Source organism: Eupeodes corollae, chromosome 1, assembly GCF_945859685.1.
Source record: "Eupeodes corollae chromosome 1, idEupCoro1.1, whole genome shotgun sequence".
Classification (NCBI taxonomy): Eukaryota; Metazoa; Arthropoda; class Insecta; order Diptera; family Syrphidae; genus Eupeodes; species Eupeodes corollae.
Genome location: NC_079147.1, coordinates 175,215,186 through 175,265,931, shown reverse-complemented (window position 1 = coordinate 175,265,931; position 50,746 = coordinate 175,215,186). Strand labels below are relative to the sequence as shown.

At 33.6% G+C, this 50,746-nt stretch overlaps 3 protein-coding genes across 4 annotated transcripts; 2 read left to right on the top strand and 1 right to left on the bottom strand.

Moving 5' to 3' along the window:
• The first annotated feature begins 12,635 nt into the window (after positions 1-12,635).
• On the top strand, positions 12,636-40,544 carry LOC129942584 (sodium-coupled monocarboxylate transporter 1-like). Its single transcript, XM_056051588.1, has 3 exons — positions 12,636-12,836; positions 16,136-16,295; positions 40,408-40,544. Exons 1-3 carry the CDS (start codon positions 12,652-12,654, stop codon positions 40,507-40,509), a joined length of 447 nt encoding a protein of 148 aa, XP_055907563.1. The 5' UTR covers positions 12,636-12,651; the 3' UTR covers positions 40,510-40,544.
• On the bottom strand, positions 26,685-29,041 carry LOC129942581 (pro-resilin-like). 2 transcript variants are annotated; one of them, XM_056051585.1, is made up of 4 exons: positions 28,921-29,041; positions 27,961-28,857; positions 27,573-27,707; positions 26,685-27,494 (listed from the first exon to the last, which is right to left on the bottom strand). In XM_056051585.1, the coding sequence occupies exons 1-4, from the start codon at positions 28,927-28,929 to the stop codon at positions 26,685-26,687; spliced, it is 1,851 nt and encodes a 616-aa protein (XP_055907560.1). In that variant the 5' UTR covers positions 28,930-29,041. The 2 variants fall into 2 exon arrangements, with proteins under 2 accessions (XP_055907560.1, XP_055907561.1); XM_056051586.1 differs by lacking the exon at positions 27,573-27,707.
• Positions 40,526-41,403, top strand: LOC129942583 (uncharacterized). Its single transcript, XM_056051587.1, has 3 exons — positions 40,526-40,787; positions 40,839-41,003; positions 41,072-41,403. The coding sequence occupies exons 1-3, from the start codon at positions 40,554-40,556 to the stop codon at positions 41,243-41,245; spliced, it is 573 nt and encodes a 190-aa protein (XP_055907562.1). The 5' UTR covers positions 40,526-40,553; the 3' UTR covers positions 41,246-41,403.
• The last annotated feature ends 9,343 nt before the right edge of the window (positions 41,404-50,746 follow it).

Below are 50,746 nucleotides of genomic sequence, written 5' to 3'. Positions count from 1 at the left end.
GTCCGTACGTTCGCGACGTTTTTTTCGTCCTCCATAGCTCAAGAACCAGAAGAGATATTAACTTCAAATAAATTTTGTTATACAGATAATAAGGCAGAAAGATGCAGAAAAATCAATATAACGGTTTTTTTTATAAATCAATAAAACTGAAAAAAAAAATTGTCATCTCCAAAATTTTACGACTGAAACATTATTTCATCTCTAAAACAACATTGTGCAACGAAGAATAATGTTTTTGACATGTGATAAAATTTTGAGAAAAATCTAATTGACAGTTTTTTTTATAAAAAAAAATCTAAAAAACACATTACTCAAAGTTCGTAAAAATTAAATATCGATTCAAATATCTTTTCAAAAGCTTGAAATTTAGGCTTCAAGCTTATTTTATCTTATAAGAAATATTGTTTTCAACATTTTTAAAAATGTTGAGAAAAATCGAATTGACAGTTTTTTTACAAAAAATAAAAACCGAACAAAAAATTTACCAAAGTTGGTAAAAAATGATTTTCGACTCAAATATCTTTTAAAAACTTTGAAATAATAGCTTCAAACTAATTTTATCTTATAAGAAATATTGTTTTCAACATTTGGTAAAATTTTTAAAAAATTCGAATTGAAAGTTTTTTTTTACAAAAATAAAACTCTAAAAAAAAAACAATACTAAAACTTGGTAAAAATTTACTTTCGGCTCAAATAGCTTTTTAAAAATTAATAATATTGGCTTCAAACTTATTTTATTTTACAGAAAATATTGTTTTCAATATTAAGTAATTTTTATTTAAAAATCTAACAGTCCGTTTTTTCATAAAAAATAAAATCTACAAAAGATAGTACGAAAATTTGGTAAAAATTGATGCGAGTAGATATAGGCAAACTTTTAAGCAAGACAAGTAGACAGAAGGGATGGGAAGTTATCAGTGTAGGTCGCATCCCAGCCTCAATGCTTGAAATGGAAGAACGTTCAGAAATTTAATTTCTCAAAAAAATAGGAATTGGAATTATAAATTTGTAATGTGGAAAAGAAATATAAATAAAAAGCGATTCATGGAACGGTTTTCCAAACTTGGATAGTTATTTTGCACGTCAAATTGTAGGATGACATTATTTTGACGGTCATAATGACCACATACGAAAAAAAGACCATTGAAAGTAACATCCAATTTAAAATACAGAATTTTTCAAAAACTAGTGACAAATAATTTACATTAAGTTTTGGATTATAGAACGGACTTTTGGTTCAAAATTTGTCTAGTACTTTATTTTAAGTGTTGCCGTTGCTTTTTAATTTAAGTATTTCTTCTATAAACGGAGTGAGATAGACCCTCCTATATGCATATACTATATCCTATCCAAAAATCCGTTATTAATTTCCGGCGCTCAAGTTATGGTATTCGTGCCGGACTTTTCTGTCCACAGAATTATTTCACACATTATTTGTGTGTTGTTGGTATATTCTCACAAGCATAAGTATTTATAAAAAAAAAACTATTTAAAAGTAGCTTTTTCGGAAATCAATAGATTATGGCATTATCATTCAAGTTGATTACTATTTTTGTATTTGAAGTTTAAAAAACCGTCCAAGCCAAGAAAGAATGTTGATGATATTGAGGTATAACGTATAACGTATAACGTATAACGTATAACGTATAACGTATAACGTATAACGTATAACGTATAACGTATAACGTATAACGTATAACGTATAACGTATTTTAAATACCCTTTCACTTGCTGTAAGTCAAAATGTACAAATTTAGTTCTTCAATGCTTAAACATATACAAAATTGACATGTAAAGTGAACAAAATTAAATTGCGTTAGCTGTAGAGTCTGACGACATATGCTTCTACAGAATACTCCTTATGGAAAGCAACTAAGCGCCTAAAAAGACCTCAGACACAAAACCCGCCGATAAAATCTCAAGATGGTAAATGGATCGGAAACCCGAAACAAAAGGCTGATCTCTTTGCTGAACATCTCGCGAATGTTTTCAAGCCATTCCCAGCAAGCACAGCTACAGATCCCTTACAGTTTGTTGACAGAAACGAAACCTTTTGTCACGCTCAAAGAAGTAAGAAGCATGTGTCAACATAAGTTGTCAAACAAAAAATTACCAGGGTACGATCTTATAACTCCTCAGGTTCTGAAAGAAATGCCTCTTATAGCCTTCAAGAAACTCCAATTTATAATAAACGCATGCCTTAAACTAAGATATGTGCCACATCATTGGAAAATTGCGGAAGTCATTGTTATACCTAAACAAGGTAAGCCACCAACAGAAGTTACATCTTACAGACCAATATCGCTTATACCAATCATGGCAAAAGTTTTTGAAAAACTGCTACTTAAAAGGCTTAACAAAATAATTGAAGAAAGAAGACTAATTCCGAGCCATCAGTTTGGATTTAGAAATAAACATTCCACGATAGACCAAGTGCATCGAATTACGGATGTTGTGGAAAAGGCACTTGAAGAAAAACAAGTATGCTCGTCTGTATTCTTAGATGTTGCTCAAGCTTTTGACAAGGTTTGGCACTTGGGACTTGAGTACAAACTGCATAGGGACTTCCCCAGGCAGTACTACGAAATACTGAAATCCTACGTTACGAACCGACTCTTTAGAGTACGGTACGACCAAAATTACTCGGAACTTAAGAAAATTGAAGCCGGTGTACCACAAGGAAGTGTCCTAGGACCAACCCTGTATCTGTTATATACAAGGGATATTCCAGTGGACATCACCGCTATCATGGCCACCTTTGCTGATGATACTGCAATATTGGTGCCAGATAAATCCGTTACGAAGGCTACACAAGAATTGCAAAATGCAGTCGATAAAGTTAGTGATTGGACGCACAAATGGCGTATCAAATTAAACGAAACAAAATCGACGCATATAAACTTTACAAACAAAAACATAAACAATGTTCCAATTTTTATAAACAGTACAGAAGTACCTTACTCCAATACTGCCAAATACCTTGGAATGAATTTGGATGCAAAGCTTAAATGGAAAGAACACATCAAAAAGAAAAGAGAAGAACTAAACTTGAAGTACAGAAAAATGTACTGGTTAATAGGAAAGAACTCTGACCTATCTATCCAGAACAAACTAATGTTATATAAGCAAGTATTGAAACCGGTTTGGACATATGGCATCCAACTATGGGGCTGTACAAAGAAAACAAATGCTGAACCCATCCAAAAATTCCAAAGCAAGGTCCTTCGTGGAATGACCCTTGGTATATAAGAAATAGCGATCTACATCGTGACCTTCAAATTGAAATGGTTACAGAAGTGGTTAAGAAACACGCTGTATCACACAATCAGCGACTGCAAAGTCATACTAACTCTGAAATGGAGACCGTATTAAATGTACGAGACAATGTTCGGAGATTAAGAAGAACCAAGCCTCATGAGCTGATGGGCTAAAAGCTACGGGAAAGTGTTATAACCTTAAACTTCCCCCAATGCGATTTTAAAAATTAAGAAATAAAAATCATCTGTCGATCTTTCATAGATTGGTCCTGATTCACCGGTGGTTTTAGTGCGGTAAGAGTCCCACACTACTCGGTACCGATTCTTACCGAGTGTCTTTTGAAGATTTCCATCGGATATAAAAAAAAAAAAAAAAAAAAAAACAGTAGAGTCAACATTTTTGAAATTCCTCAAATTACTCTTACTATTTGTTGACATATTACATGTGAGTCGCTTCTTGTAACAAAATATTTACTTATTGTGGTGAAGATGCAACCAGTATCAAACTTCACATTTCCTAGGTAACATTGGTGAATATACAACCTACCAAAAAATCGTTGCACTATGGCGGTGTTAAGACTAGGAAACACACAAATATTGGCAAACCTTTCATTGAATTTTGATCCTTAATATTTAGAAGGTTAAACACAAACTTGTCAGTTTTTAACTTCCCATAGGAAGTTATTGTAATGGGTCCGATTTGTCAAATTGAAAATTTGGCATTTCTCGACGTTTCAAGGTCAATAGAGCGAAATAAAGGATTTTTAGAAAGATGTCTGTGCGTGTGTACGTACGTTCGTACGTCCGTACGTCCGTACGTTCGCGACGTTTTTTTTGTTGTCCATAGCTCAAGAACCAGAAAAGATATCGACGCCAAATAAATTTTGTTATACAGATAATAAGGCAGAAAGATGCAGAAAGGGCTCTCAAGAAAATTGCGTGGGTGGTTTTTTTACCATAGCAGTTTAAAAAAAGGTGAAAATTTTGGTTAACCCTAAATATCTTACGAACCAAAAATGTTAGAGAATTGAATTTAATTTTATATAATAAACTGTAACGTGAACTCAAAGAAATATATTTTTTGAAAAAAATCTATCTAACGGTTTTTTTATAAATCAAAAAAACTGAAAAAAAAATTTGTCACCTTCAAAATTTAACGACTTAAATATAATTTCATCTCCAAAACAAATTTGAGCAACGGAGAACAATGTTTTTGAAATCTGATAAAATTTTGAGAAAAATCGAATTGACAGTTTTTTTTATAAAAAATAAAAATCTAAAAAAAACATTACTCAAAGTTGGTAAAAATTCAATATTGATTCAAATATCTTTTCAAAAACTTGAAATTTAGGCTTTAAACTTATTTTATCTTATAACAAATATTGTTTTCAACATTCGATAAAATTTTGAAAAAAATCGAATTGACGGTTTTTTCTACAAAAAATTAAAAACCGAAAAAAAATTAATAAAAGTTGGTAAAAATTGATTTTCGACTAAAATATCTTTTCAAAACTTTGAAATATTGGCTTCAAACTAATTTTATCTTATAAGAAATATTGTTTTCAACATTCGGTAAAATTTTGAGAAAAATCGAATGGACAGTTTTTTTACAAAAAATAAAAACTTAAAAAAATTTAACAAAAGTTGGTAAAAATTGATTTTCGACTCAAATATCTTTTCAAAAATTGTAGATATTGTCTTTTATCTACTTTTATCTTTCAAAAAATATTGTTGTTAACATTCAGTAAAATTTTGAAAAAAAATCGAATTAATAGTTTTTGTACAAAAAATTAAAAACCTAAAAAAATTAAAAAAAAAGTTGGTAAAAATTGATTTTCGACTCAAATGTCTTTTCAAAAATTTTAGATATTGGCTTCAAACTTATTTATTTTACAAAAAATATTGTTTTCAATATTCAATGATTTTTATATAAAAATCCAACAGTCCGTTTTTTCATAAAAAATAAAATCTACAAAAAATAGTACGCAAATTTGGTAAAATTGATACTAGTACATATAGACAAACTTTTAAGCAAGACAAATCGACAGACGGGATGGGAAGTTATCAGTGTGGGTCGCATCCCAGCCTCTTTTTTTTTAAATCCATTCCTTTTATACAAATTGTCGTAATCTATTTGAAAGTCGTCTATGGTTATTTTTGAAGTTTTATACAGTTAAAAACAGTTTAATTATAGGTTCCACGTTTTTATTTTTAGATTCTAGACTATCATTTTAAAATAGGGTTTAGTTTAGCAGAGACTTATCAAGGAACTATGAATATGGCCCATTATGTAAATGCAAGTAGTGTATTTTTGGTCTTAGAACATAAACTAACATTTACAAAGCTCAAACCCTCTATAGGACGATACCCCTTTGCGTATATTAAAACATATATGAGAGCAAACCAAAAAACCAAACTAAAATTTTTTCAATCAATTATTGTTGATACAACAAAGTGTCTCTTTATTTTAGTCTGTTTCAAATTCTCAGTATTCGTAAGTTTCAATACTGAATGTAATAATTTCTCCACAGGAAAAAATGTTAAGATGCCACCGAAATCATATTGAAGATTGTTTATGCAAAACCAGGTAGTTTTGTCTGATTAGTTGAAAGAACCTACTCTATGGTGCTTCCAGTCACCAAAACTACCAACATATCAGGTCCTTATTAATACCGAGCAATTAATGTGTTGTCAAAAAAAATTCTTCACGTTGTGATAAAAAACAATTTCAAAAATGTGTTTACGGAAGGAAGTCTTCTTTTCGTAGAAAGTAATTCTGAATCAAGGAAAAACTAAATTTGTGAATTTTTGCTAAACTTAATAATTGCTAACTGCAAGACAAAAATAAAACAAAAAAGAGGCTGGGATGCGACCCATACTTATGTACATAAACATAACTTCGCATTGGTGCCAGTGCAAATTGGTTTATATAAAAGCTAATTACAGAATCCGACGAATGAGTTGTGAATGGATTCGAAGTGAGTTTTTGACATTTTTTGTATGATAGAAATGTAAACATTGGTATTTGACGCCTTAACTTATTGGATTTTCTAATCGTTGTTGTTATATTTTTTAAAAAAGTCGAATTGTTATTTATATAATACAACTCCAAATATTGCTGTTAAGATATTTGATTCGGAAATCTATTTTTACTGTTGCTAATGCAAGACGCTGTGATGAAGGCAGGCACCAGGTGGAACAACATCACCACGTGTCAAGCCACAAAAAACATCTGGCCAACAATGGATTTAAAACGTGGTGCTTGCTCCCTCTAAGCAGATGGCAAATAAGCTCGATAATAGGTGTCATAACCGGACACTGTCTAATAGGAAAGCACGCCACGAGACTAGGCGCATTCTCAAATGACTTTTGCAAAAGCTGTATGGACGAGGAAGAGGAAGAAACGGTTCTTCATCTTCTCTGCACATGCCCTGCTCTAGCTCGAAAACTCAAGAATTACCTTCTTTAACGATCTAAGCAATCTAAATCATATCGGTATAACCAGCCTCTCACGTTTCGTAAGGGACTCAAGCTAGTTCCATTGAGCTTAAGAGGAACCCTTAAGATTCGTGTGGTATCACAATGGGCCATTAAAATGGCCTAAGTGTGTCCGTTTCCATCTTGGACAGCCACTTTAACCTAACCTAACCTTGGATCTGTATTTTTAGTAATTATCATGGGAACTCTCCACGCAGGTGGATTTGATGTTGTTTGGAAACGAAACATGGATAGTGGTCGAATTGAAATACCTGGGTAACTTAGACTTTTCTTAATGACATAAGTAAACATTTTCTAAATATATTTTCAGACTAACATTTGATCCAACACACCGGATTTCGATGATAGCTGTTTTAATTGGAGGAACTGTCAATACAATTCAGGGCACATCTTAAAGTCAACCAGCTGTTCAGAGATTTCTTTCTTTGCCTTCAGTTAGAGAAATCAAAAAATGTCTTATATTTTTTACCCTCGGTTTGACACTTTTGCTATTGTCATGTGTATATGTTGGATTAGTGACTGTTAATGGATTTCTTGAAAATCATTGATTGCATACTATAAGCATAGATATTGCAATGTTAGAAATGTATGCTTGATTGTATTTTGCTATATAAATTTAAAAATTAAATAGACCTGGTACGAACCGGTTTTGCAAAAGGAATGGGTACTTGTTGTATATGAACGATTTTGTTGTTGGGTATTCTCTACTCGGAGACACGTCTTCGACTTACTAAATGTTGGACGAATTACATGCGATTCCTTGTGTGGCATTTCCATAGTGAGAGCTAGATTACAGCACTTCTCGAAATCAAGGCTTGTATCGTTCACCAATGCTTCTGAATCTCCTCTGACCGAATACCAGCGATGAACCTATCTGTTAACGCATCATCTAGAGTTTGAGCCTTCCATTGAACTGGGGATAGCACTTCTGGTTCTTCGAACTTATCGCATCACTTGACGACCTGTGCTCTATTAGGCTTCAATGACAACAAGTAACCTCCAGAAAGCACATATTGTGCTCGCTGAAGCTTTGAGATGCATGATGAATTCGTTTATACTTTCGCCATCTTTTTGATAAGTTTTGTTTAATTTATAGCGCTCGGCACGAATATTAATTCTCGGTGTAAAATGTGATTTTTATGATAACAAAAGCTCTTCAAATTTCATATTTTAAGGCTCTTTAGGTTGCACTTAGTCGTTTAGAATTTTATAACAATTTTTTCCAATTAAAGTTAACAGAATAAAGTCTTCATTTTCTTCCTTCACTTCATTTATTTGAAAAAAAAAAAATGCACAATCTATCTTCGTAGGAATCGATAACCTCTCCTGGCTCGAATTCTTCCACTTTGCCAACGAAATGATTAGATGACATTTTAATGATGACATTTTTCGAATGATTGACTTTTTTAATGTAATTTTTTTGATTTTTAGTTTTATCCTCGTCGCCAATGTTTTATTTACTCGTTTAAATAAAAGACAATGAACTTTTTATTTAATTCACAAGTAAATAACTCTTACGTGGTAACCTTATGCTGGTTGGAATCAGAGAGTCCTGAAAAGCTTAGATCAACATAATTAGTTGGTAGCACAAAATTCAGTAGTTCGTGCACCTAACTTTGAAATTTAATAATAAGTCAGGAGTATAATGTTTTTGCCTACCTGCTGATTGCTTTGCCTTATACTTACAGAAACTAAAAAATATCTGATCACAAACAGTACACCATTAAGAATTGCCGCCTCAAGCCCTTTTCAAGTTGATCCCGTCACTGGTTTTGAGTAATAGTAAACGTTTATTTGAAGCACTTAATAAAACATTGAAAGATCACGCATTTAACTCTTTTGCGATTTCCGCCAAGCATTGCCAGTAAGATCAAGATCAACTTCAGCCTACAAAATAATTGCTTGCCTCAAATTATCGAATCCATAGCGCTATTTGAAAAAACTGCAGTTGACAACAAACATGAAAGATGCATTGCTTAACGATACGTCTGCTAAAGATTTCTCTGAGCAATTGCTAATTACCGGTAATTATGGAGTACCTGTCGACGAATCGAGCGGATTGGTTTTATTTAATCATAATTTCTGTAACTTCATCTCATCCACAGACAAACTTACCAAAATAGTATTTGCCAGAATTATAAGTATAAGAAAACTCAAGGTAATCGTTCTTTTGTCGACCGATGGTTTATTGCTTGATAATCAAATTGAATGTCTTACCGTTGCAATTACTTACCTTTTTAATAAACACGTTCAAATTAAAACTCGTCAAATTAGATCGCGTAGTTGTCCCTGGCTTTCTCTTGAGATCATTAATGCTATGAAAACAAGAGACGTTTCATACCGACGTTGGAAACGATTTGGTTGCGTAGAAATCCTTCGGCAATTCAAAACATCTCGGAACCTTGTTACTAAATTAATAAAATCCGCTAAATACAATTTTTATAACAACAGGTTCAACTTAAATCGTTCCTCCAAGTATTTTTGGAAAGAAGTCAAGAGCAATGGTTTAAGAGTAATTCTTCTATTTCCGATGATAATATTGATTTAGAGGAGTTGAATCGAAAGTTCTCTACCCCCCCCAACCCAATTCCCAACTGGGCAATCTAGTGTTTCGGAAAACGATAGAGTCGATGCTTTTTCTGTTTGTTCAGTAGATGAATATCAAGTAGGTTAAGCAATATTTTCTATTAAATCCAAATCAACTGGACTTGACAACATACACCCAGACTTTTTAAAAATCCTTCTTCCTTTCATACTTCCTTACATAACCCACATTGTCAACACCTTCATAATGACGGGATTTACATCTGGATTCAGCTGCATCTCAGCCCTTTTAAAAGTTTTTTAGACTCTAATTATACAACTGTGATAACCCTACTTGACTTTTCCAAAGCATTCGATTGCGTTAACTCTAGCCTTCTCTGTGATAAACTGACGACTTATTTCCATTTTTCTGACACAACTAAAAATCTTATTTATTCGTATTTGACTAATCGCATGTAAGCCGTATCGTGTAAAGGTAAAATGTCTTCGTTTCTTCCTGCCAATATAGGTCTTCCTCAAGGATCTATCCTTGGTCCTTTACTGTTCTCTATATTTATTAATGATCTGCCATCTGTTTTATCTTACTGCCAGTTTCACATCTACGCTGATGATGTACAATTATATATTAGCTTTCCTATCGGTATGATTGAAGATGCGATAAAAAAATGAACATTGATTTATGCTCAATATTCGATTGGTCAACTAGGAATAAACTTTTACTTAATCCAGAAAAAACAAAAGCTATTCCAATAAGTTCAAATAAACCCCACCCTGAAAATTGTCCACCCCTTTACTTAAACGCCTGCCAAATCGAATATGCCTTAAATGCAAACAACATAGGGATAAATTTCAACAGTAGGCTAACGTGGGACACCCATATCGATACTGTTATCTCCAAAATATGCATTCTTCACTCCGAGGACTATCTGTTACTAGATCAATTCTGCCTACTCAAGTTAAATTAAAGCTGGTTAAATCACTTATCATCCCAATAGTAACGTATGGGTGTGAGATATTTGCAGATCCTGACTGTAACTCGCTTCGAAAGCTAAAGGTAGCATTCAATGCCATTGCTCGGTTTGTTTTCAACCTCCGAAGATACGATCACGTTTCGTCTCACGCTCGTCAACTTTTAAATTGCAACTTGGAAGATTTTTTTAAATATCGGTGTTGTTTGCTTTTCTTCAAACTAATTTTTAACAAGACTCCAAATTATTTGCTTAATAAACTTGATTTTTGCTCTTCAAATCGTTTTACCTTGTTGCGCTCCGCCAGGTTTACCTGTTTGACATCAATTTTTCGTTTTTGCTGTCAGACTGTGGAATAATCTTCCCAGTCAAATGAGGTCTGGAATCGAACAAAAAACGTTTCATCAACTTTGTTATGAATATTTCTCAAATTTGAACTGAGGTAACTTTTTTTTTTTTTTTATTGATATTGATATTTAATTTTGTTTTTAATTGATTGTTATTTAATAAATTATTAATTGTTTGCTACAAATAAATATTTTATTATATCCTGTACTATTTATAAGTCAATCAATAAATATCAAATATCAAAAAATTCTTGTCATGAAAAGTGTTTTCTAAAATAAGCCGTTTGGATACGGCTTAAAATTGCAGGTCCCCTCCATCCCTGACAACAGTACTCTCACACAGAAATGGTTGAGAGTTGTAAGTCATTAGGCCCTAGTTTTCAACGGACTTTTGCGCCATCCGATTTTGATATCAAACTATTTCATCATAATATGCAAAATATTGTTGGTAATTTAAAAATATTTAAATAATTCAACTGACACCTTTTTTAACAAAACACGAAAACCAACAATCCTTTGAAGCAAGACAAATCAACAGTCAGGATGGGATGATATCAATGTGGGCCACGTCCCAACCTCTTTTTTATTTATTTTGATTTGCAATTTTCTCAAAAACCAAAAGCCATATAGGTAACCATTTGCTTTTTGGTTTATGATTCAGCTAATTTACCACTTTTCAAACTTTCAAACTTTTTTTAAATTTGTGTATCAAAAACTTGAGTTTCAAAAAATATTGTTAGGTTAGTTTAAAGAGGTTGTCCATGATGGAATACGACACACTTATGCCAGTTTAATGGCCTCCTAAGCTCTTAGCTTAAATAAAACTAGTTTGAGTGCCTTACGAAACGTGAGTGGCTGATTATGCTAATATGATTTAGATCGTTAACGCAGAATTCTTCTAAATAATTCTTGCGTTTTGAGCGATCGCAGGGCTTGTAAGAGAACGTGAAGCACTGTTTCCTACTCTTCCTCGTCCATATACAGCTTCTGCAAAAGTCATTTGAGAATAAGCCTAGCCGCATGGCGTGCTTTCCTATTAGACAGTGTCCGGTTATGACACCTATTATCGAGCTTATATGCGATCTGCTTAGAGATAGCAAGCACCTTGAATCCAGAAAAAACAAAAGCTATTCCAATATGTAAAAATAATTTTCCACCCCTTTACTTGAACGCCTGCCAAATCGAATACGTCACAAACGCAAAAAACCTAGGTATAACTTTCAACAGTAGGCTAACGTGGGACACCCATATCGATACTGTTATTTCTAAAATTTATGCTTCCCTCCGAGGACTATCTGTTACTAGATCAATTCTGCCTGCTCAAGTTAAATTAAAGCTGGTTAAATCACTTATTATCCCAATAGTAACGTATGGGTGTGAGATATTTGCAGATCCTGACTCCAACTCGCTTCGAAAGCTAAAGGTAGCATTCAATGCCATTGCTCGTTTGTTTTCAACCTCCGAAGATGCGATCACGTTTCGTCTCAGGCTCGTCAACTTTTAAATCGCAACTTGGAAGATTTTTTTAAATATCGGTGTTGTTTGCTTCTCTTCAAACTAATTTTTAACAAGACTCCAAATTATTTGTTTAATAAGCTTGATTTTTGCTCTTCAAATCGTTTTACCTTGTTGCGCTCCTCCAGGTTTACCTGTTTGACATCACGGAGGCAATTTTTCGTTTATGCTGTCAGACTGTGGAATAATCTTCCCAGTCACATGAGGTCTTGAATCGAACATAGAAGGTTTCATCAACTTTGTTTTGAATATTTCTCAAATTTGAACTGATGTAACTTTTTTGTAATTATTGTAATTTCTTCATCTTGCGACTTTAATTTTTAATTTTGTTTTTAATTGATTGTTATTGAATAAATTATTAATAGTTTGCTACAATTGCTTTCAACATAGTGTTTGCATACTTGCATTATCGTTAATAAATATTGTATTATATCCTGTCCTATTTATAAGTCAATCTTGATGTACAGCTGTTTTTTTAATCAATAAATATCAACTCAAATATCTTTGCAACATTTCGGTTGGATGGATTATTTTGTTTTTGTAACGATGTTGGTTGCTTGTGCAGTTATCGGGTTCTATTACGGTTTTATAGAAAAAAAAGGCAAACGAAAAAGCCCTGACCGTCGAAGAGGTTCTGAAGCTCTGGATTATTTGGTGGGTGGAAGACAGATGAAAGTGTTTCCGGTGTCGTTGTCTGTGGTTTCAAGGTAAGTTCTATTTTCTTAAATATTACCAACATATATCATAAGTCTGAACTCGAATCTTAGCTTTTCTTAAACTATTGTGTGATGCTACCAATAGAACCTGACTTCTTATTGTTTATATCTATTAATGGAAAAGTGAGAGTTGCCAATGTACCAATATCATTCAATAAAGTTGATACACAATTTTTTTTTTAATATATCTTATTATTTGTAGTGGAATATCTTACAATTAGAAAACATATCTGATAAACTTGTTTCGGCTAAGACAAGGGCGGATCCAGACTTTTTATAAGGGAGCGAGGGTGTCACACACTTAGCATATAAATAAGTTTTTACTCACCGCCGCTTAAAAATGTTCTGTAATTTTCTTAAAAAATTTCAAGGGCTAAAGTGACTATTATTAAAATTATAAAATTAGTTTAGAACACTGTTGTCCAGCAAGGTATGGTCTGACTATTTAATTTGGACGACTCTCTACATATGAAAGAATTCCAAGATTCCATCGGTTTTCAAAATATGTAATATTTAATAGCTTAAACACAATAATTTAAAGGATTTTTGATGCATTTCAAGCAGAAATGTAAGAAATTGTTTTAAAACGTATTTTTTTCCAAAAATAATATATATATTTTCTCGTTTCCATTTCTATTAACGCGAATAACTTTACAAAAATTAAAAACTCAGAAATGAAAGAGGATCTGATATGAAGAATTGTCGGGCTTTTTTAGGCGTTTTTTAACTCAGTTTTTGGGAGGCTATTATTACCAGTCTGCTCTGCTTACTCGTAGATGCTAGAAAATATTATGATCTTACAAGAGTCAACAAAACTTAAAAAATGTAGAGAGAAAAATGTATGGTTCTTTAATTTAAGGAAATAGGTGCATTCAAGTAAACACTTTCTTTAAAAATTTAATAATAACAAATAAAGGTAAAAACATAAGTTGGGAAGAATCTTTTGAGGGTCACTCACAAATTACACTTTTCAAAATCTCTTTTTACTTCAAATTTCAAGAGATTCAAAGTTTTTATATCGATAGATATGAAACGTGCACAATGTTTTTCAAATAGCCATACGTTTAACAAAAGTTTTACTTTTGCTGTTTTTGGGACAGTTCTATTATTTAAATTCGTGTTTAAATCTCAGTTTTAGAGCATCCAAAATCAGTTTCACTTTAAAAAGTAGATTTATTTATTTTTTTAAGATCTTAAATGTTTTTGTATTCAACAGAACATCAATTTTGAAAGAAACAAAATGCAAAACTGGGTCGCTGGATCTTGCTAATGACTTCCAAAATGTATCTGCAAAATAAGTTTTTCTCAAAAATATAAATGCCATTTTATTTCTCAAATTAGATTAACTAATTTTTGTTGGAAAATTCTTCAATTTTGTCTTACAAATATTTTTAGTATGCAGCTGTTTAGTGCTTATAAATATACATTTTACTTGGTGGTAAAACAAAATATCGGTTTTACTAGGTTATCAATACCAAAATATGTTCTTCTTGTAGAAAGAAGCCAAATTAAGAAAACATTTTTGAAAGATTTAAAAAAATGTATCGGTTAATTTACCAGACTCAATGTTTCCCACTCATTACAATATTCAGACATTCAAAACCAATGTGCATCGGTATCTCCTTTCTAATCCTATCCTCCCTTCTTAATTGCTCGCACTGTGATTTATCATGATAAGGGTATTCATATCCCCTTAAGTGCGCGTATAATATAAAAAAAAAAAAAAAAAAAATATAAATGGATGGAAACGGACACATTTAGGCCAGTTTAATGGCCCACAGTTCGAGTCCCTGACGAAATGTGAGAGGCTGATTATGCTGATACGATTAACATCGTTTAGGTCGCTAAAGAAGAACTCTCCTAGGTTATTCTTGCGTTTTTGAGCCAGAGAAGGCCATGTGCAGAGAAGATGCAGAATTGTTTCCTTGTATTAGAAAGTTCCGGTTATGACACATATTCTCGAGCTTATATGCGAACTGCTTAGAGATAGAAATCACCTTGAACGTTTTAAATCTGGTGTTGGCCAGATGTTTTTTGTGATCTGACATGTGGTGATGTTGTTCCAACTGGTGTTTGCCTTCTTCATAGCGTCTTACATTAGCAACAGTTTACAAGTAGCGATTGGTATGCAAGTATGAGCCAAACGTGGTAGGATGGGCTGCACTGTACCATTCCTGGCAATTCATCTGCCTTACAGTTACCTGGAATATCTCTATGGCCCGGCACCCAGCAAAGGTGAAGATTAAACGGTTGTGCCATCTCCATTAGAGATGATCGACAGTTATGGACTGTTATAAAGTTTGTAGAGACAAAGTCCAGAAATTTGATAGCAGCCTGACTATCTGAGAAAATACGGATATCAGATGTTGATATCACGTCAGAAATTAGAATTTTTTTTATAGCCAAAAGTTCTGCCTGGAACACGATAGCTGATCCAGAAATATCTATAAGGTAAAGAAATCTGGAAGTTGGGGGATGGTGTAGTCTGTGTGCTTTGGAATCCATTAGCGCAATACGATTGTTTTGAATCTAAGAAATTTATTACGAAAACAGAAAAAATATTCCTTATGGGGGGATGCTTCATGACCCTACGACCCCCCTCGTGCATCTGCCATTGGGCTAAGATTCACTCAAACAGGACTCTTGCCCAATTATCTTCAGTTATATATGTATGGATATAGAGTGCTGAATCCTTCTTTCAAATATGTATGGGCAATTCCCAACGATGACGACGTGTGCTGAGAAAAAACGAAACATTTCATCCAGATTGGGTTAACAAGAAAATTAAATTTTTTTACGAAAACGTCTTTTAGGCCTTTGCAACTTGATCAATGATCATGAGGGGGCCAACACAGTGTTTTAGAAACTTTGAAGTAATTTTAAAATATGACTGCTGATTCTTTCATACTAAATATTAAAATGTTGTGGTTACAGCGTTATTAACACTCTTTTCAAACTGATTGTTTCATGAGTTTGAATAATATATGTCTGTACATTACTTACTACTCATCACATAAATGTGTGGAGTAGCGACTCAGGAATTATAATTGAGCCGATATCGAAGGGTCCATATGTGGCCATAAATAACCAAAAGTTATATTTTTGTACTGCGACTTTTTTAGATTCAAGTGAACGGACATTTTAAATATTTTCATTTTCATCTTTTTTAAAAACGCTGCTAAAAATTAATAAGAAGCATTAAAGATGTTTGCCTTTCATAAACACGCAAGATTAAAAAGTTTGAGGTAACTTAACATCATTTGTAATATACTAACATTTTTTTTGTTCAGTTTTGTTTCAGGCATATCATTGCTGGGCCCACCAACCGAGATTTATGTATATGAAACGCAATATGCATTTATCCTTGTGACGATTGGCTTCTCTGCAGTCATTTCTTGGTACATTTTCCTGCCCGTGTTTTATAATTTACAATTAACTTCTACTTATGAGGTAAGTTTTATGACTTAAAATTATTAATTAATTTTAAATGCATTAGCTTATAGTTAGCTTATCAACATTTTGTTTACCTTTCTGCCTCTAAATTTATTAATTTTCATAGTTATTTGTTATTGTCATTCTCATTAGCATTAACATTTTGTTATAAATATCAATAAATTATGCTTGTTATCCGTGAAAAAAGACGCGCAAAAATCAAAATAATTTTGAGATATTGGAAAAATTTAACATTTTGTGGATGTAAAAGGAAGTAATGTCGCTCAGAAAACACAACAGTTCATAATTTAAAGGAATTTTAGAAGTTTAATTGACAGCTCCTATTGACAAAGCTCTAATCTCTAGAACTAGTAGGTTTATTGAAAAAAAATAGATCTCGGTTTAGTTCTAACTCATTTGTTCAACAAGTTTTAATAAGAACTCTGATTTTAATCTCAATTTGATACAGAACTTCGCTTTATTAGACCCTTATATCTATTAGAACTCGGCTCAGCAATGGTTTTACTTTTTCCAAAGGCCCGATTTTTAACTTCCCATAGGAAGTTATTGTAATGGGTCCGATTTGTCAAATTGAAAATGTTGACATTTCTCGACGTTTCAAGGTCCCTAGAGTCGAAATAAAAGATTTTTAGAAAGATGTCTGTGCGTGCGTGTGTACGTACGTTCGTACGTCCGTACGTCCGTACGTCCGTACGTTCGCGACGTTTTTTTCGTCCTCCATAGCTCAAGAACCAGAAGAGATATTAACTTCAAATAAATTTTGTTATACAGATAATAAGGCAGAAAGATGCAGAAAAATCAATATAACGGTTTTTTTTATAAATCAATAAAACTGAAAAAAAAAATTGTCATCTCCAAAATTTTACGACTGAAACATTATTTCATCTCTAAAACAACATTGTGCAACGAAGAATAATGTTTTTGACATGTGATAAAATTTTGAGAAAAATCTAATTGACAGTTTTTTTTATAAAAAAAAATCTAAAAAACACATTACTCAAAGTTCGTAAAAATTAAATATCGATTCAAATATCTTTTCAAAAGCTTGAAATTTAGGCTTCAAGCTTATTTTATCTTATAAGAAATATTGTTTTCAACATTTTTAAAAATGTTGAGAAAAATCGAATTGACAGTTTTTTTACAAAAAATAAAAACCGAACAAAAAATTTACCAAAGTTGGTAAAAAATGATTTTCGACTCAAATATCTTTTAAAAACTTTGAAATAATAGCTTCAAACTAATTTTATCTTATAAGAAATATTGTTTTCAACATTTGGTAAAATTTTTAAAAAATTCGAATTGAAAGTTTTTTTTTACAAAAATAAAACTCTAAAAAAAAAACAATACTAAAACTTGGTAAAAATTTACTTTCGGCTCAAATAGCTTTTTAAAAATTAATAATATTGGCTTCAAACTTATTTTATTTTACAGAAAATATTGTTTTCAATATTAAGTAATTTTTATTTAAAAATCTAACAGTCCGTTTTTTCATAAAAAATAAAATCTACAAAAGATAGTACGAAAATTTGGTAAAAATTGATGCGAGTAGATATAGGCAAACTTTTAAGCAAGACAAGTAGACAGAAGGGATGGGAAGTTATCAGTGTAGGTCGCATCCCAGCCTCAATGCTTGAAATGGAAGAACGTTCAGAAATTTAATTTCTCAAAAAAATAGGAATTGGAATTATAAATTTGTAATGTGGAAAAGAAATATAAATAAAAAGCGATTCATGGAACGGTTTTCCAAACTTGGATAGTTATTTTGCACGTCAAATTGTAGGATGACATTATTTTGACGGTCATAATGACCACACACGAAAAAAAGACCATTGAAAGTAACATCCAATTTAAAATACAGAATTTTTCAAAAACTAGTGACAAATAATTTACATTAAGTTTTGGATTATAGAACGGACTTTTGGTTCAAAATTTGTCTAGTACTTTATTTTAAGTGTTGCCGTTGCTTTTTAATTTAAGTATTTCTTCTATAAACGGAGTGAGATAGACCCTCCTATATGCATATACTATATCCTATCCAAAAATCCGTTATTAATTTCCGGCGCTCAAGTTATGGTATTCGTGCCGGACTTTTCTGTCCACAGAATTATTTCACACATTATTTGTGTGTTGTTGGTATATTCTCACAAGCATAAGTATTTATAAAAAAAAAACTATTTAAAAGTAGCTTTTTCGGAAATCAATAGATTATGGCATTATCATTCATGTTGATTACTATTTTTGTATTTGAAGTTTAAAAAACCGTCCAAGCCAAGAAAGAATGTTGATGATATTGAGGTATAACGTATAACGTATAACGTATAACGTATAACGTATAACGTATAACGTATAACGTATAACGTATAACGTATAACGTATAACGTATAACGTATTTTAAATACCCTTTCACTTGCTGTAAGTCAAAATGTACAAATTTAGTTCTTCAATGCTTAAACATATACAAAATTGACATGTAAAGTGAACAAAATTAAATTGCGTTAGCTGTAGAGTCTGACGACATATGCTTCTACAGAATACTCCTTATGGAAAGCAACTAAGCGCCTAAAAAGACCTCAGACACAAAACCCGCCGATAAAATCTCAAGATGGTAAATGGATCGGAAACCCGAAACAAAAGGCTGATCTCTTTGCTGAACATCTCGCGAATGTTTTCAAGCCATTCCCAGCAAGCACAGCTACAGATCCCTTACAGTTTGTTGACAGAAACGAAACCTTTTGTCACGCTCAAAGAAGTAAGAAGCATGTGTCAACATAAGTTGTCAAACAAAAAATTACCAGGGTACGATCTTATAACTCCTCAGGTTCTGAAAGAAATGCCTCTTATAGCCTTCAAGAAACTCCAATTTATAATAAACGCATGCCTTAAACTAAGATATGTGCCACATCATTGGAAAATTGCGGAAGTCATTGTTATACCTAAACAAGGTAAGCCACCAACAGAAGTTACATCTTACAGACCAATATCGCTTATACCAATCATGGCAAAAGTTTTTGAAAAACTGCTACTTAAAAGGCTTAACAAAATAATTGAAGAAAGAAGACTAATTCCGAGCCATCAGTTTGGATTTAGAAATAAACATTCCACGATAGACCAAGTGCATCGAATTACGGATGTTGTGGAAAAGGCACTTGAAGAAAAACAAGTATGCTCGTCTGTATTCTTAGATGTTGCTCAAGCTTTTGACAAGGTTTGGCACTTGGGACTTGAGTACAAACTGCATAGGGACTTCCCCAGGCAGTACTACGAAATACTGAAATCCTACGTTACGAACCGACTCTTTAGAGTACGGTACGACCAAAATTACTCGGAACTTAAGAAAATTGAAGCCGGTGTACCACAAGGAAGTGTCCTAGGACCAACCCTGTATCTGTTATATACAAGGGATATTCCAGTGGACATCACCGCTATCATGGCCACCTTTGCTGATGATACTGCAATATTGGTGCCAGATAAATCCGTTACGAAGGCTACACAAGAATTGCAAAATGCAGTCGATAAAGTTAGTGATTGGACGCACAAATGGCGTATCAAATTAAACGAAACAAAATCGACGCATATAAACTTTACAAACAAAAACATAAACAATGTTCCAATTTTTATAAACAGTACAGAAGTACCTTACTCCAATACTGCCAAATACCTTGGAATGAATTTGGATGCAAAGCTTAAATGGAAAGAACACATCAAAAAGAAAAGAGAAGAACTAAACTTGAAGTACAGAAAAATGTACTGGTTAATAGGAAAGAACTCTGACCTATCTATCCAGAACAAACTAATGTTATATAAGCAAGTATTGAAACCGGTTTGGACATATGGCATCCAACTATGGGGCTGTACAAAGAAAACAAATGCTGAACCCATCCAAAAATTCCAAAGCAAGGTCCTTCGTGGAATAATAAATGACCCTTGGTATATAAGAAATAGCGATCTACATCGTGACCTTCAAATTGAAATGGTTACAGAAGTGGTTAAGAAACACGCTGTATCACACAATCAGCGACTGCAAAGTCATACTAACTCTGAAATGGAGACCGTATTAAATGTACGAGACAATGTTCGGAGATTAAGAAGAACCAAGCCTCATGAGCTGATGGGCTAAAAGCTACGGGAAAGTGTTATAACCTTAAACTTCCCCCAATGCGATTTTAAAAATTAAGAAATAAAAATCATCTGTCGATCTTTCATAGATTGGTCCTGATTCACCGGTGGTTTTAGTGCGGTAAGAGTCCCACACTACTCGGTACCGATTCTTACCGAGTGTCTTTTGAAGATTTCCATCGGATATAAAAAAAAAAAAAAAAAAAAAAACAGTAGAGTCAACATTTTTGAAATTCCTCAAATTACTCTTACTATTTGTTGACATATTACATGTGAGTCGCTTCTTGTAACAAAATATTTACTTATTGTGGTGAAGATGCAACCAGTATCAAACTTCACATTTCCTAGGTAACATTGGTGAATATACAACCTACCAAAAAATCGTTGCACTATGGCGGTGTTAAGACTAGGAAACACACAAATATTGGCAAACCTTTCATTGAATTTTGATCCTTAATATTTAGAAGGTTAAACACAAACTTGTCAGTTTTTAACTTCCCATAGGAAGTTATTGTAATGGGTCCGATTTGTCAAATTGAAAATTTGGCATTTCTCGACGTTTCAAGGTCAATAGAGCGAAATAAAGGATTTTTAGAAAGATGTCTGTGCGTGTGTACGTACGTTCGTACGTCCGTACGTCCGTACGTTCGCGACGTTTTTTTTGTTGTCCATAGCTCAAGAACCAGAAAAGATATCGACGCCAAATAAATTTTGTTATACAGATAATAAGGCAGAAAGATGCAGAAAGGGCTCTCAAGAAAATTGCGTGGGTGGTTTTTTTACCATAGCAGTTTAAAAAAAGGTGAAAATTTTGGTTAACCCTAAATATCTTACGAACCAAAAATGTTAGAGAATTGAATTTAATTTTATATAATAAACTGTAACGTGAACTCAAAGAAATATATTTTTTGAAAAAAATCTATCTAACGGTTTTTTTATAAATCAAAAAAACTGAAAAAAAAATTTGTCACCTTCAAAATTTAACGACTTAAATATAATTTCATCTCCAAAACAAATTTGAGCAACGGAGAACAATGTTTTTGAAATCTGATAAAATTTTGAGAAAAATCGAATTGACAGTTTTTTTTATAAAAAATAAAAATCTAAAAAAAACATTACTCAAAGTTGGTAAAAATTCAATATTGATTCAAATATCTTTTCAAAAACTTGAAATTTAGGCTTTAAACTTATTTTATCTTATAACAAATATTGTTTTCAACATTCGATAAAATTTTGAAAAAAATCGAATTGACGGTTTTTTCTACAAAAAATTAAAAACCGAAAAAAAATTAATAAAAGTTGGTAAAAATTGATTTTCGACTAAAATATCTTTTCAAAACTTTGAAATATTGGCTTCAAACTAATTTTATCTTATAAGAAATATTGTTTTCAACATTCGGTAAAATTTTGAGAAAAATCGAATGGACAGTTTTTTTACAAAAAATAAAAACTTAAAAAAATTTAACAAAAGTTGGTAAAAATTGATTTTCGACTCAAATGTCTTTTCAAAAATTTTAGATATTGGCTTCAAACTTATTTATTTTACAAAAAATATTGTTTTCAATATTCAATGATTTTTATATAAAAATCCAACAGTCCGTTTTTTCATAAAAAATAAAATCTACAAAAAATAGTACGCAAATTTGGTAAAATTGATACTAGTACATATAGACAAACTTTTAAGCAAGACAAATCGACAGACGGGATGGGAAGTTATCAGTGTGGGTCGCATCCCAGCCTCTTTTTTTTTAAATCCATTCCTTTTATACAAATTGTCGTAATCTATTTGAAAGTCGTCTATGGTTATTTTTGAAGTTTTATACAGTTAAAAACAGTTTAATTATAGGTTCCACGTTTTTATTTTTAGATTCTAGACTATCATTTTAAAATAGGGTTTAGTTTAGCAGAGACTTATCAAGGAACTATGAATATGGCCCATTATGTAAATGCAAGTAGTGTATTTTTGGTCTTAGAACATAAACTAACATTTACAAAGCTCAAACCCTCTATAGGACGATACCCCTTTGCGTATATTAAAACATATATGAGAGCAAACCAAAAAACCAAACTAAAATTTTTTCAATCAATTATTGTTGATACAACAAAGTGTCTCTTTATTTTAGTCTGTTTCAAATTCTCAGTATTCGTAAGTTTCAATACTGAATGTAATAATTTCTCCACAGGAAAAAATGTTAAGATGCCACCGAAATCATATTGAAGATTGTTTATGCAAAACCAGGTAGTTTTGTCTGATTAGTTGAAAGAACCTACTCTATGGTGCTTCCAGTCACCAAAACTACCAACATATCAGGTCCTTATTAATACCGAGCAATTAATGTGTTGTCAAAAAAAATTCTTCACGTTGTGATAAAAAACAATTTCAAAAATGTGTTTACGGAAGGAAGTCTTCTTTTCGTAGAAAGTAATTCTGAATCAAGGAAAAACTAAATTTGTGAATTTTTGCTAAACTTAATAATTGCTAACTGCAAGACAAAAATAAAACAAAAAAGAGGCTGGGATGCGACCCATACTTATGTACATAAACATAACTTCGCATTGGTGCCAGTGCAAATTGGTTTATATAAAAGCTAATTACAGAATCCGACGAATGAGTTGTGAATGGATTCGAAGTGAGTTTTTGACATTTTTTGTATGATAGAAATGTAAACATTGGTATTTGACGCCTTAACTTATTGGATTTTCTAATCGTTGTTGTTATATTTTTTAAAAAAGTCGAATTGTTATTTATATAATACAACTCCAAATATTGCTGTTAAGATATTTGATTCGGAAATCTATTTTTACTGTTGCTAATGCAAGACGCTGTGATGAAGGCAGGCACCAGGTGGAACAACATCACCACGTGTCAAGCCACAAAAAACATCTGGCCAACAATGGATTTAAAACGTGGTGCTTGCTCCCTCTAAGCAGATGGCAAATAAGCTCGATAATAGGTGTCATAACCGGACACTGTCTAATAGGAAAGCACGCCACGAGACTAGGCGTATTCTCAAATGACTTTTGCAAAAGCTGTATGGACGAGGAAGAGGAAGAAACGGTTCTTCATCTTCTCTGCACATGCCCTGCTCTAGCTCGAAAACTCAAGAATTACCTTCTTTAACGATCTAAGCAATCTAAATCATATCGGTATAACCAGCCTCTCACGTTTCGTAAGGGACTCAAGCTAGTTCCATTGAGCTTAAGAGGAACCCTTAAGATTCGTGTGGTATCACAATGGGCCATTAAACTGGCCTAAGTGTGTCCGTTTCCATCTTGGACAGCCACTTTAACCTAACCTAACCTTGGATCTGTATTTTTAGTAATTATCATGGGAACTCTCCACGCAGGTGGATTTGATGTTGTTTGGAAACGAAACATGGATAGTGGTCGAATTGAAATACCTGGGTAACTTAGACTTTTCTTAATGACATAAGTAAACATTTTCTAAATATATTTTCAGACTAACATTTGATCCAACACACCGGATTTCGATGATAGCTGTTTTAATTGGAGGAACTGTCAATACAATTCAGGGCACATCTTAAAGTCAACCAGCTGTTCAGAGATTTCTTTCTTTGCCTTCAGTTAGAGAAATCAAAAAATGTCTTATATTTTTTACCCTCGGTTTGACACTTTTGCTATTGTCATGTGTATATGTTGGATTAGTGACTGTTAATGGATTTCTTGAAAATCATTGATTGCATACTATAAGCATAGATATTGCAATGTTAGAAATGTATGCTTGATTGTATTTTGCTATATAAATTTAAAAATTAAATAGACCTGGTACGAACCGGTTTTGCAAAAGGAATGGGTACTTGTTGTATATGAACGATTTTGTTGTTGGGTATTCTCTACTCGGAGACACGTCTTCGACTTACTAAATGTTGGACGAATTACATGCGATTCCTTGTGTGGCATTTCCATAGTGAGAGCTAGATTACAGCACTTCTCGAAATCAAGGCTTGTATCGTTCACCAATGCTTCTGAATCTCCTCTGACCGAATACCAGCGATGAACCTATCTGTTAACGCATCATCTAGAGTTTGAGCCTTCCATTGAACTGGGGATAGCACTTCTGGTTCTTCGAACTTATCGCATCACTTGACGACCTGTGCTCTATTAGGCTTCAATGACAACAAGTAACCTCCAGAAAGCACATATTGTGCTCGCTGAAGCTTTGAGATGCATGATGAATTCGTTTATACTTTCGCCATCTTTTTGATAAGTTTTGTTTAATTTATAGCGCTCGGCACGAATATTAATTCTCGGTGTAAAATGTGATTTTTATGATAACAAAAGCTCTTCAAATTTCATATTTTAAGGCTCTTTAGGTTGCACTTAGTCGTTTAGAATTTTATAACAATTTTTTCCAATTAAAGTTAACAGAATAAAGTCTTCATTTTCTTCCTTCACTTCATTTATTTGAAAAAAAAAAAATGCACAATCTATCTTCGTAGGAATCGATAACCTCTCCTGGCTCGAATTCTTCCACTTTGCCAACGAAATGATTAGATGACATTTTAATGATGACATTTTTCGAATGATTGACTTTTTTAATGTAATTTTTTTGATTTTTAGTTTTATCCTCGTCGCCAATGTTTTATTTACTCGTTTAAATAAAAGACAATGAACTTTTTATTTAATTCACAAGTAAATAACTCTTACGTGGTAACCTTATGCTGGTTGGAATCAGAGAGTCCTGAAAAGCTTAGATCAACATAATTAGTTGGTAGCACAAAATTCAGTAGTTCGTGCACCTAACTTTGAAATTTAATAATAAGTCAGGAGTATAATGTTTTTGCCTACCTGCTGATTGCTTTGCCTTATACTTACAGAAACTAAAAAATATCTGATCACAAACAGTACACCATTAAGAATTGCCGCCTCAAGCCCTTTTCAAGTTGATCCCGTCACTGGTTTTGAGTAATAGTAAACGTTTATTTGAAGCACTTAATAAAACATTGAAAGATCACGCATTTAACTCTTTTGCGATTTCCGCCAAGCATTGCCAGTAAGATCAAGATCAACTTCAGCCTACAAAATAATTGCTTGCCTCAAATTATCGAATCCATAGCGCTATTTGAAAAAACTGCAGTTGACAACAAACATGAAAGATGCATTGCTTAACGATACGTCTGCTAAAGATTTCTCTGAGCAATTGCTAATTACCGGTAATTATGGAGTACCTGTCGACGAATCGAGCGGATTGGTTTTATTTAATCATAATTTCTGTAACTTCATCTCATCCACAGACAAACTTACCAAAATAGTATTTGCCAGAATTATAAGTATAAGAAAACTCAAGGTAATCGTTCTTTTGTCGACCGATGGTTTATTGCAATTAAACTTGGAACTAGACAGTTGGCTTCTTTGATGTTTTACATAAACGAGAATCCATGAGTTTAGACCTAGAAGATGATTGATGGGAGTACATTTTGAATGAATGATGAATAATGAATGTCTTAAGATCCTTACATAATTGACCACAAAAATAACGAATAGTTGAGTGAGCGAGTCTTATCGGCTACGAAAGAAGATGTATAAATGATCTAAGCTTTATAATTCAGAATGAGATCATTGGTACAATGTATTCATTCAATTCTATTGACTATGTACCGATTAAATATGAAGCAATCAACTATCCAATTGAATTTTTGAACTCCTTGGGCGTGCCTGATTTACCACCACGACCGCACAATTTATGCTTACATAAACTAAACAAAACCGTGCAAGGGTACTAGTTGGGTAGTAAGTACATTCATGATCCATTTGATTTTCATGATGATACTCAACAGAAGGTGAAGAAGTTCTCATTCCGAGGATTCCGATCTATATGAACATTACTATGTTAGAAGTCCGATAAGGAAAGTTTGTGGTTTGAATTTGGAATATCCTTGTTTTTTTCATGGTTAATTATATGCATGCATTCCTGAAGTATTTTTCGATCTGTAGGAAATTTTAGGATCTATTTGTAGATTTTCTTAAAAAGAGCACATATTTTTTTAAATATTCGTTTATTTTATTTGATGGCATTTCATTGTTTATTTTTTTATTTATTTTTTTGCTTGTTCATTTATCATAGGAAATATAGAGCTTTTGTTTATAACTTAAGAGATAGGTAAAGTAAAAAAATGTTGTAATAAACAAATGAAAAAATGAAAACTAAAATAATAATAAAAATAAAAAAGAAAACATAATATTATGCAGCATTGCGTGTATGGAAACAAAAATAAAAACGTCAACTAGATTAACAATTCAAAAGTCTTCTCAATATTGATATCCACTACCGTCATTTTCACCGTTTTGTCCGCCGGCACCGAAAGCACTGCCTGCGGAGCCTTGCTCGTATGAGTACCCATTGCTGCCACCGTTGCCGTTGCCATTGCCATTGCCATTTCCATTGCCATTATGTCCACCACCGTTGCGCTTGCCATTGCCATTGCCATTTCCATTACCATTGCGGCCATTGCCATTTGGTCGACCGTTAGAATAGCCATTTGCACCTAGATCTTGTCCACTTGGTCTGCCACTTGAGTAGCCATTACCATTATTATCTTGACCAGAGGACTGTCCATTCGAATAACCGTTTCCATTGCCATTAGGTTCACCACTTGAATAACCGTTTGATCCGAGATCTTGACCACTTGGTCTTCCACTTGAATAGCCATTACTGCCTAAGCTTTGTCCATTAGATCCACCACCATTGTGACCATGCCCATTGCCATTTCCATGTCCATTACCATTGCCGTGATGTCCATTGCTATGATGTCCATTGCCATGTCCGTTGCCATTCCCATGACCATTGCCGTTCCCATGGCCATTGCCATTTCCATGCTCATTGCCATTTCCATGACCATTGCCGTTTCCATTTGGTCGTCCACTCGAATAACCCTGAGCTCCTAGATCCTGTCCCGATGATGGATATCCACCTCCGTTAGCTTCACTACCAGGTTGATTGTAGTCGTAACCATCGGCACCTCCAGCTCCATTTCTTCCATCAGCTCCGCCTTCAATAGCATCTCCCTCATATCGGATTTGTGGTCGATATCCTTCTTGGTCAGCTTCGTATTCAACGATCTAAAAAGAAAAAAGTGCATCCCATTGGATGTTTGCCCTGAAAACTCGTTTTTGAAGAACGCTTTTTCCATCCCTTACTTGCTTCCTACCATCTGGCAATAGAACATTGTACTGACCAGTTGCCAAATCTCCATCGCGCATCTCCGAATGCCCAAACGACAAACCACTTGGTGCATCCTCAACTTCGTAGCTAAATTCATATTTAGCTGGTTCCTATATATATTAAACGGTAGTTTTTGTTTTTGTTTATTAATTTCGGAACAAAGTTATGATAATTAAGTTTCTGTTTATTAAATATATTTTGTGTATCTTTTGGATGTACTGTTCTGTTCTGAAGCATGAGTGGAAGGAGCCAAGTAAGATAGAGATGTAAGTAGTTTTCTATGTTTTCTATGTTTTTTTACACACTACAATTAGGCATAGAAGATAATGGTTAGCAGTTAATATAAGGGTAGTTTGCACTTACGTTATTTTCGTCATCACCACCTGAAGAACCGCCCCCATTACCACCCTGCGAATAATCATAACCATCAGCGCCATTGTGTCCTCCGTTGCGGTGTCCGTTGCCGTTACCGTTGCCGTTGCCATTACCGTTACCATTTCCATTATGTCCATGACCTGGTGCTAGATATTCTGAGGATGGTCCAGCTCCTGGAGCTCCATAGGTATCCGATGGCCTTCCTCCGTTTCCACCACGTCCGTGACCATTTCCGTTGCGACCATTTCCAGATGCTGGTGGTCCATAACTGTCAGATGGTCGTTGAGAGTCGCTATGTCCTCCGTTTCCGTTCGTGGGTGCTCCATACGATTCCGATGGCCGTTGAGCTCCATTACCATTAGATGGTGGTCCATATGAGTCAGATGGTCTATTGCCAGATGAACCAGATCCACCATTTCCATTTTGACCAGGGGCACCATAAGTCGATGAAGGTCTTCCTCCTCCATTGCCATTCTTTCCGTTGTGTCCAGGGGCTCCGTAGGTCGATGATGGCCTAGATCCACCGTTGCCATTTTGCCCGGGAGCTCCATAAGAAGATGATGGTCGTCCATTACCGTTTCCATTTTGGCCTGGTGCTCCGTAGGTGGATGATGGTCTTCCCCCGCCATTTCCATTTTGTCCCGGGGCTCCATAGGTATCAGATGGAGTTCCACCTCCATTCGAACCACTGCCGCCATTTCCCCCAATTCCCGGAGCTCCATAACTAGAAGAAGGCCGCTGGCTTCCACCATTACCGTTACCATTACCATTAGAACCACTACCTCTTCCGGGGGGTCCATAAGAGTCTGAAGGTGGCAGGTATGAATTGACTGGTGGTTCAGGACGGGCCAACACCGTTGACACTATCAGCATAAGGCACACAATCTTCAAATTAATGAAATTAACAGTTAAATATCCATACAAAATGTTGTTGAAGCCTTTACATACCTTAAGCATTGTAAACCCAAAATTCTCGGAACTTTAAGCAGCAATAAGAACTTCAAAAGACCTTTTGATAGATTTTTCTTGAAAATAAATTTTAAACTCTGTTTGAGATTTTCAGAGCGAGGGAGAAAGAGAGAGGTGTAATGTTTTCAGTGTCCTTTCTTGCTTTGTATGATGGCTTATCCAAACAACCAAGATCGAAATCCAAATTCTGACTGATTTTACGATTGAAAATGTACCACTATTTATACGTCGAAAAACCTAGATGTCTTTTTTGGTGCCCATCATCAAATGCTCAAATGCATTTTGTATCTTTTTATTTAGTATTGTTTTTTTTTGTCTAATTCACTTTTCACGATTCTTGTGAAGATGCACACAGTAGGTACATACCTTTTCAATATTATAAGAGAGAGGAAAGATGACACGTCTTCGTCGCTTCTTACTCGATATAACTTGAGTTTCATTTTTCTGATTCCAATTCCAAGTTGAACGCTGAAGCAGCCGCCGCGCAGCCGCCGCCACCACCATCAACATTCGATTTAGATACAAAAACAAACTCACAGAACGAAGGTGAAACAAAAACGAATGCACATATCAACTAGATAAAAGATACTGTGCCAAAACTTCGTGTGAATGTGTGGGGAGAAAGACACAAACTTTGAGAAAAAATCGTGCACAGCTGGGATGATGTAGCTTGTTACTTCATCTTCATCCCAAATCCGAGAATGCATTCATGAGCGCGCGGCGGTACATTACATATAGAAGATATCTGGGACCATCATCATCAGATCGTTACAAAAATCATTTTCTCACCTTCAACAATCCATCTGCCAAATGTGTGTTACCAATTATTCCACACAGAAAGCACAAAGCACAAAAGAATCTTCAGAGAGACGGGACTGTCTGTCTGTCTGGTCTGGGCCAAATAGATACACCTACAACCTAGAAAATGAAAAGGATGTACTCGTATGGTGCGCTGTTTGTTGATTATCAGATTTGAGATTATGCAAACTGTCTGAAGGATGTTTTAACCACACGTTGCAAAGATATAGATAAAGATAAATATGTATACACAACTAATATGTTGATGGTTTAACTTGTTTCGATTAAGATAGGTACCTACAATCTATGTACTGTACATGCGCACGCGCGCATTCATTCATTCAGCATTCAGATATCTATAAAGGGGTTAATTTGTTCGCTGGCGACCTCTTGATGCATTTTGGGTCAGATACGCGGCGGAATGCTTCTGTTGTTTTACATTTCTTTAGTTTTTTGTTTTGTTATTCCATATGGCATATGGTAGGTTTGGTACGAGTACCTAAAACGTATTTCTTAAGGTTTAATTTAAGTTGAGTTTTGCAAGTCAGTTTTTTGTATAGATATGTAATTTAAAACCATTATACTTAGGCGGCGAAGTTATTGTTATTATGTTAATGTTGATTAGACAAAGTGCCACGATGTGACTTTTGTTAATTGTATATGAACAGTAGCTGACCCACGCACATTTGTGGTTCTTGCAACATAAACAATGAGAAACAACAAATTCTTTCACCAGAAAATAAGATTTTGGGTGATAGTATTTATTACTTGTACAGATGCAGATGCTTGCATAATAAAAACCTTTAGAATTAACAAATTTCACAAAATATTTGATACTAGAAATAGTTAATTGATTAAAAAATGTACACTTATTTTTTTAATAATATTTTATATAGACATTTGCAAAGATACGTAACCTAAATGCATAACATATTGTACAATTAAGTAATTATTGAAAAACACATTGTGTAAACCTTAAAAAGAGCCAAGCTGTTAGGAGTAACGTTGTTACCTACTCCAGATAAAAAACGACGTTCATTTTAGCACCCTATGTAAAATAGATTATGGTCTCTATGTTAATGGAAAATGCTCAACCACTATTATAAATCTACTGAAATCTGAATACCCACCAGTCAGCAATAAGAAGTATCAATGCCTACCGAACAGCCAGAATTGAGAACATCATGGCGAAAGCTGGACATCCCACCTCGGAAGAACGTCAATCAGCAAATTTCATTCAAACATTTATTTTCTTTATCATCGACTCAACGAGCAAAAGAAACATGGACAAGCGTCTTCCATCCACGATCACTAAGGTTTTATCAAAAGCCCAACAAATGGGTTTACCCTTCAAACGGATTAAATGTTACACTCTAACCCTCCCATCTTGGAACATAAGCCAATAGTCTTTTTTTAACTAAAATTAACACAGTATAATAAAGTCAACGCCAATAGCAGAATTTTTCTAGAAACAATAGATGGGTCATAGTCCGATTATAACACCTCCTTTGCTGTAACTGAAGAGAATGGCTCCTTGCTAAAGGCAGGAATTATATGGAATTACTCATCTATATTTCCTACTGAATCGTTACTTTGCTATCCACGAAGCTGCGAAAAAGGTACCACAATCCAATTCCAAATTAGTGACATGCACCGATAGTCTTTCGGTTCTTCGGGCCGTTTCCAACTAAAACCACAACACCAGGTTGATTAACAGCATACGTGACCTTCTAATAAGGAAGCCCAACACAATTAAAATTATATGGGTACCAAGCCATATCGGCATATCAGGCAACGAGCACACTTAAAAAGCTGCTAAATCTTGCAATAGACTCTCCGTTTTCACCTTCGACATACGAGTACATATTTTCCAAAAAAAAGACATTTAACGAGTCATAAAGAAACAAAATTCTTTGCTACTCCAAAATGAGCATTGATCGACGCATACCAAGATACCCACCATCTGTATCCAGATTGAAAATAAAAATAAATAAATACATTCGGTGGCGCAACAGTCCGTTGAGAACTAGTGCCTAGTGACTTACAACTCTCTACCATTCCTGTGTGAGGGATGGAATGGACCAGATTTACAGTATCTTATTTCATACGACTTTAATTAGGACACATCACAATAACCCACCAACATATCTTATGAAAAGAAAATCACCATAGTGCCCAGTCCGTAACATTACCTTAAACATCTTACACCTCTATTTTACCAAATAATCAAGACATTTTCTCATTTTTCAATAGTATTGATATCGAAAATATTTAAAAGATCGAAAATTATCTAAATGTTAACAAATTTGTTATCTATTAGATAAATTAATTTATTCTTTGAGTGGAAAGCTTTGGAGCTAGTGCTTCTTCACTATAAGCATGTAATTTGTAATTGAATGTTCATGAATAATAAAAATAATAATAAATGCATAACATATTATGTACACCATTATATCAAATTCAATCGCCTCGCCTGGAAGTTTTTTGTTTGTAATCCTGGTAGGGGGTGAGTGTTTGAAAATATGCGAAAATGATTACCGCATGAGTGATTTACACTTTGTATCACATGAAAAGGGGTCAAGCTTTATTTCGAAGTAGGTCATAAAAAGTGCCTGTTTTTTGTGTCACATGAAAGGTACAAGATCTAAATTTACCTTTTAGTGTGTTTTAAATCAGATAAAAGAATACTCTGATTGTTTGGAGTTAAGTATAAGTATTAATTTGATAGAATTACATATGTGTAAAGGTAAGGGTCTAACCAAGGAGGAAATAGGACAAATTCGAGTTTATCGGGATCTCGGCAAAACTATCTGTTTTTTAGCCAGTAACTGTATACAACTACATCAACGACCCACAAAGGTAACCGTTTTTTAATGTAATGTTTATACATTTTAAATTTATATTTACTATTTAAGGGCTAAAGTAGAAAATTACTAATTTGGACGACTCTCTACATATTAAAAGTATTGTAAGATTTCGACAGAATTCTCAATTTGTTTTTGGTGCATTTCACGAAAAAATGTTAGAAATTGTGTTGAAACGTAGCTTTTCCAAATAAAATATATTCTGTTCTTGTCGGCATTTCTATTAATGCAAAGAACGCTACAAAAATATTACTGCAGACAATTAAAAAGTTCGCCAGAGAATGTGATCTTTTTTCGTAGGAAAATTAAACAGATTTGTTTTGAAAAATGTTTTGGCTTTTTTTTACGTTTTTTTTCAGGACTTAATTTTTGTGAGCCTATTATTACTATGGCTGTCATATCATTTTTGGGACACTTATATTCCTTCAATTCTAGATTAAATGTCAGTTCTAGTGTATCCAAAGCATATTCACTTACAAAATCAGATTTCTTTCAATTTCTTTTCTTACTTGTTTCAATATTTAATATAAAATTAATTTTGAAAGCAAAAAGCACTTTAAGAAAGCCTTGCACGATTTATTTGCGTCAAGAAAAAAATGCACGACTCGTTCCTACGAACTTGCTTATTGTATCCAAAAAGTTTGTTTTGAAAAATTTAAACTCTATTATTTTTTTCAAAAAACCTTAATTTTTTAAAATTTATATTTAAAAATCGTTAGAGCAATTTTTCCATAATTAATCGTGTATATCAAAATTGTCAATGCTGGTCTTAAGATATTTAGAGCTAATTAATATACGTTCTAAATTTCAATTTCGTAAGGAAATGATAAACTATTTTCAAAATATTGAATTTAAAAAAAAATGATTAATATTGTCTAAAAAAAATGACATTTTTGATCATCAAATTGTAGTGAAAACTCAAGGAGGTTCTTGTGTCGACCGATAGTTTATTACTTGCGACATATAGGAACTATATGGCAAGTTTTGCATTCGTGCAAAATTTCGAACTCGAGATTTTAATCAAACATGATATTACGATGTTAGAGAGTCGAAATAAGTGGGTCCCGCGATTCCGTCCGGTCGGTTTTGTCTGTCTGTCCACGCTCCTACAGCCTAAACCATTGGGTCGATTGAGTTCAAACTTGTAAGTCAAGGTTTTGAGCAGATTTGTTTTAGGCTTTTTTTTATATTTTTTTTAAGATCAAAACTAACAGTGGCCCCCCTACATTTTTTTGGTCAAAAAACGAAAATTCAAATTTTCTCAAAAACAAACCGATAGATTTTTTTTAATTAATTTTAATTTTAAACTTTGCTTATTTTAATAAGAAAAACATATTTTTGTATTGCTACGAAAAGGTACTGCTCATAGAACCGTTATTTTGTTTTTTTTAATTTTCTCAGCAACTTATGAACTGATTTCAATAATTTTTTTTCTGAATTTTTATTTTTCAAAATTCTATATCTCAAAAACCGTTCAACATTTTTCTTACGAAATTCAAAAGTAAAGCGTGTATTTACAATCACTAAACAAATGCATAACAAAAATATTTTTAGAACAAAATTGAAAAGTTTTATACATACAAAATTAATTTTTAAAAAAACCGCTTCAACGATTTTCAAAAAAAAATTGAAAAATCAGGGGTTTTTTGGTTTATAAAATGGCCTTTAAATTTTTGAATATAAACTTATTTTTCAAATAAAATTTTGAATCTTAAAATAGTATAAAATGTATTTTCTATTAGAATCACTTTTCAACGTACGAATACACATTATACCTGTATAGGTGTTACGTACAACCTCTACAACTACTTCTTACGTGTCACTTCATAACCAAAATCCAAAACGTACAAGAGCTTGACTGTAAACAACACATGAATAGCAATTTCTTGTACTTTAACGAAAAAAGTAAACTGAACGTAACAACTTCATGTTTGCGCTAAAAACTTGTAGGAAGTACCTTCTACCTTCTAATAGCATTCAATCATTATCATCATAAACAGGGCAGAGCACACCAATGAACCATTCTTTATTCGTTTTAGACACCTGCCTAACTACACAACCAATAGGCGATCGCTTAACAATTTAAACACACATGTTCTTTCTCTTTCTTATCATTAGATAATTTACTTTACATCCTGGTCCTTCGAATATGAAATTAAAAAAGCTTTGAACGAACTAGTTGAATACACAAACAATTGTTTTCGTTAAGTAGCTTTTTTAATTTCCGGGATGAAATGTCCTAGGATAAGTTCTAGGGACGAATCACAAGTTTTTTCACAAATCAAATGGCATTTATATATTTGTAGAGAAACTTATTTTACAGGTTTATTTTTAAATCTTATATTGGTACTTTTTAAAACAGATTCTTTTTATACAGGAGCAAGTTCGTGCGACCTAGTCTTGCATTTTATTGCAATTAAACTTAAAACTAGACAATTCGATACATAAAAATACGAAGCATGTCATACATATATATAATGTCGCATTGTACGAGCGATGACTTGCGTTATTAATTTCTTGTCGAGTTATTTGATATTTTACATAAACGAGCATACGACCCCATCTGCGGTACTGGACACCCTACTCAACATAACACCTCTTGATATAATTTGCAAAAAAAAAGATGCAAGCTCGCCTCAAAGGTCCGTCGCAGTGGATTGACAACAACATTGGTCACTCCGTAATTCTTAAGTATTTAGAATCAATTCCAAAGCACCCAGACTACACCATTTCCCAACTGCAATTCGACAGAAACTGCCAGATTTTCTTACCTTCTAGATCTTTCTGGGAGGATAGGGCATTCTTGAAAGACGAGTTATCCACTTTTACACAGTTGGATCTAACACAAAAGAAGGGGTTGGTGCAGGTGTGTACTCTGAACGAATGAAGTTAGGTCCGCCATTTCGTCTTGCCAATCATTTAAGCGTGTTCCAGGCGGAACTTTTGGCGATAAAAGAAGTCTTGTCCTGATTTAAGGAAAACGATAGTCAGGCCGCTGAATATCTGGACTCTGTCTCTACAAACTCTATAACAGACTATAAATGTCGATCATTTCTTATGGTTTAATATTCACCTTTGCTGGGTGCAGGGCCACAGAAATAGTACAGTACAACACTTCAACAACAAACATCTGGCTTACACTAGATTTAAAGTGAAGAAGGTGCTCGATAAATCAGTGTCATAACCGGGCACTATCTAATAGGAAAGCATGCCACGCGGCTAGGCGTATTCTCAAATGACTTTTACAGAAACTGTATGACCGAGGAAGAGGAAAGAGAAGGAAACAATTCTTCACCTCCTTTATACATGCCTTGCTCTGGCTCAAAAGAATTACCTAGAAGAATTCTTCTATAACGATCTCAATCATATAAAAATAATAAGCCTCTCACGTTTCGTAAGGGACTTAAACTGGTTTCATTAAGCTTAGAAGAAAGCCTCAAGATCATATATGGTATTACAATGAGCCATGTGTCTTACTCCATCACGGACTGTTCAACCTAACCTAGATCTTTCTAGTGTAAAAAATTAATGTATGGGGTTATTTGATTTTTCATTATTATTATTTATTTCACTATAAAGACCCATTATGGTCGCTGATAATTGGATAGGTTAGGCATCATCTATTTTTATGCACATATTGTAGGCATATCCTGAACCAGCCAGATGACTGGTACGCAAATTTGTTATATAAACTGAACTTCGACACATTAGGTTAGTTTTGGCCCCCTAGTGAATGGTTTCATCAGGCTTTTGGAGCCTTTTCGATACGTTTCATTTGGAGGAGTTGCAGGTTGTTCGCACCGTTTTAAGTGTAATTTGATTCCCAGAGCTGAAAGGTATGTTTTTATTGGTTTAATAAGCTTTCACTTAAAACATAGTGGTTATATAGGCCTAATGCCTCATACCCATACAGCAGCGATGTTTCAATAGTACAAGCGAAAGATGATGTACAGGCCTTACAATATCTGAAATCAATTCCATCTCTTCAAATTTCTTCATAATTTTGCCAATTGCTTGCGTAGTTGGACGACTACATAAACCAAATTCTTCTCTTAAAGCACCATATTATGTGGCTGTGGCAGAACCATAGGTTTTAAAAATTTGTATGCGTTGTGCGATAGTTTAACGATCCATTTTATTAATGTCAGACTTTCAACTGAAAAAAATAGGTTTTACAACTTAGTTTGACAGATGTCGATTTCCAGTCCTATACTTTTGAAATCGTAAAACGGATAACCCAGCCTTTCTTTATATGAGATTCTGGCTCTACCAGTTTGTATAGTTTCAGTAGTTTTTATTATTGTTTAACAGTACAACACTGAAAAAACAAAGAAATTTCAAAGCGTGTTTTTGTTTTTGACTCAGGACTTGCTGAAAATGTATTTGCATAGAAAGTGGGGAGAATTTCATCGTATCTTTCAGATTTTTAATTTATTTTCGCAGATTTTTTTGATTTCATACTCATTTGGGATAAAATCTTAATTTTCGTTGAAGCGGTTATTTGTTTCCGCTATTATGACTTTACTTAAAGACTCCTAGTTGAATTCTTTGTTAAGATAATGCACCATACTCCTCTACTCGGAAGCACTTTATTAAATCCCTGAAGTTAACTTTTTTCATTTGATTAATTCTTTTTAAAATTATAGGTAAAATTATTAAATAAAATTTGGATACAAGAGAATTGCATTATTTATAAATCTAACCGCTTAAACTTCTTCGCTGCATGCGATCTGTCATTGCTTATGTTTAAACTTAAATATTGTCAGCGAATTCAATCTAAGGACACCATTTTTCACTAACTCTTACCTTCATGAAAATATCTTCGCTAGTAAGCGAGCTGTGGCACTTTTTTAAAGGCATTCGTTGTACGAATCTTCTCCGATTATGCCTGTAATAGGGCAAAATATGTTAGTCAATGGCAACATAAACTTAGGAAGTCCAAATACTTTTTTTGCTGCCTTTCCGACTTGACTATTAATGCCCAGTTTTATAAACAACTTTTATACATTTAATATGATTCTAAACTTTAAAATGGGATATTTTGGTTTCACCAAGCGTTTTTAAAGTAAACAAGCGTTAAAACACCTTTTAAAACTAAATGCCCACTTGTGGCTCATTCAATTTTAAAAGTGTCATTAAAAAATGAATATGACAGATTGACAGCTGATGTTTATACAGAATGAATAGGTAAACAAATTCAACATTGCATTACTATTTATTTATCATTTTTATGATTTTAATTTTTGATTAGAATATTAGATTGGTCATCTTCATCTGACGAAGAAAAACAACATATGTACAGTTATTCGCCGTTCAAGAGTATTTCGCGTTCACAAGAATTCATTTTAAGACTATGATGGTATTGACTTCAAAATGAAGTTCCGACTTTCCAAAGCAAACCAAACCGAAATAAACCCGTCAGTGCATTAAATCAAGTGCTTATTGCTTTAAGATTTTATGCGACAGGATCTTTCCAAATCTGCTGTTTGCCCCATTGCACGAAAAATAACCCAACATATATCATTAATGAGACCAACATATAGCATTTATGCAACAGCAGATTATTTTTTTCTTGGTCCTTGGTGCTTCAAGGACTCATATGTTCTTCTTAACTGCACAACACTTCTTTCGACCGAGGTTGCTACAGTGGAGTTAAAGATATTTGTTATCGCCTGCCAAGTTTTTTTTTATCAGCATCGGTATAATTTGTTCCTTGTTCTCTTTTTTTAAAAATTGGTTTTCATATCTAATTTTTGAACGACACGATAACTGAAACGGTTGTTTTTTATTTTGAAGAAGTTTATACTGTTGTATTTTGCGATTCTTGTCATATATAGTACAGTGAGAAATTTCCAACAAAACGATCCGCAGTACCCAGATTTTTGTATTTCAAAATTGGTACAACTGAAAGGAGAGCTGTCAGAATAATATTAAAAAAAAAAACACACAAATAGAAGAAAGTTTTGTGAAAATCAAATGTTAAAATTAACTTGGCAAACAAAAACTAACTAAAACTAATAAAATGGACAATTTTCAAGAAGAAATGGTAAGAAAACATATGGAAATTGAGATTCTATACAAAAAAATTCATTTAACAATTGCTTCAAGGAGGGGCTTTGTTCGTACACTACTACATTAACATGTGCTGTTGAAGCGAGCTTGAAGATCGTCTCAATTCCTTGTATACCTGAATCGAGTTGAAATGAGCTTGATTTGACTCGATTCCCGTCGGAGATCGGAGTCCAGTCAAAATTTAAGAAGAAAAACCTGTGTGGAGGAGTTATGGTCTCTTTATTTGCATGTTTGTGTACAAAAATTATAGTTTTGTTGTAATCAAATTACAAAAAAATGGACATGGAGTAGGTAGCATATTCTTATATGGTGCTGAACTAATCAGTTTTTCATTGTTTAACACGAATCCAACTATCTTACTTGCTCTTTACACATCGAAACTCCATTTGCATTTTAGAAAGTGCTGTCTTAATCATTTTTAAATCTTCTTGTGTGGTGAAAACTCCAAAAATATTCATTTAATCTAAACTGAGATAAACCTTGGGTGGAAACAAAGTAAAACTTAATTATATTTTCTATTGTGTTCTCTTGCAAAATAAGCCCAGTTAGTCCATTTTCATTAACAAAACTAAATAATATCAATAGTAACAATTTATTTTGTTTCCCCAATGGAAAACACATACATAATTCCAAGTGCACAACTACTCAACGAGCACAGCCATCGATATACAAATGCAATATCAATCGTACCAACATTTGAGAACGAAATCACATAAGATCCATTCGCGACTCGTATCAATGTAAAAAAAAACCATCCATAGTAAGATCCTACTCTAACTTTTATAGGTGTTATTCATACTATAGGTATTGTTTTTGTTATTGGTGTAAAATCCTACTTTACTATAGATAGATTTTCCAACAAAACACGCGTATTGCTTTTTTATTTTTTTCTCACAGAAAAAAGGAATTTTATTTTTACAGTGTTGTGAAGAGGACTTTATGTTAACATAAATATCCCTGAAACTTCCCATTTTAAGCTTGGTAAAACTGACCAAATTTAAGGGCCTGATAAAATTTAAACAGCTTTTAGACAAAAGTCCTTTTAGTGTTTGTTTATAAAATCGGACATAAGTCTCACATTGCTTTTATAATTTAATTTAAATCTGCAGCGTGATGAGTTTTTATGCGCCCCAAACATTTTTGTTCTTATTTCCATTTTCAGATTTTCCCTTGAAGTGGGATTGTCTTTTTTTCAATGGTTCCAGGGAAAATTGTATGTTGTTTTTATTTTGAATGGCATAAATGCAAAACCATTACTGTTTATAGACACCTACATAATCTTTGAATACAAATATGTATAATAAACCATATAACTGTCTTCCATGTACATTATGCACAATGCACATGTAATGTTATTATCAGATTTTAGTTAAAACATTAACTTCTTTTAGAAGCCCCTATTGAGGTTACTGTCCCGATACACAAATCGAATGGAACATGTTCTCTTGATATCTTGACAACAGTGATTGTTCAGGAAAAAATGCACAAAAGCAGTAGAGACAAGACAAGACGAAACACCGTTATACTAGACCGATAAATTCAGGTCTTGACTCATTTCCAGCCCTAATTTGCATAAGAACTCCATTCTTGAAAAGCGTTTCTACTTGTAAATACCTTTCAAACATCATACATTTTTTGTTAACAAATAAAATATCACTCTCAAAAGTAAACTACATACAAAAACCATGTACAGCTAATTATTACTTATTTTTAATGCCTCATTTAATTATAGGTTTCATTACATTGCACCCAATTAGTTTTATACATGTGCATGCAAGTCAACTTTAAACAAATGTTGTTCTTTTCGGATAAAATCTCGTGCCTATATAAATAAATTATTGTTTAACCAATAGTTGCAAACATTTTAAGTCTACAACCATGTCGGTTGAACAAATTTGTATAGTTTTGATTGGGCTTATAACCTGTGTTTCAGCTTTGGATTACGTTTTTACGTTGCAAGAAGAAGGAGCAACTCCTTGCCCTGATAGTGAGGATATATTCATCGATGCTTATTTCGATCTTTCAAACATCGAATGGATGCAAATTGATGACGAGACAATTATGATAAGGGGGTATGTAATATTTTTGCAGAAAGTTGACCCCAGTTTGCACGTAAGTATTTATACTTTATATTAAAACTTTCGGTACTAATGCCTCTTTTAGTTTCATATGCAAGTACAAAAACTAAGCAGTGGTCGTTGGATTGAAACTGCTTTTCAAATCGATCGTCCAGATGTGTGCATGACTTTGTTTGACAAATACGAAATTTGGTACGATTTTATCAAGGAACTAGAAGCCAATTCTAATTTATGCCCACCGAAGCCAGGAGTAAGATATACCAAGAGAGAGTAACTATATAGTTTAAGTTTTAAATAACATTTTCATTTTTCCCTCAGACTAAATATGAATTTCATGATAAGAAGCTTTCTACGGTTGTAAGGGATCTGACCCCTGGCATGGAAGGTACCTATCGGTCGTTATTGAAAGTATTTGTTGCGGAGAAAAAAGTCTTTTGTATGATTGTCGAGGGAGATTTGGTGCGAAAATTTGGAAACGATAAAGTGATCTAGCAATTCAAAAGATACAAAATTATTGTATAAATTGTTATGTTTGTATATGATACACTAAGCTATTAAACAATTATAATTACGAGCGTCAAATATATACAATTTTATTGCATTGTTTTCCATATTATAATTTGAAAATAAATAAAAAAATATAAAATATACATGATCGATTATTGTGAGTGGAAAACTTTTCGATAGGTCTTGTTTAATTTTACTGTTTATTTTTTCATCAAAGAAATGGTGATTCAATCTCGTTGTGCTGGTAAAGAATATTTTCAATGCATTTTAGGTCTTTTAAGCTGATGGTGAGACATTCGACAATCGATGGTAAATTGAAAAATTACTACTTTATAATATAGATACATATTATGTACGAGCGAGTATCCAAGAATATACATATATGCAAGAAACATACCTGCAAAAGATTTTGACGTTAACTTACTCAATAAACCATTTATCTCAGTCAGATTAACCACGCCTTTGTCAGATTCATGGGAAATATTTAGTTTGGGGAACATTTAGATCACCCTAGTTTTAATTTTCGTTCTGTGGATACTGTTGATGTTGTTGAACGTCTGCTTTCCATATGGACATTATGAACTCTACATTTTTTAAAATGACTTTGCCAATTTTGCTGCCATATATTATGTATGGATTTAATACAATTTTGATGTATGGAATTTGACCGGACCTTTGGAAGACAGCAAAAATCATACCATTTCCTAAAAATGCTAAAGGAACTGAATATATACCTATCTCAATTCTACCATATAATAAAGACTTTGAAAGAATTTTGGAGATACAAATTAACGCTTATCTCACAGCAAACTTTTTGTTCACTTCAAAACAATCTGGCTTCCGGGAAAAGCACAGCTGTACAACAGTACTCCTTTGCGTAACTGAAGAAATAAGACAAGCGCTGGATAAGGACGATGTAACTTTCTTAGTTTTGCTTGATTTTTCTAAGGCTAGATATGTATATACAGTATTTTAATTTTTCTGAAAGTTTGCCTTATTTGACTTATAGGAAATAAGCAGTTCAAATTGGTGACTGCTTGTCTGTTTTAACCTACTTTCTACGGTGTTTCTCATGGATCGATATTGGATCTCCTACTTTTCTGTATCTATCTCAATGAGCTTCAAAGCGTGATCAAAAACTTTTCTTGTCATTTGTATGCCGACGACTTTCAACTTTAATTTAGTTGTATTATTGGACTTATTGAACATGGTGCCTCAGTAAAGGCATTGACGGGTCTAACTTAAATGGTCTTTTCTTGAACCTTTAAAAATCTAAATGCGTATTGATTTAAAAAAAAATGCTGTACTCCTCTGAATTAGAAACTGCGAAAAATCTCGTCGTTAACTTTAACCGCTCTCTAACATGGGACAACCATATCAATGGAATTTTAGGTAAAGTTTATGGTGCCCTACGTACTTTATGGGTAACACAGTATTTTACACCAGTAAATTATATTAAAACTGTAGCTATGATAGTAAACGTATAAACTTAGTAAACAATATTATTGTTCGCTATGTTTTCGGCCTGCGAAGATATGACTTACTTACTTACTTCCTTGAGGTGGCGCTACAGTCCTATGTGAACTAGGGCTTCATCTAGCCACACACAACTAGATGTCTCCGGTTTCGAACTCCAAGTTGGGTGAGGTCACTTTCCACTTGTGCGCGCCACTTGCACTGTCTTGTGTGTGTGGATTCGAAGACTTTCCGGGCCGGAGCATTGGTTTCCATGCGCTCTTCGTGACCCAGCCATCTTTGTCGTTGGACTTTTACCCTTAACATCTCGTCGTTCCATTTTCTCCTCCACTCTTCTTCGATGAATACACGAAGAACTTTTCTCTCAAACTGACACAAGGTGCTTTTATCTGCTTGTCATCCACGGGGATGATAAGCAATTGCAACTGCTTTCATAGCCTAAAGAAACAGCGGTTAGCATCTCAGCGCTGGTGTTGTTTTCTTCTTCTTCTTTCACCTTATCTAAAACCTTTTTTGACATCGAGAGGTTCTGTTAAGTTGTTTCCAACCTTTATGGAGCAGCGTGAATTCTCCATGGTCATCCTGTCCAAACTGAGGAGTTTGGCAGGGATGCCAAAACTAGACATAGCTCTATACAACTCATCCCTGTAGATTCTGTCATATGCGGTCTTGAAATCGATGAAAAGATGATAGGTGTCGATTTGGTGTTCTTGGGTTTTTTCCAGGATCTGCCGTAATTTAAATATTTGATCGACTGTGCACTTTCCTGGTCTAAAACCACACTGATATGGACCTAACAGATTGTTGACTATGGGCTTCAGACTTTACATACATATTACGGCAGAGAAGATTTTGTAGGCGACGTTAAGTAGAGTGATTCCTCTATAGTTGGTGCAATTAAGAGGGTCTCCTTTTTTCAGGATCGATCAAACAATACTCAGGTTCCATTCACCAGGCATGCTTTCTTCCCAACCAAATTATCTCCAGCTACTTTCAAGCCATCCCCTCCAGTGGCTTTGTTAGACTTCAGCTTAGATATGGCAATCTTTACTTCGACTAAGTCGGGAGGACGAGATTGTTGGCTTTCGTCGTCTATGTAGAATGGATCATCCTGCCTGACAGCGGAATTCGGTTCGTCGTCGCCGTTATACAGTCTGCAGAAGTGGTCCGACAGCATCCTCAGCATTGACGAAGATATGATAGTGTATCCAATTTAGCTACACTGCTGATAGATATGTCATTTGGTAACTATCTTAAATTTTGTAATTTGTTGCTACTCTCTGATGTACTTCTAACTTCCCTTCCTCTAGAAGATCTCGTCAATTGATTCATGGACGATATACATGTTTAATATATGAAAGTCAAGATTTTATAAACTCAGTCCGACTGTGGAACTCTCTCCCACTGTCCCAAACTCAACATGAATTTAAAAGGCTCTTAAAGATTATTTTTCCAAGAGCATTTAAGTTTTTTAATAAGTGTCACTTAGATATGAGGACAATGGTGAAAAAATGATTCTTTGAAGGGACTCGTTTAAAGTAATTGATTTATATTCATAATTATGATAGTTGTTATTATCTGCATTTGATATTCCATGAACTAAAAAGAGTTACAAATCAACAAATCAACGTTAACGCATTTAAGTACAGGAGGAGCAGAAGCATTCTTCAAACTGACTGCAAACTGTGCTGCAAGAAAATTTTCAAAATCAGTGTTATTGAATTATTGTAAACGTTGCGTTTGAACTGAGGACGAAGACGTGGTGTTACGTACGTTTATTAACAATGACCGGATATTTTTACTACCTTTGGAGTATTTTTTTGCCGTAAGTTCTGGTGGTGGAAGTATTTGGTTCACCGAAAATGACTACACGAGTCTAACTAAATTAAACTTCTTACGGTATGGGGTTAGATTTGTTAATGTGGTAACTTACATCTTTGATTTAAATAATCTCCTAACAATAGCTCAAATCATGAGTTTTCTTTGGGTTTGACAATTTATTTCCTATTCGGGATACAATTTCTCATTCCACATAAAATTATGTTTGCAATCATATCTGCAGTGGAGTCTACGTCACTATCGAATTGAAGCTTTTGACTTGCTATCGCTAATATTCTGGACAAAATGTCTGCCATTTCAAGCTGAATCTTGTTATACTTCGCCAACGCTACAAAATGGATAGATTTTTTTGACATTTGAAATTTGTAGATATGACGATGTGACAATAATTGTAGAGTCGCTAAAATTTGTTTCAAAACATTCACTCAGTTTTTATTTTCAAAAACATACTTTGCATTTCCTACAAGAAAAATATTAATTGAAGCAACCTACGTTGTTTCTATTGTTTTTTCTTGTAGAGAATAAGAAAATGAGAGAGTGAGTTTTTTGTTTTGAATTTGTTTGAAGAAGGTTTGAAAGTAATTTGCTTGTGAAAATAAAAGAGTTTGTTTGGAATTTTCCAGAGGTACACTCATAATTGCAAAATAGTGTTTTTGTTTTTTTTTTTTTTTTGGTTGGTTTTGATACTCGTGGATTATTCGAGAATATATTTGCCGATTAAATAAGTGCTTTGGTTGCAAAAAAGCAAGAAACGGAATACATATATGTGTGTATTGACTAGTGAAATAATGACACCGTATCGTTAGAGGGTCTTTACCTAAAACTGAGCAGGCTTGGCATAAGTAAGCCATTGTTGTATATACTTTATGATATGCTTAATGGTAGAAAGTTTGTTGTAAAAAGTGGCAATGTAACTTCTAACACAACATTCTTAATTAAAAATGGTCTTCAATAGGGAGCGGTGAATTCGCCGATTCTCTTCAGCATTTACACCAGCGATCTGATAGGTAGTCTTACAAAGGCAATTGCGTACGTCGACGATCTAATTGGGTACAGAACGGACCGAAAGGTTGAGGTTATTAGAATTCTATTGCAGCGTGATTTCGACAAGATTCAGCGATATTGCGACGACTGGAGACTGAAAGTAAATGTCCAGAAGTCGGAGACAATTCTGTTCCGGGCTCCGTTGGCTAGGGCCACGAGGGATACGTGCAAGAAATGGCGCAAGATGGTCATCGTTAATCTTCACGGGCAGCCATTATCAAGCAAAAGTGTAGTGAAGTACCTCGGTATCTGGTTAGATCAATATTTATATTTCGACAGACATATAAATGCTGCTCTGACCAGGGCCAGAGGAGCCTTCGCGCTGACGAAACGGCTGTTTTTTAGCAGAGTGAATGTAATTTGCTACATGGCCCTCATACGGCCAATGATCGTTTATGGTTGTCCTGTGTGGTTCAACGTTGCCCCTTTCCAGATGGAGAAGTTTCGAGCGGCAGTGTTTACGACGCTGTACCGGCTTATATTGAACAGCCGAATCTTCTTATGTGCATTACTATTCCAACGAGGTCCTATACAACGGGGCTCGAATCAACAGAATTGACAATTTCGTGATAAAACTCGTTCGAGGTCACATTGCAAGAGCTATGTCTTTGACCAACAATTTAATTTTCGGGGCGTTCTATCCGAACGACGAGTATTTTGAAAGTGTACGCTTGAGCGGCTTCATTCCACCAGAGGCATTCCTCTTTTTAGACAAATGCGGTCTGATACAGGATAGATTGGCAGTTCCGTTCATCTACCACGTCAGACGAAGAACATGGCACAAGGTGGAGCAGAGCTCCTTCGGTTCAGTAGGGCTGTGTCCGAACGGGACCGAACTGATAGGGTGAAGCAGGAGAACCAGTTTTGGTGGCTTCAATCGGTACTTGATAGTGGGTAGTCGGGATGGGGTTTTTAGCCTTGGACGGCTTACATACATACTTGTTTTATAGTTTTAGGGTTTAGTTTTAAGTAGAATAGGCATGGTGGCACAAAAAAAAATACAAAAAAAAAAATAAAAAAAAACAAAAAATATGGAATATAAAAAAAAAAAATTTAAAAAACATACAAAAAAAGACAATGAAATATTAAAACAAAAAACGTTAGATTTGCTGCTGTGGTTGTTCTAGTTTTAAGTAGTTTATAGGAAGAATAGGTAGTTTAAGTTAGTTTTTAGTTTTACATTAGGGACCAAATTTTAAGTAGTTTTTAAGTAAAAATAAATAGGATATTGATATTAGTTTTTTAAATTTTCTAATTAATACAAAAATAAATGAAAATGAATTGAAGTTAAAATAGATCTTAGGGCCGAAAGGTATTAGTAGTTAGTGTTATAGTTTAATTTAGATTGTCCGTATGGGACCATTAAGTTAGTTGTAAGTTATGGATAATTAGACTTGTTTTATGAATTTTTATCTAGCTTTAAGATAAGAATTAAAAAAAAAAAAACTAGTGAAATAATGCCCAATAATACCAATAGCAAAACAAATAAAGAAAAAATTAATTTTCTTGAAAGAAAGGAAAAGAAATATTGTTCCTTAAATTGGTACAAGTGAAGTTCATGCATTATGAGAGCATTCTAGAACTCTCAAATTAGTAAAATAATATACTTTCGGCTGGAATATATATGTATATATGTATATCTATGTGAAGGAAATAATACTTAAAATAAAAAATAAGAAAAAACTTAAAAACTGTAAAAAAAATACGTATTCGACCCCCTGACCTCGTGAAATTCCCTCACAATCCTGAAAACATCCTGTTTTTGTTTTACATTTTTAATTAAATAATTTGTCTTTAATTTGTATGTAATTCTTGTTTTGTCATAGTTTTCTTAGTGATTAATATTTGTTTAAATAATTTAATTTTTGCTGTAATCTTGTTTCTTTATGTGTACAGAAATTAACTGGAGATTGTGTGTATGTGTGTGTGTCGATTTTTTTTTCAATTTTCCTTATAGGGCCCATACACTACGCAAACACGTTTGTTCAAACGTGTGTTTGAGCAAACATAGTTTCGCCACACACTACACAAACATGTTTGAGAGATATTAGTTGTGTGACGTTTTTCATCTTAATCAGACATACCTACGGACACGGAGCAATGAGTGATTTAGCATGTGTAGCTTTAATTATTGCCTTAGCTATTAAAAAAAGAACAGAAAAAACAAAACAAAAAAAGAATTTGTGTGTAAAGAGATTTTTGGACATTCTAATTTAAAAACTCGTAAACGCGTTGACTTTAACAATTTTTTACGTATGGACAAAGCCAATTTTACAGATTTGTTACAAAAAGTTACGCCAGTTATTATTAAAAAAACAACTTTGATGAGAGATCTTATTTCACCAAAAGATCGACTATCTTTAACAGTACGGTTCTTGGCAAGTCTAGAATCTTTTGAAGACCTCAAATTTCTTTGTGCTATTGCGCCGCAAACAATAGGTAGAATTGTCATGCAAACCTTTGAGACCATTATTACAGTTTTGAAAGAAAATATAAAAGTGCGTATATTTCTATTTTCATTTTATTAAAATTAATTTATGTGTGTATGTACAAAGGGATGCATTTCACAAATCGATATTTTGTAAGAAATCGTCAAAAAATTGTTGCGCATTTGAGTACGTCCGCATGCTAGAGGTCGAGGTCCGTGGTTGTTGAACAAAAAATACTTGTTGCGGCACTGGTGATGGAGAAGATATGAAAGAGTCACTCCAAAGAACTCACTGAAGGGTCTAAAAGATTTTGAACCCCCTTTATTTCACTTTTATTGAGTTGACCAAAAGACCCAGCAAATAAAATATCCGAAACAAGTTTTTTGGCATACATTCGTTGTTGTTTGTTCTCAATTTCAGATAATGTTGATTCCCATCCATTTGCTATTGATATTGTGTCATTGCAGCTCTCTTTTGAGTGCTCACAAGCTTATTTTATTAATCATACTATCATACTAATATTATAAATGCGAATGTAAGTTTGTTTGTTACGCTTTCACGCATAAACTACTTAACCGATCATCATGAAACTTTGCACATGAACTCTTGAAGGTATTAGAAGTAACATAAGATACTTTTTATTAAAAAAAAATTAAAAAAAATACGAAAAATAAGAAAATGTTTTGTCAAAATATCGTCAAATTCAGATACTTCATCGCCATCTAGCATCATCTAGCATCATAGTAATGAAGTTTCAACCCTGAATACTGTAATACCAACTCACTGTATTACCGACGGTGACGACAATATCTAATTCAATTGAATATAGTTTCAACTGATTCTAATTTTTCTATATTTACCGTAAACGTTACGAATTTTGAATGCTTTTGTCAGCGCATGTTGTTGCATCATGTTAGAGGTCCAATTAGCTTTACAGAACTTAAAATTGTCAATGGTCATGAATGTCAAACCTACCGAGAAGCATGTGAAGCTCGGCGAGTGTTAGAAAATGACAATAGTTGGGATGAAACTATGGAGGAAGCTGTACAATACCGATCGCCAGATAAAATCAGGGAACTTTACGCTACGCTTTTATCTTCTTGCGGTCTTTGCGGAATAAGTACAAAGAATATATGGCTGAAGATATTTTACATCAACTGCAGCAAGTACACAGACATTACTTTCAATGAACATGTCTACAATAAAACGTCTACAATAATTATAATCGAAAACAAGGTTTTTACGATGGTTGGAAAAAAATTAGATGATTTTGGAATGCCCAGCCCTCGAAGAGACAATGTGGATGATTTTGATAATGAAATTGCACGAGAGCTAGATTATGATTTCATAGCACTGCAACATCAAGTGGCAGAATTAGTCCCTCAATTACTTCCAGAGCAAAATCATGTTTTCCATCAAGTTTTACGTAAAATAGATTTCGGCAATGGTGGACTCTTCTTTCTTCTTTCTTCAGAATTCAGAATTATTTATTTTTGTTACGGTGAAATATATTTTAACATTTGTTGTTGCATTTCAATAAGCATATGTTAAGGTGTTGAAACTTCATTGTCTGTAGTAATTTTTAAAAGTTGTTGATCTCAGCCAAGCAATAAAATTTAGTTATTATATTGACTCATTTCTATTATTATACCCTTACCCATTATCTCTCATACTTATTTAATTTCTCCACTGAGGGTGAAACCGTGGGTAAAAAGCTAGTAACATATATGTGTACAATTTTTATATTTATAATTAACAAAATATAATAATAATTTAAGGAAGTTATTCATATATCTACATTTTCAGCTACCTGAAAATGAACATGAAAAGAAGCTAAACTTTTTAATGATATGTGGAATTTTCTTCACTGTGTAGGTGCTAAAGACGGGAAGCACGTCAATATAACTAAACTACCAGGTTCTGGATCGTTCTATTTTAACTATAAACTCAATTTTTTAATTATACTCATGGCGCTCACAAACGCAAATTATGAATTTCTAATGGTCAACGTAGGAATCAATGGAAGAGCGTCAGATGTGGGTATATTTAGAGATTCGAAGTTCAATGAAAAACTTCAAAATAGGATACTGGGCTTGCCAAACCCAGAACCTGTTTCAGAGTCAAGTGGTGAATTGCCATATGTTTTTTGGCAGATGATGCATTCCCGTTGCAGGAAAATATTATAAAGCCATATAGTCACAACACATTAAATAAAGAAGAAATAATTTTTAATTACCGTCTATCGCGAGTAAGATGTATTGTTGAAAATGTAGTTGGCATACTAGAATTCTGGCACTTCAGAATTTTACAAAAAACAATAAACCTGGATCCTGATAAAGTAACAACAATAGTTTTAGCTTGTTGTCATTTGCACAACTTTCTCCGCCAAAATAAATCAAAATTATATGATCAAAATTCATTATATGTTGAAGACACTAATAATTTTATTATAATTAATCCTGATTGGCAAGCCAAACCCCATCTTTTAGACAACATTCAACCTGCTCAAGGACGAAATGCTAGCAACGAAGCAAACTTAATAAGAAAGGCATTTTCTGATTATTTTAATTCCGCTGACGGCGCGGCGCAGTGCCTTGGCAAAACAAAATATATGAACATTATACTAATAAAAATTGATAACTTTTTATGGATATATTTTTTTTGAATGTCGTTTTCATTTGAGAATCTGGAATGGAAA

Excerpts from the sequence above, each read along its gene's own strand:
- LOC129942584 (XM_056051588.1), top strand. The coding sequence starts at position 12,652 with ATGGATTATTTTGTTTTTGTAACGATGTTGGTTGCTTGTGCAGTTATC. Across the intron at positions 12,837-16,135 it reads TCGTTGTCTGTGGTTTCAAG|TTTTGTTTCAGGCATATCAT; the intron begins GTAAGTTCTATT and ends TTTTTTGTTCAG. Across the intron at positions 16,296-40,407 it reads AATTAACTTCTACTTATGAG|GTTTCATTACATTGCACCCA; the intron begins GTAAGTTTTATG and ends ATTTAATTATAG.
- LOC129942581 (XM_056051585.1), bottom strand. Across the intron at positions 27,708-27,960 it reads GTGGTGATGACGAAAATAAC|GAACCAGCTAAATATGAATT; the intron begins GTAAGTGCAAAC and ends TAATATATATAG. Across the intron at positions 27,495-27,572 it reads TGCCAGATGGTAGGAAGCAA|ATCGTTGAATACGAAGCTGA; the intron begins GTAAGGGATGGA and ends TTTTCTTTTTAG.
- LOC129942583 (XM_056051587.1), top strand. The coding sequence starts at position 40,554 with ATGTCGGTTGAACAAATTTGTATAGTTTTGATTGGGCTTATAACCTGT. Across the intron at positions 40,788-40,838 it reads AAGTTGACCCCAGTTTGCAC|TTTCATATGCAAGTACAAAA; the intron begins GTAAGTATTTAT and ends TGCCTCTTTTAG. Across the intron at positions 41,004-41,071 it reads TATGCCCACCGAAGCCAGGA|ACTAAATATGAATTTCATGA; the intron begins GTAAGATATACC and ends TTTTTCCCTCAG.